The sequence below is a fragment of the Rhopalosiphum padi genome, chromosome 3 (genome assembly GCF_020882245.1).
Source record: "Rhopalosiphum padi isolate XX-2018 chromosome 3, ASM2088224v1, whole genome shotgun sequence".
NCBI classification, from domain to species: Eukaryota; Metazoa; Arthropoda; class Insecta; order Hemiptera; family Aphididae; genus Rhopalosiphum; species Rhopalosiphum padi.
In genome coordinates, this window is record NC_083599.1 from 32505343 (window position 1) to 32577431 (window position 72089).

The 72089-nt window shown below is 27.8% G+C and overlaps 5 protein-coding genes and 1 pseudogene across 7 annotated transcripts in view; 2 read left to right on the top strand and 4 right to left on the bottom strand.

Annotated features, from left to right (window-relative positions):
* Window positions 1–9429: 9429 nt before the first annotated feature.
* On the bottom strand, window positions 9430–9960 carry LOC132924989 (uncharacterized). The gene is made up of 2 exons (XM_060989426.1): window positions 9615–9960; window positions 9430–9557 (listed from the first exon to the last, which is right to left on the bottom strand). Exons 1-2 carry the CDS (start codon window positions 9958–9960, stop codon window positions 9430–9432), a joined length of 474 nt encoding a protein of 157 aa, XP_060845409.1.
* Window positions 9961–11770: 1810 nt separating this feature from the next.
* LOC132927770 (uncharacterized) lies at window positions 11771–15768 on the bottom strand. 2 transcript variants are annotated; one of them, XM_060992364.1, is made up of 5 exons: window positions 15411–15768; window positions 14998–15164; window positions 14717–14931; window positions 14450–14620; window positions 11771–13690 (listed from the first exon to the last, which is right to left on the bottom strand). In XM_060992364.1, the coding sequence occupies exons 1-5, from the start codon at window positions 15578–15580 to the stop codon at window positions 11876–11878; spliced, it is 2538 nt and encodes an 845-aa protein (XP_060848347.1). In that variant the 5' UTR covers window positions 15581–15768; the 3' UTR covers window positions 11771–11875. The 2 variants fall into 2 exon arrangements, with proteins under 2 accessions (XP_060848347.1, XP_060848346.1); XM_060992363.1 differs by having other exon boundaries at window positions 14717–15164.
* Window positions 15769–24520: 8752 nt separating this feature from the next.
* Window positions 24521–25899, top strand: LOC132924991 (uncharacterized; annotated as a pseudogene).
* Window positions 25900–28531: 2632 nt separating this feature from the next.
* LOC132926674 (uncharacterized) lies at window positions 28532–45890 on the top strand. Of its 2 annotated transcripts, none has more exons than XM_060991067.1 (5): window positions 28532–28592; window positions 30949–31114; window positions 43517–43794; window positions 43888–44053; window positions 44873–45890. In XM_060991067.1, exons 2-5 carry the CDS (start codon window positions 31003–31005, stop codon window positions 45235–45237), a joined length of 921 nt encoding a protein of 306 aa, XP_060847050.1. In that variant the 5' UTR covers window positions 28532–28592; window positions 30949–31002; the 3' UTR covers window positions 45238–45890. The 2 variants fall into 2 exon arrangements, with proteins under 2 accessions (XP_060847050.1, XP_060847051.1); XM_060991068.1 differs by having other exon boundaries at window positions 28556–28696.
* Window positions 45891–49934: 4044 nt separating this feature from the next.
* Window positions 49935–60701, bottom strand: LOC132924405 (trifunctional enzyme subunit alpha, mitochondrial). The gene is made up of 12 exons (XM_060988698.1): window positions 60428–60701; window positions 57026–57117; window positions 56691–56963; window positions 56253–56503; window positions 55957–56167; window positions 55694–55869; window positions 55350–55520; window positions 54679–54901; window positions 53608–53817; window positions 53336–53531; window positions 51345–51547; window positions 49935–50391 (listed from the first exon to the last, which is right to left on the bottom strand). The coding sequence occupies exons 1-12, from the start codon at window positions 60498–60500 to the stop codon at window positions 50188–50190; spliced, it is 2283 nt and encodes a 760-aa protein (XP_060844681.1). The 5' UTR covers window positions 60501–60701; the 3' UTR covers window positions 49935–50187.
* Window positions 60702–70301: 9600 nt separating this feature from the next.
* LOC132927849 (homeobox protein GBX-2) overlaps window positions 70302–72089 on the bottom strand; it is a 17874-nt gene continuing 16086 nt past the window's right edge. The window contains exon 4 of the mRNA XM_060992436.1: window positions 70302–72089. This exon is cut by the window's right edge and continues 677 nt beyond it. The gene's annotated coding sequence lies outside the window, so the exon portion shown is untranslated.

Below are 72089 nucleotides of genomic sequence, written 5' to 3' on the forward strand. Positions count from 1 at the left end.
TTGCAATCACTAATACATTTACGTATTTCAGCTGTCAAACCGTCATCATACTCGGATAATCTATCTAAATCGGTTAAGCCGTCTAACACCGCATCATCTTCAAGCCTAAACTGCGTCCACAAGGAATCTAAATCGGCGGTTAAATGTGTAAAGGTCGGACCTAGGTCGGGTTCGTCTACAACTGTAAATGTGGTACTGGTTGTTTCGCCAACGCCGGACTTACCTTTGTTTTGGCTTGTGGACGGCGATGACTAGGGTTCTGACTATGACGAGGAGAGGGTAGGGTTAATAAATAAAATAAAACAACGATATATATAAGTCTTACAAATAATATTTCATATAAAAAACATATTACTAACGGGCAAAGACAATCCGTCTTGATTATACTAACACATAATAATAATATAATAAAAAGAAACGGTCCGTAGGGAACGAGGAGAAAGCTGGACCACTTCTTATGTTGGTCTGGAACTGAACCGGAACTGGTGAATATTGAAAAAAATGTACAGCTGCAAGTGACCGGAGCCGGAACTGGTCACGGGATCACTCTCCGTTCCGAAACTGGCCACGGAAGATAACAGACAAAACCGGAGTAATAGAAGGAAAAAAAACGTGCTTCTCTTCAGCTTTACAACAACATAACGTCAAAACTTCTTAATAATAATAACAACATATAACAGACGCGAGCGAGCGCATGACATCGACAATAAACGGCGGCCATATTATTGTTTTTCTCTAACGTCGCGCAGTATTGCCGGACGCCACACGTTCCAGCTGAACGGGCGGCGCTGCTTTCTCGACCAAGGGGAATGACTGTGGCATGTATGCCAACTTGCATAAACACTGGTAAAAATCTATGTGATCTATTATGTAAAGTATTGGAAGATATGAACTTGGATGTTAAAAAATGTGTTGGAAGTTCGACTGATGGTTCGAGTAACATGCGTGTACAGTATAATGGATTTTCAGCATGGCTAAATAAAGTAAGTCCAGACCAAATTGTTTCGTCGTACATAACACTTTATGTAGTGATACTATTTTCCTGTTTTACCAGAGAATATACAGAAATTGTATGACCACAGTTGGCGTTTATAATTCACATCGCCACTCGGGATATGTGGGAGTGGAAAATTTTGCTGAAAATCAAAAGTTAATGTTTCTACAAATTCATCTGCTTTAGCATTTTCACAATATAACTTTAAATTAGTGTAAAAAACTTCTGCTTTACGTAAGTGAACCTCTTTTTCAACTTCCAACTGTTGTTTTATTTCTGGGTCGATTTCATGCTCAACTAGGACTTTCAACCTATCATATGTTTGGCAAGTATCTGTCCTAGGATAGCCGAAGGATAAATTAAAGTTTTCTTTCATATATTTTTCTACAATTTATATTTCACGATAGGTTTGCATGTTAAATCGCCATTTTCTAATTTTTCATATGTATCTTTATCATGCAATTGCAAAAACAATTTGTACATTTTAGAAATATTAAGATCAGATAACAAGTATTGTGTAATAATAAAAACAATAGTAAAAACAACTAAAAAAAGATCGTTTTATCTTTAATTCTTTTAATTATCTAGTTTTTGTATTATAACATGAAAACAACCAGTGATTGAGTGTTAACCTATATTTTATTAAATATATATATATATATACATGAACGGGCTATGAGCCCAATAGTACAACACAATTAGTAATGAATAAGAATATTATAACAATAAATAGGTAAACGCTATTATATACAAATAAAAATAAAACAAAAATTAAACAAAGGTAAAAACAGTAATAAGTAATAACAGATTAAGTACTAAAAAATAAAAATAAAACTTTCTAAGAGAAGCATAGGTGCTCGTTACAAATGCGCATCATACGATGGATTGGATTATTTCTACCATAGTTGGTGCTGTGGAAGGGAACAACAAAGGGAGAATTCGACCTTATTAAGCGTAAATTAATTAGAGAAAGCAGAGAGGGAGCATCCACACGTCCATCAATCAGCTTATGCAAAAATACCAAGTTAGCAACAACTCTTCTATCTGCTAGGGACAAGAGTCCAAGTTTATTCATCACTGGCCAATAATCATGTGGTGGATGTGGAATTTGCAAAATAAATGACGCCGAAGAACAAAAACGCCTCTGGACCCTCTCAATGCAAGAAGAGTCTGCTGCCGTAAAAGGGTCCCACAGAATGGAAGAATATTCTAAAAGAGGCCGTACAAGGGAGCAATATAAAGCTTTGAGAAAACTAGAGAGCCTAAATTATTTTGAAGTGCGTATAACAAAGCCGAGCATCTTTAATGTACGACAGCAAACACCCTCAATATGGTAATGAAAATCGAGATTAGGACATAAAAAAATAGCCAAGTCTTTCTTCATAGTAACAATATTAATGCTTGACCCGTTTATCAAGTACGTGTAGTGAATAATATTTCTACTACGGGCAAAAGACATAGATTGGCATTTACCTGCATTGAAGCTTAGTCCCATAGAATTGAACCACAAAAAAAGAGCATCAGCTCTTTCTGGAGGGTTACACAATCAGTTACTGACTCAATTATCCAGAAGATTTTCAAATCGTCAGCAAACATAAGGAACATAGAATCAGGGATAACCTGTTTTAGACCAATAGAGAAAACAATAAGAGGGATAAGTGCCCTCCTTGAGGGACACCTGAAGGTACACAGACTGCTTGAGATTTACAACCTAAGACTTTTACACATTGGACCCTATCAGATAAATAAGATTTGAACCAAGAAAGAATGGGCTCCCCAAATCCAGCTTTATATAGAACTTTAATTAGTATTTTATGATCTACACGATCAAACGCTTTGGAGAAATCCGTAAAAATAACGTCCACCTGAGTTCGGTTTTCAATGGCCTCCAATATGAAATTATGAAAAACTATCAGATTCGTAGTAGCAGAACGGCTAGGTCTAAAACCGTATTGTTCATCAACTAAGATAGAATTCACTGATGGCTGAATACTCTTCAGGACAAGCAGCTCAAAGATTTTGGCAATATGATTTTGGATAGTGATAGGCCGATAATTGTTTACATCAGTTTTATCACCAGTCTTATAAACAGGCGTGACTGAGCTAATCTTGAACATAGATGGGAAGGTTCCCGTGTCGAGGGAGCGACGAAATATCAATCACAAAGAAAAGCAGAAAGCGGACCTTATGTTATATAGAAACTCCCAGGCAGACCATCAGGACCAGCCGACTTAGAAGTTTTTAACATAGACAAACCCAGTTCGACATCATAAGTGGTAAAGGAACAGTTACTTGGTAGGTTAAAATGAGAAAAGGAAATATCAGGAGTTTGGCTGGAAGAGGAAGTGGCATAAACAGTGCTAAAATAAGAAGAGAAGAGGCTAGAAACTGATTCAGGGCCAGAACCAATCTTTTTATCAAAATGAACTGTATATGGAATCCCATCACTGGATTTATTTTTCCGGACAAAGTCCCAAAAAGACCGAGGATTGGATTTTTGGCTTACACTCAGTTTGAGCTATGATCGATTTATAGCAACTTTTGTATTCATATTTATAGCGTGCCCGGAGATTAGAAAACTCGTTATAATCTCTGGGATAACGGGAAACTTTATATTTGGCATGCGCCCGTTTTTTAGAAATGGCAATAGATTTGAGATCTTTAGAAAACCACAGAGGAAATTTAGAAGGACTATAACTGACCTCGGGAACAAAATTCAAAACGCAGAAATGCAGAGCATCATACAATGCATTGGTTACTTGATCCACATCGAGAGATACAATAGTTTCAAACCAGTTAAAGGACAAAAGAAAAGTACATATGTCCGGATAGCATGCAAGACGGAAATTAAAGTATTTATGGGAGTTGTCAAGAAGTGGAAGGTCCCGGCCAAAGGAAAATTTGATTACAAGCGCAGGGTGATAAGGATCACGAGGAACAGAGACAACTTCAGAATTTTCTACCAAAACATTGCAGTTGTTGGAAAAAACTAGATCAAGGATTCCCTCAAAATGATTTGAAACCCTATTGAGCTGGAAAAAATTATTGAAAGCAAATATTTCGGGAACACATTGCTCTCTAGGGCCTGAAGATGAACAATAGATTAGACCATAATCGTCGTTTGACCATGAGGTATCTGGAAGGTTGAAGTCACCACAGATTATGAATACACAATCAAGATTGAGAGAGATAGTAACTTGGACAGCTGACATAAATGACTCATAGACGAGAACTGGGCTATTAGGAGGGATATAAACGGAACAGACAACAAAGGTAACATTTTGTACATGGAATCTTACAAATAAATGCTCAACAGTATTGGCTGTGGTAGGTAATAATTCACAAACAACATCGTTACGAATGGCAATGAGAACACCACCACCTCTATAACAATTGCTAGTATCACTATTACGATCACATCTGAATACAGCGTAATTAAATAAACCTAATTCTTTATCGAAAAAACTGTCACTTAACCAAGTTTCAGATAAACAAATAAAACTATAATTAAACAAAGACACATTACATTTAAAACACGGTAATTTGGTTCTAAGACCATGGCATTTGACCATGGTGACTTAGTTTTTTGAGTTTTTAGAATTTAAGATCATACCTGGTTGAAGACGACCCCAGAATCTCTTGACAATAACTCCATCGGGCCAAAATGAAAGTTCAAGAACATCCTGGAGTTTATCAAGCGGCAGGTGAATATGGAACGATGCATTTGTTGGATGCTTAGTAAACATCTGAGTCACTGTGATGTCTTCAAATTCGGAGAACAATTTAGATTTAAGCAGATCGGCAGTGGCAGTAGGGTTTAACCGAGAGACGAACAGGTCGGAGAATTTCTGAGTCGGAGCAGCAGATAAGGCAGAGGAGGTAATTATACCAGAACCAACAATAAACTTGGGACGATCAGACGCATGTACACGAGTTGAAGCTGGAACTGGCGAAATTGTAGGTACGTGTTTCACTGCTTGACAAAATGTATCACGGGGAGACATTCCATTAGAATTAGAGTCCGTAATACTATTCAATTTAACGTTAATCAACCGATTACTCTCGGATATATTTTTTAGCTCAATTACGACTGACTGTAATATATTGGCAACATTGGCAGTATTATCCGATGATTCAGGCTCTAAATTGTTGGTATTGAGGTGCGACAAAAGACTACCGCTAACCTTAACACCCAAAACGTGTAAAGAATGTGGAGTGCTGCAAAATGGGGCAACAAACGACGTCGTGGAACAGCTCAAAATTTCCTTGACTCATACATGGCAGAGTATATTATGTGGCGATCAAAACTTACCAATCAGAATGATCCATTTGAACAGATTTTATTGGATATCTCAGCATTTTGGCCTCCATCATGATACAGTTATTATTGTAATTTTATTTTATTTTATCTATATATTTTTAAATTTTATAACATTTTAAATTTATTTTATATACTTATACATATTTTTTTTAATGATATAATTTTGGAAATAATTAATGAATTAACGAATTAAATCGATGATTTTTTTGAAATAAACAATTTTTTCTGATATTTCTATACACTAATTATATATATATATATATTTAAATTTCTATATGCGTTTTAAATATTATATCAGGGTTCGTAATTGGCGAGGCGATACAATTTTTCGTTCCCGTGACGGGGCGATAACAGACCAGTATAAGAATATTTTTTATACAGCAAATTACGAGGAAGTACATTCAGTTCTTTATATAATTATAATTAAAATCAGAAACAAGAAATTAAATTTAAGTGTTAACAAACGGATTCTTCCGAACTTTTTTTCGCTGAAAAATCTTTTTTGGCCACTTTCGACAGGACGGCTGGGTGACAGTGCATTTGTAATTTGAAAGATTTTTTTCCGAAGTCACTATTGTGGAGGCCCTGGAACTGTCGCCCCGATTGCCCTCCCCTAAATCCGGCACTGAGGGGCTGCTACACCAGCATTTGTTTTCTCTGTCTATCTCCCACATAATATTGAAACAAAGATACTCCGTATTTCCACGATTACGACTCTTTGGTTCAGTTTAGGGCAAACGCACCTATTATATATTTTATAAAGAAAAGTATTTCCTGTGCATTGACCGGATAGATTTTTAATATTTACAATTTTGAATAAATTTTTAATGGGTAAAAATAAACGAAATTATTTTAAATTAAAACATGCTTAATGCTTATATTTATAAAAAATGTAAACATTAAATATCTATCCGGTCGATCCATAGGAAATACTCTTCTTTATAAAATATATAACAGGTGCTTTTGCCCTAAACTGAACCAAAGAGTCGTAATCGTGGAAATCCGGAGTATCTTTGTTCCTATATTATGTGGGAGATAGATAGAGAAAATAAATGCTGGTGTAGCGGCCCCTTAAGCAAAATGTTTTCAAAGTTTTCATCAAAATATCTATCATTAGATCTAGTATTAGCTTAAACAGACTGACAAAAAAAAACAAAAGCTAGTTTACTACAAAACATCTATAACTAATTAATTTTGGTTATTTTTGGTTTTAAGGCTAATTATCTGTAAAATTATGAACCCCTGGGAAGACCACGCCAGAAATGGTTTGATTCGGTGAAAAGAGATCTGTCAAAAATAAACAACACCTTCAGCATCGACATGGCAACGGATAGGGATCAGTGGAGAAGGATTGTGGAAGCGGCAAAGGACCTCAATGGTCCGTATTAACAGGCCAGAAGAAGAAGAAGTACGAAATAAGAATAGAAAGTCTGTAATAGTGTTCAGCTGAATCGGTTTCGTAATTTGATCTATTTTTTTGTTTGGATGTAATACGTGGAAATTTAATTTCTACGCCAATTTGTTTCTGCCATAAATACGGAGTTATTAAAAATATCATTAAAAACGATATCTGATTATTCTCTAATATTATTAAATATAGTTAATAAATCTTGAATATGATTTTGAACCGAGTATAAATCAATAGATTTTGCTTGCAGTTTATTTGTAACTGGTTCTAATTGAGCTGAGTATTTAGATATAATATTTTAAGAGGTGTATTACCCTGGCACCCCAAGGTTAAAATTTCAACTTGAAAACTGTTTGGTATTATATTATTTATTATGTAACATTTTGTAACCACAAAATAAATTTGTAACATCACTGGTACCCCGGAAAATTGTGATTTAATTAATTAAGATATTTAAGTATACAAATCTATCATGGCTTTATCGTTTATCGTTTATATTATTAAGATTATTATTTTTTAATACGTCTCGCATTAAACGTCAAATAAACATAAAAATGTAATGTATGTCTTATAAACAAATATTAACTGGCTTACTTATGAATCAAAAATAAATTTTAGCGAAGCATTGTGAAAGCTCCATGTGCTGTATCGATGCACGTTTGTGAAGATAATAAAAAAATGTATTGTTTAAAAATGATAGGTATACAGTATATTACACTACAAACCTTATAAATTACAATATGCATATATTTATGCCCTAAAGGATTACTAAATATGATATTAAAATATGCATTTAAAAAAAGCATATTTGTAATAAATAATAATATTTGTAGATATGTTACAGAAATAGATAAATTTGATTATATAGATTAATTTTATTAATTATCTGAGATAATTATTTTCTTTTTTTTAGATTTGTATTCATCATACATAGAGTTTTAGTCTAAAACAAAAATGCTTAAATTTTTTTAAAAAAACAACTTAAATTGAATATGTTTGTATATTTTTAATATAGTACTAATTACCTTGAGCATTACATTGAACAATTACATATTTTCTTAAGTTGGGAATTAAAAACTTACTACTCGTTCATATAAATAATAAAATTGTCAAATAGGTATGCACTTATAAATGAAAAATGGTCAAATATGCAAAATATGCAACTATAAATTTTAAATATAAACTCGTATTATAAGTAAAGAAATTTCTATATTACTTTGCTATGTTTTTAATGATTATTTAAAAACATTCAAACTCCTAGAATTCCCGAGACATATTTATCAGCATGGTTGCATAGTATAAGATCAAGCTATCTTATATTATAGAATGTTAATGGACATCCATAAATAATTAATTACTCATATTTCAATTTATTTTATTTAAAATCATTGTCGTACAAATAGTATACCATTAATACCATTTATTTAGTATTTAGTATTAAAAATTAAGAAGTTTGTAAGAGATTGAATTCAAAGTCACCGCAATTACCAAAATATCTATTTTTATACTTAAATGAAATTATTACTGTTGTGTTGTTTATTTTTATAATTTTATTATAATCCCTACTTATTTAGCAATTTATAAATATTTTAAAATATAGAAAATGAGAACGTCGTATTCATTTAATTTCTATTTCCATAAACAATTCCACCATTACTGAACACCCGTTAAAACCCAAGCCAACAAATTTATTTATATCCAAACCGTATTTTTCAACAGCAGTCAAAATAGAAATAGGTATACCAACTGCATCTAATGTTTGTAGTGCACTTAATCCTATGAATTCTTCTCTTATAGTTTTTGAACTATCAATATAACGAACACCAATCGAAAGTTGTTCAATGCCAGCAATATCGGAAGTTTCGTCGGCTAACAGTGAAAAACTTAGCAACTATTTACTTCTCGAACAAATTGATCACATAATAAAATTAACTCATTTTGAATGCGATGTGAGGTATATTTAGCTTTATTATGACATGTTGATAAATGCTCAGACAGAACACTATCTCCAGATTCAACGCGAAATTTTAAAAGATCATGAAAATTTCCACTACAGCTCAATTTGCCTCTAATTGCTAGATCATGTGTCTCACAAAATATTATTGATGACAAAATCGAGACTAGCTTTCTTTTATTTTGTTCAATTTGTGAGTGTTGTGCAGTATTTAATTGATCTATAACACTTTCTTCTTTGTTGGACATAATTTTTAAAAAATCTGTTGATTGAGAAACCGAATCTCTATGCCATTCAGATTGCATATGTTTTTTTGCGTGAAAATGAAAATCTTCATACTTGGTAAATTCACTAACAATAAACATTCCTATTAATCGGTATCCGGCCAAAATAGCGAAACAATTACCGCGAATGTAAAAATCGCGAATTGATAATAGTGAAAATAAAAATAGCGAATTATAAAAAAAAGCGAAAATACATAATAGCGAAAATCAAACATATTTATAACAATAAAAAATGGATAAAAATAGTTTATAAATGAGATTAAATTACATTCATTATAATTATAATATCGTTAAGTTCTAATAATAAGAACTTATAGTAGTAATAATAATAATTTTAAATAAAATAATTATATTCAATTTAATTATAATTATATCTAGGCATTCAGTGACAAATTATATGCTATACCTTTTATGAAGTTCTTATTCTCATTAGTATTATAATTTGTAACTAATGCATGAATTCTTTTATTACAGTCCTTGTACTTTTTTTTTCTGTGGTTGTTCTCCAGCATTATACTGCTCTCGTTTTAATTCTTCTATATTTTGAACTTTCTTAATTCCATCCATGAATTTCCATATATTAGAGTGGCTTGCTCCTAAAGAATATGTATTCTATTACTAAAGATACTAATTATTAATAAAATAATACGAACCAATAACAGATGTAAATCCTCTGTGCCACCCTTCAACAGCGTTGTTTGTTGTTGGAAGACCATTTTTGGCTGAATAGTGACAATTCCAAATATCAATAGGATGTCGTCGAGTTTTTCGTCTTCCTGTTATTTTTCCTACCCAGTTATCCTCGAAATAATCCAAGAATGGCATTACCAGGTCTTCATTTTCAACATAAAATTGTGTTTCTAAAATTTCTTCGTGTGCATTAATAACGTTATCTGGTGGAACATAGTCCAAAGCAGCTAGCATACGAATATGAAGAGCAAAGTTAGCATTATTAATATAATTTTCGACTAGACCAACATTTTGAATTTGTCGCCACATACATTTAGAAAAATGAAAAAAAAACAACCTTGTTGTTCAGCGTGTGGAAAAACAATTTTGAATGCATTGATTGAGGCATGTTCAAAGTCCATTATTATCGATGTAGGATTTAAAGATGGTTTTATTTCTAATAAATATTTAAGAAAACGTGTATATGTTAATTGAGATTTATCGGTTAATAATGCATAAATGGTAGGACTAACTGTTTGGTCACCTTGTTGAAAAAGTACATGAATAGTGAATAACTGATAAAAAAGTGAAGGTACCGTTTTAAAAGTTCCATCGACTAACCAATTAGTTGATTGATCCATTCATTTTAAATTATTTTCGGTCGAAAATATTAAAATTCGATCTTGTGATGCTCCACTGTCAAATATTAAAAATTGTTCTCCTTTTATTGTTTTAGTATACTCATCAGCAATTTTAAGGTCACTCACTGTTTTCGGAATAGGTGGTGCGCATTGGTTACGTGTCCGAACTCTTCGTATAGTGTGTTTTAAATGATGAACTGAAGGAATTGCACCGGCTACTCCAGGTACTATTTGAACAGTACTGATTATATCATGTGGAGTATTTTGTGTATGAACAGCCGCTTCTTTTATCTTATTCACAGCCATTTTGCATTGGATTTTACATGGATCGGGAACATGATTATGTGAGTTTTCCTTAGGTTGATTTTTAATTTCTCCGTTTATCGTAATTATTCTACCTTTACATGAACTTTCTACGCAACGCCAATATATTGTGTTATTTTGTTTTCTATCTTCACGATGCAAAAAGCCACTATACAATAATAAATTCTTATTTTTATTACTTTTCACAAATTCCATTGAAAATAATATTAATATATTTTTTCACTGCACACTTTTTTTTTAACGAACAAAAATATTAAGTTAAATAATACAAACTACACTACATTTACGCACTGTCGAACTACAACTGTATTAAGGGGCAATATCCGATCTTTTTTTTTTTATTAAATCATTGAAATGCGTATACCTAAAGTTAAAACATGACTTAAGATGAAACTAAAAAATATTAAAAAAAATATTTGTTCATTTTTTTGGCTATAAATACAGTTCAAAAATTGAAATTTCGCATTTTGAGTTCCTTCCTACTAGTCTGAGTTTTGTAGTTAGGAGTCTGTAACTTTGAATATATCATATTGACATATTGCCTAGAATACTGTCGTTGGCTGTTTCTTTGTTGATGATTATTTTTAAAGGTTATTTGGGTTCAAACTTACCTCTTAGTGGTAAAATGGTTTTTCTTAAATATTTTTTTTAATAATCAAAATACGAAAAAAAAATCAACGTTGGTATATAGGTATTACTATTATGAATCAGTTTATTTTTTCAGATCAAAAATATTTTAACTATTGAGTAATTTGGAAAGGAACTAAGATTTGGTTTATTCAATTTTGTTGGCTCCTCCCCTAATACCCAACGCATGCACGCAATTTATCGTATTCCACTGTTAGCGCTGCTTAGCGGCGGCGGCAAAGCGCAACGGCGCGCTGGCTGCTAGTCGGTTGTTGGTTGTCGACGCAGATGCGACGTAATATATAGCCTATAGGCCTACGGCGACAGAAAAACACTCTTTATTCTGCGCTATGAGTGCCTGCAATCGACAATTGGTCTCATCTCCCGTGTTAAAAAATTACGGTGTATTGTACTAACCCTTTTAGGAAAGTGATTATTAATTTTAGTTTTTTGATATGAATATAGCCATGACTAAATAAATAAATGTAATCATCGGTAGAATTAACTATATAAATAAATATAAGGTATTATTAATAAAACGCGTATAATATTATTATAACAGTATAGTTATCAATGCAATTAAAAAAAAATACAAAATATTAAAAATTATAAATAACACATTTAAAATTACATAATATGACATTTTTCAATTCTTACTTTAAATTTTTAAATTTCTTTTTTATTTGAAATTGTGCTTCCGTTATTTTCGCCGGATCTCGTATTCGTAAACCTCTTGGAACTCGAGGATCTACAATTTCAGGCAACATACAGTCCATGTAGAAATTGATTAATTTTGGAAGCATCTTATTTGTCCAAAGATATTCGTCCCTGTTGATATTCTGCACATAAAGATTATTTCCCATACTGAATAAAATAAAAATACATTCTATTTTTTTTGTAATGTTTAGTTGGCCTTGAATTTGCCAATAATATTTATGGTTTTCTTTGAGTTTAAGTTGACCTGTTTCTGTAAGCTCTAAACAAAACTGCAACTTTTTATCAAGAGCTGCATCTTCTAAGGTTTTTTGTCCTATAGACGGCGTACACTTGACCTCTATTATTTTATCGTCATCAACTAAACCATCGGGACTTGCGCCCAAAAATGGATATTGTTCATCAACAAACAACCCACACGGTCTTACAGTTTTGTTATACTGATTTTCGAATTGTCGGATAACCACTTTTTCATTTTGTCGTCCAAATTCAATATGTTTCGAAATAATATTTTTACTGTATAATAATGTTTTCACTAAATTATGACAAGATGTAGTTGATTTTCTACAAATAACTGTCCCGAAATTAGAAGCGGTGAGTCTATTTTTCTTTGCTTCGTGCCAGACTACATTATCATGTTGACCAATAGTGTTTTTTTGTAATTGTTCGATTGTTTCGGTTGAAAAAGAATCTTTTTTTAACTCTTCTAACTTTTTATTGACGTTAAATTTAAAATCCTCTTCAGTCATATCCAGCCCAGCAGCGTCTGGACCGTAATCAAAATCATGATTCACTGTACTTTTGTCACCTCCACTTACTTTAAATCTAATTTTTTTTTGTTTTTTATACTTTGAGTTTAAAGTTGTCATTGCAATACGCCTCGTTAAATTTTTTTTAAAAAACTTGCCGGGACTTTTTCCTGATAATTTTTTCCATGGACTTAAATGCCAAGACTGGCCCCTAGAGTGAACTTGGGTTGCACCTAATACTCTTCTTTGATATGAGCCTGTTTTGGTATAATTTACTCTTTTACCGCCAGTAAATTTTGCAACTAAGCTCATAAAGTTTTCAGCTATATTAGTTGTAGTGTTGAAAACTAGACGATCGGCTTTTCTCGTTACTTTATCAACAATTGCTAAAATTTCTGACATTATTTTGCCACTTTCCATTAATGGCACATTGTCCTTTTCATTCATATTTGACCGTGTACAATATGTAGGACGACAATTTTTATGAGAACCGAGAACATGATATGGTGCATTTTTTAAATCTTCTCGCAGTATGTTTACATTATGTGATTTTCCACACTCTTTAATTGCAGTCCGTACCCCTTTAACCAATCTTTCTAAGGGAGATGGAGAACCATAAGTTAAAACTTTGCGCACATGTAATGGGAAATGTTTATTTGCCACCAATTTTCGTAGGCCATCGTGGAGATTACGAGTTATATGATTAGCACATTCTAATTTGATAACATCTCGACCATACGATACTTTTTCAACTATTCTGGCATACACACTTGAATCACCATCGCCAATATAATATTTATATATTAAACCATGTTGTTCTAGGCTTTGGCGAAAGCCTTCTACAATAATATCTTGTTCCATACCTGTTGAAGAACCATCATAATTTCGGAAACACAAATGATCTATTTTTTTATTATTTTTGGATGCAGAAGAACATGTACTACAATATTTGTTTCTTACACCTACATAGACGGGCTTTTTTGTTTCTGCACCAATAATTATTCCCTATAAAATAAAAACTATTCTTAATAGTTCTTGCGTATAGTTAAATATATATCATACGTAAAGTTAAGATAAAATAAATCAGATTCGATACATATATGTATTTCGTGATATAAGGATTTTAAATTAAAAAAATTATTATTGCATATTTTAAATATTTTGTCAAAAAATCGATTTTGTCGAAAAGTGGTTTTTTCGTAAAATTGCCGTTTTTCTGTCACTTTTTTTTTGTTTTTCTCGATTTTTTTGAAAACTGTTGGAAAATGTTTACTTTTACCTCAAAGTACCAACAAGATGAATTTTCCTATTCAAAGAGGGGCTGAAGTCAAAAATCGGAGCATTATTACTACTCCAAAACGTGATGACAGACACAAAAATTAATAAAAAAAAAAAACACATCTTTGTAAAATCAATACATTCATCACTCCGTTCAGAATCTAAAAATGATTACCTATCTAAAACTAGTAGAAAGCTGGTTTTTGGCAAAAACTACCGTTTTTTTCTATAATATTATTAAAAACAAATATATTATATATTATATTATTATATACATTTTATATCTATAGGGCTTATTTATATGCATATGCGAATACATATTTCCCCTTTGACATAAAATATCCGACTAATTATCTAGATACCTATATTTACATTTAAAAAAAAAATAATAATTAAGTATTAGTAAAATACATATTTTGGTTTCATAAATATTAAATACATATAAATCCGATCCCTAGTTATAACTTATAAGATTTCTAAAATTACCACGCCTGATTGAGAATTGAAACCATGTCCGTAACTTCTTTTAGCCCAACCACCATCACCTATCACTGTGATGTAAGGAGTTCCTTTATATAAATTTCCTTTTTGTATGGCAATTTTTTTTTCCTGCTCTCCATTTTTTTTCAACATTTCTGAAATTTGTTGTTCCCACACCTATAATTGAATAATGGTAAATTAAATTACCATAAATCACTATTACCTTTAGCTTTGGAATAACAAGGTTTAATTATCTTTTATATGTTTATCTACCTTTCCTATAATAACTTCATGTCGTTTAAATTTTTTAAACGATGGTGATGGACAGTCCATAACTGCGAGTAAATCTTCAATCTGACGATGTCCAATACCGATTGATAATGCTCCCCAAACTAACGCATTATTGACATTATCTACAGATGATTCTCTGTCTGATGTGACAATTTGATGACGGTCACAAACATGGCATTTGAAATAAAGTTTAAATCCTACACCATTTTGTACTTCTTTGATTAGTACAAATCGTCCCATAGTACATTTACTACCATGTTTACCCAGTTCCATCATTTGTTTCATAAAATGTTCTATGTCTACTACTCGGCGCCCTGATAATGTAGGTTCATTAGATTTTACGTACTCAACATTCAAATTTGGTAATGTAGATTCATCTAATCCCGAATGGTCTGATAGTTGTAAGTAGTCATTATCATCGTTATTGACACTATCATAAAAACATTGAATATTTCTGTATAAATATATTGTATTATATTATATACATAAATAAATATATTATATAATATTCAATTATTCAATTTTGTCGAAAATTCGAAATCTGGTGTTGCGTCATAATTCTTATTTACAAAACTGAATTACTATTTACTTTTAATAATTTTACTTGAAATTAGTATATACCTATATATTATATATAATATGAGTGGTATCCATTTGCCCATATTTTTATGCTTACGTTTCATTTGATTTTTGGATATCCATATCCTCTTCAAGATTATTGGTATTATCTTCATTATTTATTTTTTCAGTTTTTTTATACCTACTCAAAAGTAAATTTTGTATGCATTTCGACTTTGCACTTCTCTTTTTGCATTTACTTTGTTTCCCATGTTTTTTGTTTGCCATAATTTATCCAATAAAAGTAGATAGGTAATCAAATAAAACGTGTGCAGACATTGAAAGTAGAATAACAAATGACAAAATATGTACAATAGTATTACAAGCAATAAGCTAATATAATATTATGAATTGTACATTATCGATAAGATATTATTATACCTATACGATCATTCTATGTTTTGAATTTTTATTTATACATGTCGTGCGCCAGTATCAAAGTCAGATAATAATAACACGGTAATAAAATAGTATTTTTGTCGCGGAGATATATATTAATTATTAGAAATCCAGCGTGGTGGGAGTGGGGATTGTTCTGCCGACTGTCGCCGAGTCTCGCCGCCAGGTCCGTAGTAGTCAGAGTAGGGGTTACTACGCGATTCTAATTACTAGTAACGCGCTCCTACGGAATTATTTAATAACATAATCGAATTTATCCCCTTAAATTGTGTCAGCTCAAATATAATACGATTGACAATCTTATCTCGGTATATTTCCAATATTAAAATAGTCATAATAGTAACTAAGATAGCACATTGACGATAACCCGATACGTCCGTGGTTACTGGGTAGTGGGTATATATTAATTGCGCCAGAAATTACAGGTAAAAATAAGTTTTATCAAGTATTTAAGTTTTGGTTTTATATGTTTTATAGTATTTGAAAAAGAAATTATAAAAATCTGCAGTTTTGCTATCATGCATAATCGCTTTTAATTAAATTTGCTATTATCAATTCACGATTTTTACATTAGCGGTTAATTGTTTCGCTATTTTGGCCTAGACCCCTATTAATCCTCTTTTAACGACAGGACGAAAAACAACACAATGTTTGCATAAGCCGCTTTTTAAATGTCTAGAATAAACTAACCATAGATATTGTTTAAGCCATTCTATTTTAAAATTCCTTTTTTGTGCAATACTGTCATTCTTAAAATCATAATTATCAGAAGGAACATATGGTTTTGTTAGTAATTTATATTTAAGTTCATCTGATAAATTTGATTTATTAATATAAAATCCTAAATCTGGATATGACTCACAATCATTTGGCGTATAATTAATACCTAGTTAATGTTGGTACCGTATTTATTGATAAAGAACATTCCGGGTTTGAATTTACTTGAGCAGAAACACTTGTATTTTTCGATGTGTGTAGTTCAAGCATAGCAGATGCATTATCTTCATAAAATTTCTTTTTAATTAAAAACGATCGAATATACATAGTAAAAATTGAAAATTTTAAAAATAATATTGAATAATCACTAATGACACTCAGCAGTCAGCACTAAATTTAATGTCACACAGAAAGTGGACGAATAAAATGCAGTCAAAGTTGTCTGATAAAAATATATTTGTAGTACCTATATTGTGATCTTTATGGATTTACCATAAATTATCTGCGATAAATAATTTTACGTATAGGTACCTATACGGACTACAGACTACGTCCTATCTATGATGTATATATACGATAACAATGAGTATATTTTTATACTTATTTCATATCTTAAAAGTGATTTCAACGGGACCGGTCCAATGTGTGATCTACCGATAAACGGCTATCTACGATAAAGTGTTGTAGGTAGAACGTGTGGTCTACCGATAAGGGCGTCAGTCGTTTCCGCCAAAAAACTCGATTTTCGTTTCCGCCAAAACGAAAAAGGTTTGATTTTCATTTCTGCCAAATCTATTTCTACCTATATAATTGAGCTGGAGTTTGAGAACCCCTAGTCTGTCTGTAGTGCTATCGACCATCGATGTACATGTACCATGTCGATAAACCATGGTATGTTGAAGATATCATAAAGAGATAATTTATTTTAAACGTAAAAATACCTACATATAATATTACAAATAAATATAAATCGATTTAATCTATATCACGTGTAGATATTTCAGCAGTGTCTGTGTTATCGGGATCGGAGTTCTGTGATCGGATCTGTGGTAACAACGACGAAATTAGGAGTCCACATGAATCGTGAATAATATACGTCTATTAATTATTGAATAATACATATATTGGATTATAGAACTCATAACGAGTAAACGTGGTAAAAAAATGATTGTGATTGATGGGTTCAAATTTAATTATTCGTACAAATCTGTCCAAACAAATATTTCACGGTATCGCTGTTTCATCAAAACTTGTACCGCAACTGTTTATGTTGATGATGACAATGTTTTAATAAGTATAACAGGTATATTAAAAAATGTATTTATTTTAATTTTACTTTTTATTCAATATTTTAAAACTAATTAGGTACGTATTAATTACTTGTACTATAGATCACATATGCAATGGGCCATGTTCTAATATCGATAGGCAAAAAGTGACGAATGCTTGTAAGCGAAAAGCAATAAATGATATTAGTGAAAAACCTCAAAAATAATTTTGAATGAAATTCAATCAAATAACAGTATTTCAACCTTTACGGTCAATGATGTTTCAGCTATTCGTCAATCTATATATAGAACACGAAAAAATTGATTTCCAATTAATCCTTCGTCATTAAATGAGTTACATTCTGCAATAGATAATACGTATGTGTCAGTAAGTAAATTTTTTTTTATATTTTAACTGTATAGCTTTATGTGTTCTGCCATCAAATATTTATAAATAATATATAATGTATATAATATGTAATATGTACATAAAATAATATAGCTACTAGGTAGCTGGTATTAATATTTATATTAAAATTCTTTATAGCTTATGTTACATTAGACACATTAGTTACAAATAAGTATTCTTTATTTATAATATATTAAATATGATAATTATGCATTTAGGTACATTAATTAGTATAGTTAGTTGGTTTAGTTTGATTTTGTTTAATAGATTTGTGCCTTTGTACCTTGATAAAATAGAAATGATACATATTTATATTATTAACAAATAAATAAATTTTATTGGTATAATTTAAATTTATAACTATTTACCAAATCATTTTTATTCATTGAACATTCCTACATACCTACATTCCTAAAATAATTTTAATAACTGTAGATGCAGAAAACAGGGATCCAGTGAAAGGATATAAGAATGCAATAAAAATTTTAGCTCTGAAGGAAGGCCCATTTCAACCAAAAAATATATTATATCCAGTTATTAATGGACGGAAATTTCGTGAAGCATGGTTTAATCAATACCAATGGCTTGAATATAGTGCAGCTCTGAATGCTGCTTTTTGCTTTTTTTGTAGAGTATTCTATAAACCGAATAAAATGGATGATGCATTTACTTGTAAAGGTTATAATAATTGGAAAAAAGCAATCGAAAAATTTAACAGTCACCAAAAAAGTAATATTCATTTAGAATCTTCAATCAAAGTTGAAGAATTTAAAAAAACTTTAGGTGTAACCTGTGGATCAATTGCTCACAAATTAGATTCCCAACGTGGTAAAATTGTAACAGAAAATCGGCAGTACTTATCGGCAATTCTAGAAACTATTCTTTATTGTGCCAAACAATGTATTGCACTTCGAGGACATAATGAGAGTAATGAAAGTGAGAATCAAGGTAACTTTATTGAACTTTTGAAAATTCGATCTGGTGATAATAATATTATAGCTAGGTATTTTTTACAAAAAGAAAAGACATTTAACTATGTTAGTCCTAATTATCAAAATATTTTTATAAATTTGTTAAGTCAGAATGTTTTGAATCAGATTATTGAAAATGTTAAAAATGCAGGTGTGTATAGTGTAATAATGGATGAAACCCAAGACTTGAAAAAACATGAGCAAGTTTCTATTGTTTTAAGATACTGTGATAAACAATTAAACGTATTTGAAAGTTTTATTGGTTTTTATAGAATAGATTAAATGGATGGAGAATCTCTTTCAAATTTACTTAAACATACTCTACTAACATTAGGTCTAAAAATTGAAAATATCAGAGGTCAATGATACGACGGTGCCGCTTCAATGCGTGGTTCATACTCAGGAGTTTCTAAAAGAATTAAAGATGAAAATAAACTAGCCCTGTATGTACATTGCTATGCTAATGTACTAAACTTGTGTGTAGTTGATGTAAGTGGGAAAGTATTACCAATTCGAAATATGTTTAGTGCTTTAAATAAAATATATACTTTCATAGGAGCTTCTTCAAAAAGATATTCAATATTTGAAAGAATACAAAAGGAATCAAATTTATCCAACAATACTTTAAAATCACTTAGTGACACTAGATGGAGTTGCCGAATAGAAGCTATTCGTTCTGTTATAAATAATTTTAATTCTATTGTTTTAACCTTAGAAAAAATTAATGAAACAAACTCTACTCATGGCCCTGATGCCAATTCAATATCAAATAATATTCAAAACTTTGAGTTTTTATTTTGTTTAAAATTAATGAAGATAGTTTTTGAATTAATCAACACGTTATCACTAGTTTCAAAAAAAAAAATGCTAATTTCTCTACTATTTCAATATTAACAGCAGCTACTCTTGAGGAGCTACAATCTCTTCGAACTGATGATAGTTTTGATCAAATTTGGACGGAAACAGAACAGCTAGCTTCTGAAGAATCTATTTCACCACCCATAATTCCAAGAATAAGAACAATACCTTCAAGATTAGGTGGTGGTGAAACTTTAATTTCGAGAAACGTTGCATCATATTTCAAAATTAATATCTATTTTCCTGTATTAGATATAATTATAAATGATATTAAAACAAAATTTGCAGAAAACAATTTAAAAATACTTAACGCTCTTCAAAATTGTTTAAGTACTAGAAATAACAGAGATGAAGATATTTTAGAAGTTTGTAACACCTACAATATTAACGATGACGACTTAAAAGCAGAATTAAAACTATTTGGGAAAATGTGTTCATCAACTAATATTGCTGATAATTTTGAAGCCCGTTTAGTTTTGTATTTGGAAAAGGACTTGATTGGCTCGTTTGACAATATTTATAAAATTTATAAAATTTTTCTTTCTATTCCGATGAGTTCTGCTTCAAGTGAACGTTCGTTTTCATCTCTTCGTCGCCTCAAAATATTTACAAGAAACACCATTGGCCAAGAAAGACTTAGTAACATGGCTATTTTACATATCGAAAAAACTTTTAAAATTAATTTCGGTACAATTATTGATAAGTTCGATGCAGATTCAACCGAAAGAGGTAGAAGACTTCAATTGACATAGGCATATTACAAAGTCATAATATTAGGTTTAACTTTTAGTAATGTTATTAATTGTTTTGTATTACATTTATTATGATAAATATAATAACTATAAATTATAACATTGTATTATATATATTTATAATGTTATGTGAACTTCGGAAATAAATTCCATTCTATGTAAATATAAATTAATAGATAGAATAAAGAAATGCAGAAAGTTTGTATTAAATATACCATAACCTTATCAAGCTTTTTCCATCATGCCATTTAATTTTACATGCTACAATAAAGATTTAGCTTAAGCAATATTATTATGTTATACTTTCCAGTTTCCACTAAGTAAGCTTATTTAGTCTCTATAAGTACCTTTACGGTGCCATGGTGTGGCGTAGGGGTTGGCCGCAGACAGAAAAAATGCTGCAGTGTTAAACTAAGCCCGGCGTCGCTAGCTTCCGGGTGACCATCTGGGATTTTTAGTGAAAAAGCTATAGCACACATACACATACATGTTAACCCCCCCCCGCGCCGTTTACACCCTTACCACCAATGGCCAGTTGCCGCGGATTAATCTAATAAAATAATTTAAAAAAGTGCCTAGGTATACCTATGTAAAATACAGCTTGCCCCCCTATAAAAATTGCCCAAGTTACGCCCATGCTGACACATCTACCTCAAATGGCGAAGAATTTCTGTTAATTAACGACCAAGAAACAAATATCATTATATTTTCTTGTGAAACAAATTTAATTTTTCTATGCGAATCACATACAATTTTTGTCGACGGAACGTTTGAATATTGTCCAAAATATTTTACTCAGTTATTTACCACTCACGGCTTAAAGAACAATTTTTACGTACCTCTTGTTATTTGTTTATTGAAGAATAAAAACTCTGAAACTTATACACAAGCTTTTAAATATATTCAAACTAAATGTTATGAAAAAAATTTGACTTTTGACCCAAAAAATATAACTGTCGATTTCGAGATTAGTATTTATAATGCTGTATTATCTATTTGGCCTTCAACTAATCTTATTGGGTGCCGTTTTCATTTAACACAAGCGTGGTATCGTAAAATTCAAGAGTTAGGACTTAGTACAGAATATAAAGAAAACTGGTGGTTAAGGACTACATTCAGATTAACATTTGAAGATCCTCAAGAAGTTTCAGATTCATTTGTCAACGATTTTATGTCTATAATACCAGAAGAGTCAGCATACTATAATTATGCTGATTATTTAACTGACAATTATATCTCTGAAAATAGTGTGTTTCCGCCAACAATATGGTCCAATTTTAGTGCAAGTAAATCCAGAACAACAAATAATTGTGAATCTTTCCACGCACATTTTAATGAACAATTTTATAAATCACATCCACATATTAATACATTTTTAAAAATTTTAATCTCGAATGTTCAAAACAACGTATACATTCAAATTAACAGTTGCAACTTAGGTATGCAAAAACCTGTAAGATGTAATATAAAAAAACTAGTGTTAAAAACAACAAACGCAATAGACGAATACAAAAGTAAAACAATTTCAAGAATGATATTTTTAAAAAAGGTATGCAATAATTATGCAAAATAATAATTAATAATTAATTATAGAAGTATAGAACTACTACTAGATATATTAATAAATTTACTTAATTTAAGTCAAAGGTAACTCAAAAAAAAATAATCACTTCTCAGACCACAATCCGCCTCCCGAAACGTCCATCTCCAAACATTTATCATCATTTATCAATAAGCTCCAGTCACTCATAACCCCTCTTTTAACTCTCCTTACCTCGCTCATTAATAAACTTATCACTAATAATGATACCCAATACTAGCCTTTGTCCCGCCCTGTCAATACTATCTTGGAATGCAAACGGACTGCATAATCATAAAAACGAATTTCAATTAACACTCGAAGAAAAAAACATAGACGTCGCGTTAATCTCCGAGACCCACTTCACTCCAAAATCTTTTGTAATAATACCTGGATACCAAGTTTACCACGCTTGCCACCCTGACGGTACAGCTCATGCTGGATCTGCCATTTATATAAAAAACAACTTATCCCATCACCCACTAACCCCCTACTCTGAAAACTATCTTCAAGCCACTAATATATCAATCAACCTTGAAAACCATAATTCAATTACTATATCTTCCATATACTGTCCCCTAGGTGCAAAAATAACTACTGAAAATTTTAAAAACTACTTTTCCAGCCTAGGGCAACAATTTATAGCAGGAGGTGATCTCAACTCTAAACACCCCACCTGGGGAAATAGATCAGCTTGTACAAGAGGTCGAACACTCAATTATGTCCTAACTTCAAAAAATTACTCAGTACTATCCCCCCCTGGTCCTACTTACTGGCCTTCTCATAGCAATAGACTACCCGATATCCTCGACATATTCATAGCAAAAATCCCAAACCATCTAAATACAAATGTAACAAACCTTGACGATCTCTCATCTGATCACACCCCGATTCTTATGGAGTTCGGCGCCATGCCTATTAAATTAACTAGACCATCTCTCACCCCTGGCAGATCCAATTGGACTAAATTTAGAAACGTAGTCTTCGACAAAATAAGCCTTAAACTCTCATTAAAAACTACTCTTGAAATAGACCAAGCCGTTCAATTTTTAACCACCACAATCCAAGATGCTGCCTTGGCCTCCTCAGAATACAACCTCCATCCCATAAAAAACTCGAAAATTCCTGCTCACATCCAAAGTTTAATAGCCGAAAAGCGTAGAGCTAGAGCTCAATGGCAAAGATTCAAATACCCCACAGACAAAGCCAGACTTAATTACTTAAAAAACAAGCTAACCAGAGCTTTCCAAAATCACAAAAATGAAAGTTATCACTCCTACATTCAAAACCTCTCAACCAAAGATTCGTCATTGTGGAAGGCTACAAAAAAATTATTAAATCACAAGCAGCCACCTCCCCCAATTCGCAATTCCGACAATACATGGGCCACCTCAGACACCGAAAAAGCAAACAAAAGGAAATCTGTAAACTCTAGACTTCACTTGCTCCGTCCACTTCTCCGCTCCAAACTAAACATCAATAATAAATTGTTAATCTACAAAGCTATTTTAAGACCCGCATGGGCATACGGCATCCAGATATGGGGCTCCGCGAAACCCTCAAACCTGCGAACTATACAAGCCTTCCAATCAATATGTCTCCGTCAAATCGTTTCTGCCCCTTGGTATATAAAAAACGCCAATCTTCACAAAGACTTAAAAGTACCTACTCTTTCACATCTGATCAAATCACGCTTCCTCTCATTTCACTCAAAACTAACCCATCACACTAATCCATTCATAAAAAGACTTTCTTCCCGTGCAATCCCTGACAATCCTCAAAGAAGATTGAAACGCTCTTGGCCTAGAGACTTGCTGGCTTGACCTGTCGGGTGGTACTACTGAGTACCTTCCCACTCTGTTGTTTTCACCGCTATTTCACTCAACAAAATTATTTATTGTACAAAATTATGTATAGCTTGTAATTATTTTTAATAAAATAAAAAAAATAAAAAAAAAAATAAAACTATAGTTTTGTAACGATTTTAATTTTAAAATGAATTCTACTACAACAATGGGGTATTTATATAGAAATATAATTATTGATGAATTGAAATGAGTTGAAAATATTTAAAAAGTAAAAACCTTTTAAGTAACAATCGTTTAGTTTGTTCAAAAAAGAATAATGATGGCATCGTTCTGGTGGACAATTACGTGAAACAACAAGGACTAGTAAAAAAAGACATTCGGACGGTACTTTTAAAAAAATTGTGACCATGAGATGTACTAAAAAAGGATGCCAAGCATATCAGTCAATTTGCGCAGGAAATCCATTTTTTACTTACACAGATCTCAATGGTAAATGTCATAGTAATTTAGCTTTAACAGAAATAATAGAACTTGTCTGCCACTGTAATTGACTGGTACAATCTGTGTCGTGACGTGGTTGTTGATCCATTTTTAAAAAGACCAAAAATGGGAGGTCCTGGCCTGGTTACATCGTACAAATAGATGAATCCCTCTTTCAAGGGAAACGAAAATATAATCGCGGTCGCTTACAACGTGGTGATTACGACCCACAACCACATGAAGATAGTGACAAAACTTCAAATGATGAAAATGAAGCTCCGGTAAAAAATAGTCAACGAAATTATGGAAATACAGGGACCGTGGGTATTTGGTTTGTGTTCTAATAAGGACAACAAAACTGAACGTCGATTTTTCATTGTAGAAAAGAGGGATCGTTAAACATTTTTACCAATATTAGAAAGAGAGGTAGAAATTGGTACTACGATTCACAGCGATCAGTGGTGAGCATACAGTTTTCTGAAGGATCATGGATTTATTCATCAAACTGTAAATCATTCCGAAAATTTTGTGGATCCAAATACTGGAGCTCATACTCAAACAATAGAGTCATTGTGGAAGTTAGTCAAGTCCAAGTATAATATATAAGTTAATGGTGCATCTCCACTATTAGACCCCCAACTTAAAGAAGAATGGTGACGGTCATGCCACCCGGTACAAACTCAAATATTTGACGATTTTTTATCAGATTTAAAAAATACTTTTGCAGTATGAATATATCAAGCAACATTATAGCAAGTTAATCACAAATTTGACCAGCCATTTATTGGTAGATCACACATTGGACCGGTTCCATTTCAACAAATAATTTGCCCAGGTAATAAGGTAATATTTATTGTGCTACAAGTTCATAATATTTTTTTCCAGAGGGGGCAAGTTCCCTGTCTGGCCCCCTCACCACCACCAATGGGCGCCAATGGATATGGTACCAATATTAAAATCTTTTGACAAATTGACTGTTGAGCTCTCCGCAGAACACTACCAAAGTACCAAATCATTTCAACTGTGATTCCATTGATAGGTACAAGTTAATTAATTTAATGATTCTATGTAGTATTTAATTTTTGTCTTTTCTATGTTATTAATTTTTTATAGGTTTACAAAGTTCATTAGGTTCAAAATATCCAAAAATTTATTTAGAACATTTTATAAAAATCACTTAGAAAATACTGCTAAATGTTTTGATGGTATTGAAAAGAAGACATTAACTGCCCATTTTTCTAGAGCCACATTGTTAGACCCAAGGTTCAAAAAAGCTGCATTTGGAGTAGACCAAAATACCAATTAAGTAGAGAAGTGCTTAGTTACAGAAATAATTGTTTTAATAAGAAATGACTCAAACTAGTAAATAATAAATATTGAATGAAAAATTTAAAACATTTCTTAATAAATTTATATTATCTTACATTATACTTAATTTCAGAACAACCTACATATAAAGTAAATTTAAATAATAACAGAGACATGTGGAATTTTCCCCAATCAAGAGTAAAAAATGTATAGTTACAAACAACAAAGACAAGTAGTGCTACATCCTTAATGAGATAATACTCAAGTAAACCTCATCAACAACAACAACCTCGGTGCCAGCAGAGAGAAAATTCTCTAAAGCAGGGCAGATATTAAGCACTGGGAGCAATAGGATATTGTCACAAAATGTTGATTTATTAAATTTTTTTAAATAAAAATATGTAAGTCTGATTTTAAATTTTATGTACATAAAAAGAAGTGTTAAGGTATTTTCAAAAAAATTGAATTTATAATTTGCTATTAAAAACTAAAGATTTAAATTAAATTTTATTTTTTTTAAATACATTTATTTTTCATATTGTAGATTAAAATTCAACTAGTTTATATAAACAATAAGATTAAGTCCTTGGTTTTAATTTGTATTTAAAAAAATTTCTGAAACTATGTTGAAATATTTTTCTTGATACATAAAATGTGTAGTTGACAGTTGATATAAATATATTAATATATATTTATAAACTGAAGTAAGAAATATGGGGTGAATAATGATAGCGACTTGCTACCCACAAAGCATACAAGTTGAAAACTTGTATCAATGTAATTTAACCTTATGACTGCTCCTTTAACTATTTTTAATTAAAACAAATTTATTAAAGTATTTAAAAAATAAAAATATATTTATCATCTTGTTTCTTTTCTTAAATCTCTAAATATACAAATGGATTGGATAAAATACATGTAGATACTTTAAAAATATTTTAGTTGTAAAATGTAATATTTTATGGTACCAATATTTAAATAGAGAAGTCACGTCTCACTTATTCGCCATAAAGACGTCAGGGATCCGATAAAAAGTATAATGAAACATGACAAAATTAATTTTTTTTCTTGTCTATGGTAATAAGTTATGATTTATTCGTTTATTTAGGTCTCTAAATAAAAAGTATCAAATTATTAATTTGATAGTATTCAAAAAATTCAATGTATACAGTATTTTAATTGAAAAAATTCACCGTTGTTAATCAAACTATCAACTGAAATATTATTGATAGTCAAAACTAATAGATTCCAACCATCACTATTAAATGGATCTATGCGCTAAACATGATAAATTATGCCATTTTTTTTATTATTTAAATTCATAGCTGACATGATGTTAGCGGCATTGTCACTTATGCTCACAGTTATTTTATCTTCCATTTTCCAATCTTGGAAGCAATTTATTCATACAATTTGATAAATTTTCAGGTGTATGGGATTTTTTGAAATTAAAGAACCCTAACAAACACGATTTCAATACACAATCTACCACTCGTATGAAATGTAGCTATCGTAATTCCCAATTGCTCATCGACTTTTTGGGATTTAGAAATACTAGAAATAGGCAGATGCTTTTTGTTGTACACGTTTCCATACGTCCCTTCACCAGAAACTTCATCGGGAACTTCGGCAGTTAAATTGTGCGTATACTATGTTTTTGTAATTTGTTATTGCAATTGCATAAATGTGCTTTCTTATTAAAATGTGTACTCAGATTAAAAGTGCAACTTCCTTTGTAAGAATACTCATTAGAACATGAATACATTTAGCATTTTTACCATTAACTAAACGAATATTATGATTCCAAACACCGCATTTTTACTAGTACATTTTCACCAACGATGTAGATAGAAACACCGTACACTATTATACACTATTATACCGACGTAGTGACATCTGACGCTACGACTGTAACGACTGTTGATGATTGTAGATAAGAAATAATCATAGTTTGATAACTACACAACTAAAATAAAAAACGATATTTCAGAAAAAATATCTCTTTATTATTGAATATTGATCACGGCAGATAGTATGGTTGCCCGACGAATCATTATAAAGTGTCTACCGAAATCACTAATAAAAACAGCTGGAAAATTCACTACTAGCACTTGAATGTAATAGTGGCTATTTGGCTATAGCTTATAAGCTCAAATACCGTGCTGGTGAGTGGTGGGTGGGCTACTATTCTATCATGATCGGTATTCGGTACACATCATTTCGCAAGTGCTAGAGTAAAATATTCCAGCTGTTCTATAGTTATTGAATTTGGTTGACGTTTAAAACGTTCTTATCATAGCCTATGATTCATAGGTCGTCGGGCAATCATACTATCATAAATCGTGCTATTGATTAAGAATACTATTAATTTAACTAAGGATTTTGGTTGGTACAAACCACATTTTAAATAATTTCATATGATATTGTTTCTTAAAAATGCGAAATATCGAAATATTATTGTATGAACTTTGGTTTTTTTTTTTTAATGTTCGTTCACTTTTCACGAGTTCCGTACAAATATATGAACATGTTCGTATGCCTGGCAACACTGGCGGACTGTTGCGCAGCCTTGCAGCCGTTACAAAGAACTAAAAAGAAAGAGTAAACAATATATAGTTGCGTCGTTGCTAGCAAGCTACATGTTTACATGTTTACTTTGTTTACAGTCGTCGAACATACTAAACGTCATAGGTAATCATATTTTTTTTATCCTTTCAATCCAATTATTATTAATAATATCGCTCAAATACTAATCGGTACAATACTACAATTGTGTTATATCATTTTTAAAAAAGGTAAGTACAATTGATTTGTAATTACGAACACGTCAAATGATTTCGGTTTTGATGTGTTTGTTAACCAATTCTAACCATTTTAGGACTTCTTAATTACTATTACTATACCGGTAGGTACGCCAGTCAGAAAATTAGACTTTGTGTTCCGTACATGGAGTAATATTGTTCTATGGTACCGTACCACCGTTATTTTCTGTTTTTCACCATATTTCAAGTTTTCCTGATTATTCGTGTATTGCCCGTCTTTTTCAAGCCGTACGTAAACAGTTATGTATTCGTTTTCGTTCTTTTTATTTTCACACATAGGTTTGCGAGCTCCTATCAACATACGAGATATTTATTTTATTGTTTTTGATTAAATTTACACTTTATTATATTATGTAGAGCACTGATATTTGATTCTAAGCCCATTTAACGATAATCTGTTTTTTTGATTCAATAAGTTGCATTTTATCATATTTATATTGTTATGTTGTTCTCGGTAGCTTAACCTTTACATATATCTTCAACCGCGGGTTGTGCTTTATATCATAAAAGTGTTTCTCGACGATGTTTGTGTCGCACAGTACTGTATTCATGTACTCTGGTATATTAGGTATTATCTGGTCAATATTTAAACGATTTTCAACATATAACATTTTTTTCATTATCATTACTGATTTTTTTTTATCATCTTTAATTAATTTGAATATACATATACTCGTAGGTTAATTTTTCATCCATTGAACGAAAAGAAAAAAAGTATGTTCGTATTTCATATTTAATTGTTAGTAGTTGATTAAGGACAGATTTATTGAAAACATTTTCATCTATTAACAAAATAGATAATCTATATATTATAGTTGGAGATGTACTTTTTATAAAATAACAAATAGTTTTGATTAATTAAATTAGCTTCATATAAAAATAGAAAAGAAAAGTATGATGATAAAAAGGAAAATAATTGTGGTTCTCCAATTACAATATAAATTTTTTTTTTCGAACTAGTTGAATCATCAGGCATCTTGATAAAAACTATTTTCTATAAAAAAAATACACAAAAATTAAATTGTCTTAGATAACAACTAACCAGGTATCATTGTAGGGTTTTTAGATGATGGTGTCTATTAAAATTGTAGTAACTTTATTTTTATGAGAATTAACTAGAAATAACTTTCTTTTTACTCCTTGAATAACAAACATTAAATATTGTTTAAATAAATATACCAATTAAAAAAGAATAGGTACATAGCTATATTATATATTTAAATATATATATAGTAAGAAACCCATACTATAAAGATTTGTAATTTGTGATATAGCTTCACGTTTCTTTTCTAATAAAATTTATAAAAGTACATAAATAGAAGAACAATATTATATACAATAAATAACAGAACTAAAATTGTTAATGATACCTGAAAAACCTAATAACTGTGGAGGCTTGCTATCTATAATTGCATGATCATAAACATTTAGAATTTAGAACTATGAATGATCTCCCCTCAAGCCCCACAGTTTCCACCTAAATTGCTAGCAGCAATAAGTAATAACCAAAATACAAAATGCTATAAATTTATAATTAAGGCTAGGGATTTCAAGCCCTAAAAAACCTTAAAATATGCATGTATTTATGCCTTAAAAAATTACTAAATATGCATTTAAAAAAGGATATTTGTAATAAATAATAATAATAATATGTAGATATGATACAGAAATAGATAAATTTGATTAATTATCAGAGATAATTATTTTCTTTTTTTCAGATTTGTTTTCATCTTGTATTGAGTTTTAATTGAATACATTTTTATATTTTTAATATAGTACTAATTACCTTGAGCATTACATTGAATTATTAGATATTTTCTTAAGTTAGGTTAATTATCTAGTAACTTTCCCATCCATATTGTAATTGTCAAATATGCAAAATATGCAACTATAAATTTTAAATATAAAGTCGTATACCTAAGAATCCCATTGATAAATTTAAAATTAGATCAATTTTATATTAATATATGCTTAACAATGGCAGAATAAATACAAGATGTAACACACCATAATTGAAAATTATAGATTTATTTAGTATTAATTTTCATTTTTATAGTAAATATAAAAACTTAAGACAATGTTTTGTATTTTAGTTTTTAACTAAAAATATCTGATCATAAATGTTAAATTAATAAAACAACTAGATCACTATTGAATTATAATTTTCCATGACAAATGTCAAGTAAAAACTAATTTTAATTTATTATTATGAAACTTTTTTTCAGGCTCAATTGTTAACTTGTCCTTTGATAACTCAGTACTTTAACAATATTATAGCAATGAAGAGTTTGAACCTGTCGTCATCTAATTCCCAGCAAAACCAACCGATAAGTGACCGTCAAAGTCCACATAATCAGAAAAATAATATTAAGGAACGAAAAGACATATCTGGTACAAACAATTACTAAAATAGCATACCTTTAACCGCTTCATTTGCTTACAATAATGCTAATGTTCCTTTCAATATGAGATACAATATAATGCCTCAAAATATGCCATATGTTAATGAACCTTTGGTCTCATCAACAAGCTCTTCAAATATAAATTAGCGCATTGGTAGTTATATACCTTCAACATTGTATCCATATAATAATATACAACCACAGATAACTGGATATTTCAGTAACCAATCATTAACGGGTGTAACAAAAAAAAAAACATTTACCAATGAATACATACAATCTTCATCAAATAGTATAATCTATAATGATGAACATACAACTAATATTCCCGTACATATCAACTAACCTGACACTTATAAATCATCAGTAAATAAGAAACAATTTTCGTCTAATCAGGCTTGTTAATGATGTAAAAGAATAAAAAAAAAAAAGATGAATGGTTTGATTTAACATCTAAATTTTTGAATAATAGTGTAAAAAGTATTAATAGAAAACCCTCATCAACATCAAACCATACTCTTAGTGTTTCAAAACGTTCTCACTGTTCTATATCTCCGAAATCTCGTAATATTAGTAGGGAAAAAAGTGTTAAAAGTACAAAAGCAAGTGAAGAAGTGTCTGAAATGAAAAAATTATCTTATTATATAATATAATTAATTATGAAAAAAAAGTGGAGCAAATCAGCACCCACAGATGTATATCATAAACAACTTGATGACAATTCAAAAGTTATTTTTGGAAACAAGATCGCACTAATTATATGTGATGAATTTGCAAAAACTAGGAAAACGTGTTTGTAATATTAATGAAAAAAACCAGCTATTTGTAAACCTCGTAAAGTCAATGGTAATGTTCATAAACATAAATATTCAGGTAATAATGGTTCTAGTACATGATGATGATGATTACTATGAAAAAGAAAATTTTACACTTAAAGAACTGAGTAGAAAATGTTTTACATTCAGATAGATTTCACTCAGAATTATAGTATAATGAGGTTGGAGAAATGAATGATGGTCCAATGTGTAAATGTAGTGTTTAATGGCAAAGATCATTACTGCATAATATTTAAGTTGGAGAAAGTCCCTTTGAACCTTGTTTACCAAATTCAAATAATAGTAACAAATTATTTGATTATAGAATTTCCATTATTCCAACAACAAGTTTTTTACTAAAGAACCTTACACTTATTAAATATAAAGGAAATAAATATATTTTTGAAGGATTTTCATTACTCTCTCGCTACCTTTTTCCAATCTTACTCACTTGTATAAAGTTTCAACATTAATTATGCAATATTATACATTGAAGAAATGATTTCAAATAACTTTATAGTGAAAGAGTTGCAATTATTTTATGATTATTTATTGAAAGACATTTTGGAAATAGTTGATTTAGATTTGCATGGTCTAGGCAATAAAGATGGATGTCCTTAATTTCATTTCATGCCTTACTTTGTAAGAGATTTTCCTGGTAATAATGGCAAAGAAATACTTTCTATGAATCTTTTCTTAAATATCTTTTAAAGAGCAACAAATTACTTTTGAAGAAAACTCTTTATCTGCTTTAAAAATATGTCTATGAATGAAGGAACTCTGAAGTCAGATGATTATATGCTCATGATTCTGAGCTAAGGCATGCAATGGTTAATTGTTTTAAAGGTTTGATGGGCTCTCTGTTTTTAGACGGTGGTATTTATGTAGCTGATAGTGTATGAAAAAACATTTTATAGGGATTTACCAGAATATCTCGATATTTGAGTAAACTACCCCAAACATCCCTTGCAACAACAAGAACCTGAAGGTGATCATAAATGGATTAGAAAACTAACAAACTTTGAAAATTGTAGGCATAAAATTTACCCATTTAAGATTATTAGCTAGAGCATTTACTGATAGAAGAGTTTCATGAATTTAACACTTGATTAGAATCAGCGACTTGAGGTATTGGAGGATACTGTTTTGCAATTAATAGCTTCAGATTATTTGTACAAATATTTTCCAGAACATCACAAAGGTCACTTATTTTTCTTTCGGAATATTGTATTAAACCAGTGTTTCCCAACCTTTTTTTACTCAACGTCTCTTTTAGATTTTAAAAATCTCATACCGCAAAAAAAAATTTTTTAAAAAATTTATGTTTTATTTTTTAATCAGCTATTTAATCAAAGAAAAAGTATAATTTAACATTTTAATGCTACAATTTAGTTAATTTTAAATTTAAATACCTACTTAGTAGTTAGTACGAGTACTAGGAATAAAATAATAATATATTATTAATATGAATTATATAATTTGATTTCAAATTTACTAATATAAAATAATAACACAAAAAATACTTGTGACTAATGACTGCCCTGAGGTTGATGGTTTCCTGCTAACGAAATGATATCTGGCTCACTAGATGTCAGCGTTAGTACGATAAGTCCGATAAGACGACAATAATGTCAAGTACCTACCTAGTACATAGATTCTATAGTCTGATAAGATAATTATTTTTATATTATATCTACATAATTCTGCAAATTATATTTGGTATTTTAAATTATCTTTTATTCTACTACGCAATATACATTTCAGTGCAATTAGTTATAAACAATTAAAATTAAAATTAAAGATGAACCCCCTCTCAGAAAATACCCCCTTCAAATTAAAAAATGCCCATATGGGGGCAGCAGCGCCCACATTGGGAATCGCTGTATTACAATCGAACTTAATCTGTAGTATGTGATGATTTAGGTATGGTCAGTTATTTAATTAAAAACAAAATATAGAGCTGATTTGTTAGAAGTATTTTTTGGAACTTTATATAATCACAAAGAACAAGTATTCTGTAATGTATTTTTCTTCCCTCGTTTACATGATTTTATTCTAAAACAAGGCTGGAATTATCTAAAATCTAACCTATAGCAATGTTGTCTAACATTACATTCATTTGATGGTGGTGAACCAGATATACCAGTATATAAAGTGATAGAATTTATGGGACCAACTAATGGTACCTATTGGTTTTTTTCGGTTTTTGTTGCGATTCTCAATTTCGAATATAAGTGTTATGGTTCCAGTTTGGGTTCTCAATTAATTAAATTGTATAAGTTAGGGTTCCGGTTAGGGTTTTTACTGGTTTTAATAGGTTTCATAAATAATAAATAAATTATTATTGATATAAAAGACAAATTATATTATTTATTATTATTTTTTTCTTTAAAATATTCTATTTGTACGTATGAACAATATTGCTTTTCCAAATTTTTTATGAGATATTATTTCTATATGGGGAAAGGACAAATTTAAACTCAAAAAAAAGCCTCTCAACACTTACTTGTGTCGTTGGAACACTAAAAACTATTTTTGCAAGTTCTGATAGTTCTGGGGAAGTTGATTTCATTGTTTACCAATACTAAATAATATTTACCTTATAGTTTATTTATTTTGATTAATGTCATAACTCATAAGTATTGTTTCAATTTTTGTTGCTATTGTAGATGTTTGTGAATTTGAAATGTTCAAGTCATTTGATCCAGAATAAGTTGTATTATCCTTATTTTTAAGGAAATAATCAAGTATATCAATAGAATCTTCTTTTATACTAAAACATTCTTCACTATCTTCAACAGCTGGCGTTATCTTTTAGTTCAATTGTTTTTAAATGAACCCACACACTGATTAAAATATAAAATGATCTATAGCAATATTTAATGTTATTTTAAAACATGGATCTAAAAAAATAGCTCCAATTAAAAATGTATTATTCATGATATAATTTTCTCTATGGATTATACAGTAAAGTACTCTTTTAGAAATTGATGAATTTAATGCTTCTGTTTGAAGTTTACATGACAACCAAAAAACATAAAAGTCTGATAATGTAAATTGTTCACTTTGTAATTTTTTGGTACATATTATTGCAGGTAATAATGCTTTTTAAGTGTATTTTCAATTTGATCCCAATCAAAATTACTTAGATTAATTTTTTTTATCTTTAAATCATTTGCTGACACTTTTTTAATAAATTCTCTTAAATACAGTATTCTTTTCAATATATTTAATGTAGAATGCCAATGCATTAAATAGTCAAGGTTTAAACTAATTTAAAGTTTAAGCTTTAAATTTTCTTTTTTAATTAATTATAAATAATTTTGTAATAACTTCATCTTTTAAGAGCCAATCATAGTTAACTGCAATGTGTGGGCTACACAACGGATAACTTTAAAATATAGTTAAATGACAATTAATTTAGTATAAATAATTAATTAATAATACAAAACAGAGTAATATATTATAAATTATTTTTATTACAGTTCTTATTATAGATTCTTTTCTATTGTAAAATAATTTACCAGAAAATATTGGGTAATTGCTAATATTTTATAATTCATCATCATTATTTATAATATTTTCGGATCATTCATATTTATATTCTTTATCAGTATTTTAAATATTTTTATTTAGTTTTTCACTTATTTGATTTTGATCAAAAACAGTTTGGTCCTATTAAAACTCATTATTATTAATTTATAAAACAATTTAATAAATAATAGTAGTTATGTTTTCATTAGGTAACTATTTTAACTGCTATATATCTATATACTAATAAAAATAAATCAATTATTTATAACAAAATGTGAGTTATAAATGTAATTAACTTGGGTAAATTAAAATTTTAACCTAATCAGTATTTTTAAAAAATAATTCGGGGTTTTTATGTATGTTTTGGGGATTGTGCACAATGCCCAATTTTTAAGGGCAAAGTTGGAACAAGTTAACGTTGCCCAGGCATTGTATACAGTGTCCAATTAGATTTGAGCACTGTATATTAAATATATAAAACATTACAGAAAATATCATTAACTTACACAGCTGTGTTAATATTATTACCTAAAAGTGGTTTGACATAAATAAAATGAAATTATTATTAAATTACAATTATTTTGATAATTTTATTCTAATTATTAATTACTACTATGAAAAAATGTTAGGCTAGCATTATTTTACATTATTTATTATCACATACACCACTATTATGGCACTTTGAATTGCAAAGTCGACCAGATCTTTTACATTTACACCGGTTGGTCTTACACAATGTATTGAAAGTACACCTATTGTACTCTTGGCCACCCAAATTAGACGATTTTTTTATCACTTCTCTCTTATTGAAATTTGTACTTTGTGGTACCTTGTTAGCCTGGATAAACACCTCTTTACATATTGTGAACTGCTTCCAACTAGAGTTGATGTAGTCTGTCCTCTTTTGTTCCAATTTCATATAAATTATCGATTATTATAGAAAAAAGTTATTTAATAATTTTAAGATTAATTACCAGAATACACCGAAGATCACATCTTTCTCAATCCACATCAGGAATTTTTATTTTTACATTTTATCCTTCTTTTCCTAGAAAAAAACGTTCTTCAGACAAATTATTTATTTTGTTAGATTATACTTTAAGATTTTCGGCAGCATTTGATCAATTTGAAGAAATTGATTCTATTCTCAATTTTATTTTATTGTTTTCATCTTTGTTAGAAAAATTGTTTTTCACTGTCTTTATCACTTCCATCACTTTTTTCGTGTTTCTCGTTTATGTCTTCGATTGAACTCCACAGCCTAGAGCTTTTTCTTAAAGTCTTCCTCTGATTTTAAAGTAGAAATTAAATCAGTTGTAATTTGGGATGATTTTAAGCCAACTTTAGCATGTGTTCTGAACATAGCTTCATATGACGAACGTTTTGTACCATGGTGAAACCTTGACTTGACTTTGTGAATGTCTAGACTTTCCGTGGACAATCTTAAGTTCTTCCCACATACTACACAACTCAATTACTTTATTAGCGAATTCCCTTCCATTATCGCTTTGCAAAATTGCTGGGGCTCCAAATGTTGTGAAAATATCAATTAACACGTATGCTACTTCTTCATTCCGTTTATGAGTAAACAGTCTGAAAATTACAAACTGTGGAAGGTGATCTTGATAGACCATTATGAACTTGTAATCGCCATCAGGCTGAGCTTGCATGTCTATTAAATCAACTTGACAGCGAGAGTTCAATTCTGATGAAAGTGAAAGTATAGGTTTTACAACTAAACCTTTTTTTTATTGTATTGCCTTTTTTTTGACAATGGTCACAAATTTAAAAATATAATTATACTCTCCCTTGTTATATTTTTATATTTAAGTTCAATTCATACTCCACACAGTTTCTACCTCCATGTCCCACAGATATATGTGTTTCATTAAGAAGTTGAAATAATTGTTTGTTGTTAACATAATACTTAATTAAATTACCTTTGGATACTGGAACTATTAACTTTTCAATCCCTGATATATTTACAACATCGTATTTTTTAATTATTTTGTAATCATCTGCAGTCTTTTTTGTGGTTTTAGTTTTCACTTTATTCACTTTTAAAATTCATTCATCATATTTTACTTTATTTAAAAATACAGCATTTGTATTTTTGTTTAATAGTAAATTGTTAAACTTTCATTAAACTTATTTCCATTTTATGTTAGAAAATAGTACAAAAATACTTAGAAACTAGTTAGAAATATTGACCAAAAGAAAAAACAACACTACATGCTGCTACTAATGACAGACTATGCAACGCAACTGACATGACAATAATCATTAAAAAATATCAAATAGGAATTTAACGATTCAAATATGAAATATTATCTGAATAGCCATAATGTTCGTGCAATATACTGTGTGATCACTTTATCATTAAAATTACGGTTTGGTTCGTATTATCGCAGTCGTCGTGTTGTCACGTACGAATAAAATATCTAAGTATAGGTTTTTAGTGATATTGTTACATATAAATGCAATTGGATATAAAAGTGTGCAGCGCACTGTATTTAATTCACTTTGCTTGGGCAATCTAGTATAATGCCCAATCAATGTATGACAAATTTGAGTATAAAAATGATGATTCTTATATTGGCCAAAATGTTCGGCCATTGTACACAGGCCCCCCTCCCCCCGGGTATTGTTATACAATGCCCGTAGCATATACATAAAACCAAAAATCCAAAATAATTAATTTATACCTATTATCACTGTCTTTGATTCTATAATAGAATCAATTTCTGGATGTGATATTCCATTTCTTCGGGTTCACATTCATTATCCGATCCGGATGTAAATAATTTAGGTAAAGTATTTTTTTTTATTTAATTTATTGTACCATATTAGCTCCATTATCTGATGTAATTGTATAAAATTGACATGGATCAATATTAAATTTGTTTAATACATTAAGAATAGCATCTTTTAAATATAAAAATAAAACATACATTTTTATGTTATCCATAGTACTATGTAAGTATTATATTATAATGACATTATTTACCTGTACTCGTATGTGATTCTGTGAGTTCTACAAGTCCTAAAGTTCTTAATATTATAGTGACATCAATAATTTATTGTACATTTATTCCTAAAAATGCTCTATTACATCTTGTACCTGCATCTATTTTTAGTGAAATAATTTTGTTATGTATTTCTTTAATTATATCATTTTTTAATTTAGCTGATTCTTCATTTACATATTTTCTAAAAAACCAATATACACAATTTAAATATCTTAGCACATATTTTTAATACAATACTAGGGGAAGGTACCATACCAGATTCTTTTAAAAGGCTATAGTAACTCCCATTTGCAAAAGTTGTAATAAAAAAATAATCACTAATTATAGACCAATTAGCTTACTAAACGTTTTTTTTCAAAAATGAGTGGTCTATAAAAACAAGATTATTACATTACTTAGATATCCTACCCAAAGTTCAATATGGATTAGGGAAAACCTAAGAACAGAAGATGCCTTAGCACGGCTTTCCGTGGACATTTAATAACTTGAACAATAATAAAAAAATATTAGGAATTTTCTTAGACCTTAGTAAAGCTTTCGACAGCATTTTACATAAATCGTTATTTCATATAAGTACATTAATCTATAGGTATAATTATTAAGCTACTAAAATTATTAGAATCTTATCTGCATAATAGAAAACAACAAGTTAAAATTAACAACATACTTAGTGATGAAGTATCAATTACAACAAGGGTTCCTCAAGAACCTATGTCCTATTCTATATATTATATATGTCTCTTCATTAGGTCATTTAAATATTCACTGTAAATTATTTTCTTATGCAGTCGAAACCACCATTCTTATATCAGGGGACAATTGAGTTGAAGTACATCTAAAAGCAGAAATGGGTCTGCACTTAATAAATGCATGGTTTCTCAAACATAATTTAAGAATAAACTACACTAAATCAAATTACATCACTTTTACCATCGACAAAAGAACGCAACTCAATTCAAATCTAATTAAAATTCATGATATACGAGTGTAAATCTAATAATTGTTCATGTAATACTTTAAATAAAACGGAAAGTATAAAATATTTAGGTATTACATTCGATCAACACCTCAAATAGGATATACACATAAATAACACTAATGAAACTACGAAAACTGCACTATCTGTTCATTAACGCAAGAAAATTCCTAAATAATCATGTTTTACGTTTGTAACCATGACACTATCTATTCTACAATATGGAGTAACTGTTTAGGTATAAAAGGAAGCAATAAAATATTCAGACTTCAAAAAAGTATAATTAAAATATTTTTAAATAAACAAAAAACTAATTACTAAGAATATGTTTAATAAATTCAAAGTTTTCACAACACAACAATAATATTACAGAAATGCACTATATTATACCTACAAATTTAATTTAATATTGAATTTAAACATAAATACTATAACACATGTTTAAAAAACAATTTAGAAATTCCTACTGGTCGTTTATTGAAATCTAGTCGTTGTTTTTCGCAAATGGGTTTGAGATTAATGAATGATATTCCGATTCAAACTATACGTCTTATAAAATATACAAACACTCCATTAACTTATGGTCGATAAATAATACTAGTGACTTTCAGTTTACGTAATGTACCAGTATATAATATTATAATGTAGACCAACGGTTCCCAAACTTTTTTTTCGCTATTTTTTCTCATTTATTTTTATATTTATATTTTTTTTTTTCTTAGTCCATTTTTGTTGTTTTTACATAGCTATTTGTTTATTGCTATTCATGTTTTTATCATTATTTCACTAATTAATAATTATTACTAGGTATGTCTATTTTGTTTTTGAATTATAGTCAAATGTGGCAATTTTTACGGAAACATCAAAAATATTATAAAATTTATAAATGCATACTTTTTTAATAGTACTCCATCATCACTAAGTGGTTATCCTTAGTGGTGAGATAGACCATTTAACTATGTTGTATATATATATATATGTATAATATGTATATATACACTGAAAATTGTAATTTCTGGGCCAATAAGTTATTATTATTATTAATTTACTTTATTTATATATTATAAGTATATTATATAAATATTTCTGAAATCAGAGTAGTTAAAATGTCAATAGAAAATATTTTAGTATAGGTAGTAGGTACATACTTTATAGTAAGAACTGATTTTTTCTTCTATAAAAAAATGTAATATGGGTTCTGGTTGGAGGAGTTAGAGTTCTTAATATTTATAGTGATTTTAGGTTTCGGAACCGGTTGTCATAGACTACTGGCCATAGTATACAACGAGCTAAAATGAATGCTGCCAATAGCGCATTAGAAATATCTAAAGATCTATTCCCACAGTCGCATTATCAAAGGCATGCTATATCAAGAAGCTTACGTCATCAGTTTTTAGATGATCAAACAAATATTGATGACATGATTAAGTCATTAAAATCCAATTCATTTTTAGTTGAATTGGACCAAAAACCAAAAATGAATTGGACTTAAGTGATTTGGATTTGGCTAAAAAAAACTCCATGAAAACTATTAGCGGTGTTATGTGCTAATAAAAATATTGAAATAGAGAATTATTTTGAACAAGAAAAAACAATGAAAACAATTTTTATGCTTTCACATTTATGTGTAATCTATTATTATTATCTAATATATATTAAGAAAAAATGTGATGGAATGATTATATATTAAATTCATTTTAATAACAATTGTGTTAGCAAGTGAATTATTAAAAGCTGTACATGTATTTTACATTTTTACATTAATATGATTAAATTTATTTCAGTACTATTAGGTATAACAAAATTATCTTTTTTAAATTTTATTTGATTGTTGCATAAGTTAAGCTTAACTATAGTCTAACCAAATTATATTTATACCAATAAACTTCATCAATTTTACAATTACATTTTGAATAATTAATCAATAAATTGATGAACTAGATATTAGCATAATGGATAACAGTTTAAAAATGTGCATTCTAATATATTTTATATACCATATTGACTATAAACAGTAAAACATTTTTTATACGTATAAATTGTGTAGTTTGATACCGTGTTGATTAAAAAAAAAAAAATTATATTAATTTATTGGTTACACTGCAATGTTGTTATATTTTATTTGTTTAAACTTTTTTAAAAACATATAATGATGTTTTTTATATGTACATTTAAATATTTTGTTGATTAACTTAGGTGTTGAAAGGTCCGATACTCCTAATTTTGTTATATTGTGTTTGTTCTAATTTTTGTTGTTGTTTAAAGTAATATAAATTTATGATGCATATTATGTGAGCATATTTTTCTAATATTTGTGCATATTTTGACCTTTTTGCTTTGCATGTTTGCCACATTTTTAGTGCATATAATTCCGGTCTCTAATTATAAGCATTGACCATAGTTATAAAGATAAATTACTTTACCTAAATAGCATACCCAACCTTCATCTTTGAAAAATTATTAAGTTCAAAATGATGTTTTATCAACTTAGGACAAACCTTTAAAAGTTAATCAGCTTCATTTAAAAATAAATTATGAAAACCATTTTATGTGTGCTTGACGAATGACTGTTAAAAATAAATTTATTCATCAATGTATTATTGTTATTATAAATATTTATTAGTAATTACTTACTTTTAACTGTTTAATAGTGTAAAAACGGTTACATATAGTTTTCTTTAAATGTAGTACATTAGCAAATACTAAAACTTTACGTGTGATATTAAAAGGATTTTCAAAATGATTTTTAAATCCTTCAATACTTGAACATATTCCTAGTTCTTTTCACATTGATTTATTGGTACTTGTTCCATCACTTGTAAGCCCGAAAACTTGACCACCGACATCATCAAGTAACAATATTGCTTTGATAACTAGCTTTACCAAATTAATGCCTATTGGAAAAAAAATATTAAATTTAAACAAATATAATTCAAATAGATATGTATCAACTTTAACTGGTTTAAAAGCAAAAACTGCCATTTGTTATGTAAAATGTTCAACTAAACGTTCGGTTAACTCGTGTAGAAGTTGATGTACTTGTTCGGAATGAGGGGGAGACGGAGTTCCATTATGACTTCTCTCAAGAGAAAGAACTCGATCTTAAAGACCAGCGATTTCCTGACGTAAGGATGCGTATTCCAATTTTAACCCATTTACTTGAGACGATAATGTATCCAACCTAGATATCAGATCGCTAAATTTTAAATCTACATTGTTGCAATGTTTCATTTTGCGTCTTTTCTAGGTTCAATATTGTGTTGCGAAATTCCACAGCCGAGTGAGGGGAAACTACATGAGATAACATTACAGCTTTGGCTAACGTGGAAAATCCAGATCGGGTTATAAAACTAGAGGTCGGAGCTGTAGGTGATGACTTATTAGATATGCCTGGAATTAGATTCTTAGAGTGGAGAAAACTATTGTTATGTATAGCTCCTTGTAGTATAGAGAATGCAACCCAATATGCTAACAACGTTATCGTACCTGTTAGGTGAAATAGGAGTTGTGTATACCAGCCGCTGGGTCACGGTGTATAATGAATATGGTTGGTTTCTGCGACCACTGTATATAATATGCGTGTGATGCAGCCTTATCGTTGAAGTTCGATTAGATTATCGGATCGGCCGGAGGTAATTCGTCCGATTACGGTTGATGTTAAGATAAGATTATTAATTATTAATTAACTCGCTAACTCTTTATCCGGCGGCCATATATTAACCTTGAATACTTAAAGCTGTCGTTATGCAAAAACTATTGGACAGATCGACTTAAAACCGACACCGAAGTGCATGTGAACTTTTTATGAATTAGTTACAATATAGAACACAAAAAACTTATAAATAGGTATTACAGAAGTAAAATGAGAAAAGTACAGGACCCATTTAATAGATGTTATCTACTGCGCTCAAAATATATATAATATTGCATGTATATAATACACTTGCTTCTTTGTAACCGGGTATTTCTCGTTATATTTGTTATTTATTATGTTTTAGTTTTTTTTTAAATTTTTTTTCGTTTTTGTTTTTCCACAGAAATTGGACTAATTCAACCCAACGAAATTGATCCGAAATATACCCCTACGCCCCCAATTAAACCCATCCTCGAATTCGATTCGTTGGAACCGGAAGAGCTGCCTAGAACGTCTGATGGACTCTTCTTTCGAAAAGCAAAAGTAATTTGGCCTGGATTTCGTAAAAAGTCGACTGAAGAATTAGCAGCTTCTTCTGACATCAAGGAAACCGTGAATTGTGGTCAGGAGTTAGAAGTCATATTAAATGGGGCAGCTGAATTAATATATTTCTCAGAATATGTATGTCCTAACGACCCGAAAAACCTATCGTTGATTGAATAAAATTAAGAAATTCAAGTAATTTTAATTTATTATTATGAAACTTTTTTTCAGGCTCAATTGTTAACTAATACTATGATAACAAAGGACTTCAACAATATTATAGCAATGAAGAGTTTGAACCTGTCGTCATCTAATTCCCAGCAAAACCAACCGATAAGTGACCGTCAAAGTCCACATAATCAGAAAAATAATATTAAGGAACGAAAAGACATATCTGGTACAAACAATTACTAAAATAGCATACCTTTAACCGCTTCATTTGCTTACAATAATGCTAATGTTCCTTTCAATATGAGATACAATATAATGCCTCAAAATATGCCATATGTTAATGAACCTTTGGTCTCATCAACAAGCTCTTCAAATATAAATTAGCGCATTGGTAGTTATATACCTTCAACATTGTATCCATATAATAATATACAACCACAGATAACTGGATATTTCAGTAACCAATCATTAACGGGTGTAACAAAAAAAAAAACATTTACCAATGAATACATACAATCTTCATCAAATAGTATAATCTATAATGATGAACATACAACTAATATTCCCGTACATATCAACTAACCTGACACTTATAAATCATCAGTAAATAAGAAACAATTTTCGTCTAATCAGGCTTGTTAATGATGTAAAAGAATAAAAAAAAAAAGATGAATAGTTTGATTTAACATCTAAATTTTTGAATAATAGTGTAAAAAGTATTAATAGAAAACCCTCATCAACATCAAACCATACTCTTAGTGTTTCAAAACGTTCTCACTGTTCTATATCTCCGAAATCTCGTAATATTAGTAGGGAAAAAAGTGTTAAAAGTACGAAAGCGAGTGAAGAAGTGTCTGAAATGAAAAAATTATCTTATTATATAATATAATTAATTATGAAAAAAAAAGTGGAGCAAATCAGCACCCACAGATGTATATCATAAACAACTTCAAAAGTTATTTTAACCTAACCTAACCGGGTATTTCTCGTTATATTTGTTATTTATTATGTTTTAATTTTTTTTTTCGTTTTTGTTTTTCCACAGAAGTCGGACTAATTGAACCCAACGAAATTGATCCGAATAATAGACCCCCTACGCTTCCAATTAAACCCATCGTCGAAGTCAATTCATTCGGACCGGAAGGTCTGATGCCACCAGAAGAACCCGATGATGATAAAAAGAATGATGGACTCGTATATCGAGTACAACATTTTGAGGGGCCTATATGGCCTACGAATTCAACTGCAGAATTATTAGCTTCTCCTGAAGTAAAAAATTTGCAAGAAGCCATGAAGAATGGTAAGGAGTTAGTGCACACAGTAAATTTGCCAGAACATATGTCACTATGTCAATCCGAAAAATTTTATACTAATGACCCTAAAATCCTATCGTTGTTTGGAAATAAATAAGACTGTTACAACACCAGCTCTCCCCAGAAAAGTACACGCGTTATAAAAATAGTATTAATGTATAGGTATTGTATGTATATTACGACGAATGTTGTTCACCTTACACGGAATAGCGATTTATGTACGTAACTGATTCATACTTCCATGTTCCTGTAACGTCACTGGGAAATTGTACATAAATTGTGCACTTCGGTGATTCGCGCGTTCAAAACATGCAAGTATTTCTTTAAATACTCGTAATAGTCTAATTTTACGATACGTCATCAATTTACTTTACGCACTACGCTGAGTATATAATATTAATACACAATACATTTATTTATATATATATATGTCCCATCCACTTAGTGTAATCGTATTTTTCATGAAATGGATATCCATTTCATGAAAAATACGATTACATTAAGTGGATGCGACATATATATATAAGTAAAAGACTTAAATCTTAAATAAATTTAGTTAGAACCATTTTTAATTTTTTTAGTATTAACTATAACTATTTTAATTGAATAATGTATTTTATAGATTTGTAAGCGATTTATAAAAATTTAGTTATTCCATATGAACAATACTCGTCAGTGTTCCCTATTTATCATAATATTAATATATAATCACGCGTGTATTTGTAACTTTATACCACCGGTTAAGTTAAATCAAACATTTTTTTCTCGTTACTGAATACATTTGCTATTTTTTTTTTTTTATGTATGTATACAATATATAATTTGAAAAATGAAAATATTTTTGTTATTTGAACTGTAGACTAAAACTAGACTGTAAAATCCTATTAAATTAATATATGATACGTTTGCTAGATGTACTATATTATAAGTTTACCGTTTAAAAATTTCAAAATGCCGCTGCTTAATGTTAAAATGTATACTATACAATATACAAATATTTATATTTACAAAATAATTATAATATACTTAATATTATATTAAAATACTGTTTGTACATTTTTAGTGATTGCAGTTTCCTATATTTAAAACATAAGCATAGGCGAAACTACGGGTCAAGCCATGGCCTGATACTGACTAAAAATTTGTATATATTATATATTTTAATAATTATTTAGGCATTATAATAAATAATATATATGTATACATGTAAACGTATACATTAGTACGTTTTGTATAATACTATAATATCATATAGTATATACTATATTAATATAGGTACAAATGAGGATTATAACATATCATAGTAAAGTGATATTTTTTTAAATGACTAATAGTATATTTATTTAAAATTGAAAACTTTATTTTTCGCATATAAAATTTGTGAAATTTTTCGTTTAAATGTTTCGTAGGTACCTATACTACACGATTATTATACCGCTCGTACCTATTAGAAGTATACGAATATGTGGACTTGATATAATTTCTTAAATTAAAAAATTGTACAATATACTACACAATATGAACATAATAATAACATTTATTTTTAACATTGATTATGGAAATATGGAGTCGTATAGTCTATTCTATGTACTCGAATAATCGATTTTATTAGTTATTGTTTAATTTAGACACGTTGCGTGAATGGTGATATACCCGTAGAAAATAATTGTCAATTATACGTACTTTAATATTTTCATATTATTTCTTTTACTATAAATTCATATTTTTATCATTGACCGGCAACAGCGGTTGTTCACAAGATTCTTGCGTTTAACATTACAAAATTATGGAGAGGTAATTATTAATTAGAATATTTTTTTTATAGATAGAGAATAGCCAAATATTTTAATTATTATTTAAAATATAATACCATATTATTATAATAAACATTAAATATCAATACATCACCAAATAATTTATTTATTATTAAGGAATATTAACCCCCGTTAGTCGCATCGCTGTTTAAAATATCGGGCATTTATAATTTTTCAAATTACTCATTGTAAGTAATTTACATTATTTCGTGTACTTTAATACTTTCATTGTCCAAGAAGTCAAGCTATCATTTAATGCTATTTAAAACAATTATCTATTGTTTGTTGAATTTACATGTATTTTTAAAGTCGCAAACCTGTCAAAAAGACCGCGTGTGACAACTCGGATAATAGTTAATATTGTTCAATATTATTTTCGTCAGTGATTTGTTTTTAGATATAAAAAAACGATCATAATCGTTTCTTGAGTTTCTTATTTCCTATCGATAGTTATAGTTTATCAATTTTATCGCTTTTCTGTTCATATAATTTCATTGAAAAATTCAATATTTTCGTCATTTTTAATTTATAATCGACACATGATAAAGGACAAGTGTGTAAATTACCAAATTTAAATGAAAACAATTCGGAATAATTTTAAAACTACCTATACAGAAATATAATCTTTCATTAAAAAACATTCATATATAATATGTATTTTTTTAACATTATATAACCATAGACATTTTAATAATAATAATTTAAATAGTAAAAAATAAAAAATAAATAAATTATAATTTGTGTATATCTTTAATAAATGTATTAATTATTAAAATTTTTATTTATTATTAAATATTTAAATTGTAAAGAAATATTCATTATATATAATATATAATATATATACATTAAACAAAATTGCTATAAAAAATTGTCAATAGAATTTTTTTTTATATTTTTCATTTGGCCTGCCCTAATAAAAGTGTCTAGTTTCGCCTATGAACATAAGTATATCAACATATTAGAAATATTAATATTAATCCAGTATTGTACGTCATCGACGTGTCTATAGTATTGGCGTATTTAGGAATTTTTTATAGGGGTCCGGAAAATTTTCCTAACATTGCCAGTTAAGGCCTGAGCCTTTGCTCCTCACCCTCTCACGCACGCATGCACACCACAACAAATTCCTTTTAATGGGAATTAAATTTATTACAATAATACAATACATTAAAAACCAGAATTTTTCAGAACTCCAAAAAAATAAAGAAAAATTAGATAATTTTAAAACCAGACGTTTTTTAAATAACCTAAAGTTTACGTGGAAAAAATATTATTTTTGAAATAATTTGAATGTATACTTAATTCAAATCTCAGTTAAAAAAACAAAGCGTTATTTAAAAATTTGAAATCAAGATAATTTTTAGTAATACAATAAACTATAATAGTATAATACAGTGTAGTCAGTGTACTCTCGATTATCCGCGGAATAGGATGGATAATCCGTAAAATTAAAATTACGATAATATTTGAAATTGAAATTTTTTTTTTATTTCCGTGAATAAAAATTATTATTATTAAAAAAGGTACACATGTATAAGGAAATTTATAAATTATTTACAAATAGATATGCAAAAAAATCAGTTACAAGTCGTTATTTTTTTGTTTGAAAACACTTCTTTTTAACTTGTAATTGAAGTTTTTTTTAAAAACATTTTGTCACACAGGGTTGTACATAACAATCAAAATTGCGATATTTTGATTATTAGGTTATAACATAGAACAACGTATCTCCAATGATACTGGATGGAATTTTTATTTTCATTAAACGTATCAACAATTACCAAAAAGTATTAATATGTATTAAACAAGCGTATTGTATTTTACGTCGTAAAATCATAAGTCGGCTATCATAACCCAATTAAACCGATAATGATATATAATGTAAAGATACATATTTTTTTTTTTGTATGTAGATAATTCAGCTGAATTTAGGGTAGCATATTTTATAAAAAAAACATATAATTATTGTATATTAATAATTAATAATTATTACTATTTAATATTAATCGATTTAAAATAAACTAACAGTTTGGAATACTCTAATTCTGAATTATCTTTATTATATTATTTATTGTTACATTATTGTATTCAATCCGTTTGATAGATCTTTTGCATTAAAACTTTCTAAATTCATGTTTGTATTACAACCGGCATATTGGCTATAACAATAATCCCATTATTAAGGATTTTGACCATAATATTGAAAAAATAGTCTAAGAACTTTTGTAGGTCTTCATCAATGTTCAAAAGGAATGTAAATAGTTTGTTTTAAAATTCCTCTTCATCCAACTCTGTTGATAAATCATAAAGTGTTTTACGAACAATTATTTGTTTTTCTTTATTATTAATTTTTGATAAATTATTCCGCCATACTACATCTGCATATCCAACATTATGGTTTTGGGCGACTAATTTGATCAAAAATGTTTGACTTTAACTTTTATGTTTTTTTATTTTAATTAATAGTGAATATGACAGTACAGTGTTTATTTATCTACCATGTTTTTAATTTCAGATATTTAATAAGGATAATTTTTGATTAATTTTTACATTTTTTATATTCATTTTACAATTTTAAATATGGGTTGTAATGATAGATCTAACTATGGATTAAATAAAATTATGCTACCCTAAATATCCTATTGATCTAAGTCCTAATATACTGATTATTAAAATGAAATACTGATAATATATAATTGATAACAAGGCTCCACAAACGATTATAATCGTGGCTCTATACATGTATCTCCACCACCGGAATTGAGGCTAAAAGTAAAAATAATAATAAAAGTATCAACTTAATAAGTTATTAAAAAAAATTGTTTGAAAATAAAATTATAATTAAAATTATTAGAACTATTTAATTTAACTTGAACCATAAATTCTTGATATATACATTTATATAAAATAAAGATAGAACATACTTACAATATATATACTGTCTTTATAATGAGTGTAACAAAATAAAAATATAAGGATGTATTTTTGAAAAAATATATTATTTTTTTTATAGGTATTCAAACAAAATTTTTAATGATATAATAATAAATATATAATAATCACTGAGATATATTAACACTTGAAATAACCAACAATTTAAAAAAATAACGAGCATATGATATATATGCAATCCCTAATCTCTTAGTATATTTATTATTAAGCTTTTAAGTATAAATTTAGAAAATCAAATTCACTTTTGAATTTTTAAGAAGTAATATACAATTGTTCTTCACTTATGATGGATAAAACTTTTTTGATTTATCCTTAGCATGATCTAACAATAATTGACAAGGTTTAAATGGTAGACCGTAATCGTTTTGGAATGTTTGCATTTTTGACACGAGTTTATCAGCACCATACCAATCAACCCATCTAAATGGACCACCTGAAAACGGAGGGAATCCAAGACCAAACACAGCACCAATATCACCTTCAGTCTGAAAAATTTGATCGTAAAATAAAATAATTACAAAATATATTATTATAACATGCTTATTTTAATATTTTATTATAGTTTCATACTTCTAAAATAATAAATTAGTTGAAAACAAAAAAAAGTGTATTCATTAAGTAAAAAAAAAAAACAAAAATTTAAGTTAAAAACAGTAGAGCTTTTAAAATTACGGCATATGCCATATGGGCTCACAATTTTTTATTATTTTTTATGAGAGAAAATATTAAAAATAAATGTTAATAATTATTATCCCTTTAAATGCAACTCAATTAATTTTATTAGCAGCCATAGGAAAACATAAAATATGAATGTAAGGAAGTTATATTGCTGGTTTAAAAAATGAAAACCGTAAACTAGATCCTGATAAATGTATTGATAATTGAGTGTTATTATAATTATATTTATAATTGGTAATAAAAACCATTTCAATACACTGTATTTTTTATCAAGAAACAAGAAAAATATTTATTTAGAAGTTCATTAGAACTTTGATTAAAGATATACATATACTTTTTTTAATTACTGATCCATATATGGGTTTTGAACGTGGGTTCAAAATGTGTATGGTAAGGTATTAATTAATAATAATATAATTTATACTTAAAAATATATTCTGAAATAAAAAGTCAACAATGGTTTATACCAGGGATGGGAAATTGAAAGTTATTAAAGGGCCAATTTTTAGAAAATTAAAATTTAGCGGGCCAGAGTATAGAGGAAAAAAAAGGTCATTCAAAATATGCATTTTAAATTAGCATAGAGTATAGACGATTGACTTTGAAATTGTGTGATGTAATTTGAAAATGTAGCGCGGGTCAGATAAAAAAGGATTGCGGGTCGCCAGTTGCCCACCCTTGGTTTATGCCAAACAAATTAATAAGTTCAAAACAATAAAATGTAATGATATAAATATAACTAAGTTTAAGGCATACATACCGGACTATTCAGAATTGATTCTTCCAAACATAAAACTGCCTCATTTACAAATCTGGATACCATACGAAGTTGTTGGTTTTCAACAGATTGTTCTCCTTTAGGTTGAAGCTTGAATTTTTCCAATAAACTAATAGCTTCAGTATTTTCTGGTCTACTTTTGGTACCAGCTTTGTACTCGAAGTAACCTTTACCAGATTTTCTTCCTAAAATTATGTAATAAAATAAAAAATAAATACAATTTATTTTGACAAATATCTTTTATTTTCTTATAATAAACAGGTTAGTGGTTAAATCCAATGATTCTTAACCATGATGCTGTGGACTATGATTAGGGATACTTCAAAAATATTAACATATTTCTACATATTTTTTAGTTTTTAAAATAAAAACAAAACTACAAAAATTGAAAAATAAGCCTAAATATTGCATTATTATACTACTTAATTTATATTTTGTTCTTATTAAAATATTATGTTATACTATCAAATTCTGAGTAGAATGATTAATGTATTATTTTAAGAATAATGTATTTTTATTTAATTTTTATTATGAACGCTAAGTTCAAAATATTACAGTTATTATCAAAATTATGAATACATGTAAATTTCTTTTTATAGTTGAAATTTCATAAAAATGTTTATTTTAATACCCAAAGCTTAGTAATTAGGTAAAATATCCCCAAATTGTCTTACTCGGATTTATAAAAATTGTTCGTTGTTTAGTGATGTATGTGTCTTATGAACATAACAAATTTTGATGATATTCAACTGTAATATAACCTTAAACAACTGATTTTGTTGTTATTTGTAAAATATTAATCAAAGAAAAATCATTCTATCTTGATTAATTTTTCTATTCATGATAATTAAAGTGTTAATGCATGATCAAAAAAAAAAACTGGCTATCAAATTTAATAAAATAAGGTTCAATTTAAAAATAACTTAAATACAAATGCACAATTTTACGTTGGAATTTAAATTTTGATTAAATTAGTCAAAATCATGAACATTTGAACATTTAGTTGTAGTTAAAGTTCATAATATTTTTTTATTTTATTAATTTAAGCTGATTAACAGATGTATAAGATGTTACCTATAAAATGTTCCTTAAAACTCAGTAGTATGGACTATGGAGTCCCCTTAATAATTTTATTTAATTAGAAATAATTCATTAGTTAGTCTTGAAAATTTTGAAAATTACATACAAGATAATTTTCTGTTATAGACATTTTGTGTTTACTTTTTAATAAAATAAAAAATTTAAACAAAATATAAAGACTTTAGTTATTTATATTGTAATTAAAAAAAAATTTAATCTGAAATAATGAAACTTTTTGCCAATATGTATATAATTATTTTCTATACAGAATACACATTGTTCTGTAAGTTGACACTTAACTTATAAGTTAAAAAAAAAACAGCTAATAATATTTTATAAAATAATTATTATGTAAAATGTAATATATACAAGGCTTTTGTTAAAAATAGATCAACGCATAGTATTACATATTCATAGAAAACTTAATTACAAATATTAACATAAATAAACTATAAAATATCCTTCAACATAAAAGACTAACACTGATTAGAATCTTTGTTTATATGGCATAATTTATCATAGAATTCAAATTTAGCATATCTTTGTACAAGTAGCTGACTCAGTGGGATTGATAAACAGGTATTGCCTGACCGCCACCCGAATAAAACAGGTTGGTCACTGTCGAGGTCTAATTTCATTTCGAATAGAACATAGTATATACAGAAAAACTACTTTGCTGGTTTGTAATTTAAAGTGTATTTATGAGTTTACAATATTGGTGTAATTGTAATTTTAATATACTTTCTAAAATTATTAGTCAATTTTATAAAATTTGGTTCTTAGCCATAATATGCCACGACTCGATTTTACTTCAATTTATATTATATTATATTATATTATAAATTATAGAAGATCACAAGATAAATTTTTAGAACTTCATCAAAATATCTTACCTAAGAAGCCACTATCTACCATGCTTTTTAAGACATTAAGATCACCACCACTGAATCGTTCACCAAACACCTTTGCTAAATCAGTTGCAATATGATAACCAACATCAATACCAACTTCATCTGACAATGTTGCAGCACCAACTGGGAATCCAAAACTTTTAGTGATTTTGTCTAATTGTTTTGGATTTACACCTTCCTAAAATTGAAATTGCTCTTAATTGTATGAAATAAAAACTATTATTATTTATATTTATTTATTTAAAGGATTATACCTGCAATAATCGCATTGCTTCAGATAACATTGTACTCAAAATACGTGTAGTATAGAATCCTGGGCCGTCTTTTACAACGATTACAATTTTTCCTTGTTTTAAACCTAAGGATACAGCAGCAGCAGCAGTTTCTTTTGAAGTCTTATCAGTCGTTATAATTTCTAAAAGTTGCATTTTGTCAACGGGAGAAAAGTAATGCATACCAACAACCTGAAAAACAATACTATTCACTTAAGAGGATTTTAACATGGTGTTTGTTATTTCTCTCTAACCCACGCGCAACATAGCAAATTTTATATTCACAATAATTGCTATAACCATATTAATTTCTCAAATGAATGAAATAACCTCTCACAAAATTTTAAGTTAAGAACATTCTTAGGACATCTCATAAGCGTATTATAATATTTTTATTTTAAAATGAGTTATGAGTATTTTAAAATTTTAAATTGTTTATACATCTTAAAATACTCATAACTCGCTTTAAAATAAAATACAATAAAACGCTTATGAGATGCCCTAGATAATGTTCTTAACTTTATCCACTTTAATTTTATAAATTAATATGGTTATAGTCATTATTGTAATTGTAAAATTTGCTTGAGCGTGGGTCAGAGAGAAAACAAATTTGATAAAAAATAATTTTGCATAGTACACATACAAAAGGAAATACATTATTTTTGTTTTGAACATGTTTTTTTAAGCATTGGGACTATTGAGTCATAACGAATAATAGACATGTATAGAACTTTTATTATTACATTTTAAAATTCCAATATTATATAATCATATTTAATTATGAAATTGAATAATGATATAATTTAATATTGCACATCATTAGTTATTTTAAGATAATTTTAGTATGAATTAAAAATAATTTTTAACAAAATTATTATCTAATTCAAGTTATTTTGACATTTATATTAAAAAGATTACTAAACAATTTTCAAAATTTTATACTTAGATTCTATTTCAAATAAAAACTAAAAACTTGTATTTAGTTTAATACTTGTTAAAAAATAATAAATGGATATAGTTAATAACAATTGATAATTAAATAGTAAATCTTACATTTTCCGGACGACTACTACCCTCTGATATTTTTCCAATTGGTATAGCACTTGTATTAGTTGCAATAATACAGTGTTTTGGTACAACTTGTTCAAGTTCTTTAATAACTTGATGTTTTATCTTAATATTTTCAAATACTGCTTCAATGACAATATCTGCTTTTGAAAAAGATTCATACGATAATGTACTGGTTAAATCAGATACATATCTGTCTTTTTCTATCCTGTAGTAAATATAATAAAATATGTATAATAGAAAATAATACATTTATTTAAAAAATATAAAAATGAAGTAAAATATTGTAATTACACTATATATACTTATTTTTATTTTTAATTGGTCTAAAAATGTAATTACAATTCAGGCATTTCATATTTATTTAAAATATTTTAATATTTTAAGCTTTGATTCAATATATATAAAACATAGGCTTTTAGTTTAATAATTTAATAATATTAATAATAATAATTATGAAGATAGTCAATGATGCGAGTTCAATGATATTTTTTTGTATTGAACGTAAAAAAAACAATCTAATAGGACATCATATCTGTATGTGTTGTAACAATTAAGATAACATCACTTTAATGCTAGTTTTAAAGATGATATTAAAAATATCGTCCTCTTAGTATTATAGCTTACTAACAATAAAAAATTATAAAAGTACTTACGCAGTTAATTTCTTGCGTTTAACAGCACCAGTAAGACCTTTTTCAATTTGTGCAATACCTTTAGCAAGACCTTCTTTATTTGTGTCTTTAAGTATTACTTGTAAACCTTTATCAACAGTCACATGAGCTATTCCAGCACCCATTAAACCAGCACCAAGAACACCAACAGTTCTATAAGATAAATTAATTTTGATTAAATAATTTTACAAATGAAAATCAATTGATAAATGCTAAATAAAGTAATAAATACATTTATATATGTATATTTTAAAGTATATTAATTAATAATTGATAATAAGGCTTTTTCTTATTTTTACTCATAATTTAGAAACAAATTCACTAACTTCAAAGCAACTTTAGGCTCTCCAAATTTATTTTTCTTGCATTCAGTTTGTCCTTGAAATAATCCAATTAAACCTTTGCTTTGTGGTGTCATAGCTAATTCAGCAAAACCATTACTTTCTGCAGCATACCCTTTTGTACTACCTTGAGCAATTCCAGTTTTGATGACTTCAATTATCTAAAATTATCATATTTATTTTAACACTGACTTTTTCACATAATAAAAAAAAATATATCTGGTTTTTAAAAAAATACATAAAATTACTTTCAAAGGGGCAGGATATAAACCACCAGTCATTTTTAAAACTTTGCCCTTAGCACTATCAAAAAATTTTTCTCGTAACCATTCTTGTTGTAATGCTAAATCAATTGCTTTATCAATTATGGTCTTGTTCTTATTCCTTTTTGTTAATTTTTGCCCAGACGCTAATTTTTTGGCTGCATCAACAGCAATTTCTTCCAAATACTCTAATGTTCTGAAATAAATGTATAATGTTATTACTTATTACTAACTAACAATTAAAAATATAAATTATTTTAAATTGTAACTAAGAATCAAACCTTTCTGTAGGTGAGCTTAAACCAGGCCCAAGAGGAGTTACAAGTTGATCTATCAAACCAACTTTTAAAGCTTTATCAGCTCTATATGATTTACCAGTTAGAGCCATATCTAATACAGTGGGCATAGCTACTAATTTCGGTAAACGTTGAGTACCACCACCACCTGGTAATAATCCTAACATAACTTCAGGCAGACCAAGAGCAGTATTTTTACTTTTTACAGCAATTCGGTAATGACAAGCCATTGCAACCTAAAAAAAAAAATTATATTAAATGAACATTCCTATTATACATTAAAATAAATAAACATAAGTACAATTTAAGACAAAAATTATTTATTTATATTTATGAATTAATTTTTATGGTTAAATATTTTATCTTAGAAATTTATTAATATAGAAACTTTTATTAATTAAAAATTAGAAATATAACTCTTACTTCAAGTCCTCCTCCTAAACATGATCCCATAATTGCTGCTACAACTGGTTTTGTTGATCTTTCAACTTGATTGAGCATATTTTGACCATCGCGGGATATTTTATGTACTTCTTCAGCAGTCCGACATGCTTTTAGCATAGATATATCAGCACCAGCAATGAAACAGTTAGGTTTACCAGATATGATAACACTACCTTTGATTTTTGGATCTTGAGATGCTTTATTTAAATTAGTTTGTAATTCATCCATTACATCATGAGACAAAGAGTTTACCTACAATTATTTGTAAATAATTAGTTTTTTAACAAACAATTTTTATATATTTATAAACTCACTTTTGAGTTTGGGGTGTTTAAAGTTATAACTAAAATATCATCAATAACTTTTGATGAAGTATGTTTAACATCTTGACTCAATAATCTTCGACCTATAAAAATAAAAAATAATTATTCCCAATAAAAATTATCAATAAATTATAATACAATGTAATATTTGATGATAACAATATAACTTTTATTGTATTTTTTAATTATAATATTGTGTAATCGTTAGTCAATTTCTATGTTTAAAGAAAAACAATACATGTTCTATGCTTTGATATTGGGGAATATAATTAATTCATTAAGAAATGAAAGACTTAATTAATAACTAAAGAAATTTGGTAAGATTATAAAATAGTTACCTATTATATAGGTATAAGTAAAAATATGTATTGTAGTATTCTAATTATTGTCAATAAACCATAAATAAAAAATAAAGTAGAATGTTTTTATCAAGAGGGTTTTTACTAGAATTTTAATACATTATTATATTTAATCAATTATAAAAAAAATATGTCATTATATGGAAATTACTCTTGTTTGTTACAACAATAATACACTTTCTTATTTAATTATCTATAATCAAATAGATTCATTTTCAGATTAATCAAAAACATTGATAACTCATGTCTCATACTAGTTTTAACTAACGGTGAGGAATTTATAAATTTAAATATTATAATTTAATTGCCTAAACAATACATTTTTACCTTATCAAACAGGACTGTTAAATTTAATTAAAATAATCAAATATTTTCCTCACTTTTGGAAATATAATGTATACTTAAACGATATAATTAATACATGGTTTTTGAATACCTAATAATAGTACTCAAATAGTCGAATATCTTGAACAATTTATTAAGATTGATAGAATAAAGAATTTAATTTTTGGTTCAACCTCAATTAATTAAGTTTTTCAATTTTAATTTCAGAATAAAAAAAGTTTCCGCTATACATACATAACTAATATAATAAATTTTATGTATATTTCATAAATTATTAATACCTATTATATATTTTAAATTCAGAGCGGAGGATTAAAATTATTGATTTTTCTTTCATCTGTTTATGTAATTATGTATACATGAATTAGTAGTTGAAAACTACTTCATCTTCAAAATCTTTGATTCTTTTTGAGTTATCTATAGATAATTGATTTTTAATTTTATTTTTGTAAATATCGGTATTTTTTTTTTTGTTCATTCAAAAACTTTGAAATTCTAATTCAAGATCCCACATAGGTTGTTCTTATAAATATATAAAAATATTTAAAATACAAAAAGTTCATCAAAATCACAGTCAATCAAAAAATCCAAATTATTTTACAGCAGAAAATTTATAAATTGTACACTTTATTTGTTACAAACTAAGATTTAAAAGTTTAATAAAAAGTGCTTTATAAATAATTTATACTAAAATCAAAAAATTATTAAAATTTTTTTTAGATATTTTAAGTTGAAATTTGAAAAAAATTAAATATTTAAACCACAAATGAGACAATATTTGTTATTTTGTTATAGTTCAAAAATATTATTCATATATACACACATATAACATTTAGGTATATTATCATAATTTATGTACCCAAATACCCAATAATATTTTCAGCAAAAATTAATTCAGCAGTAAATACTATTACTAATAGTAAAATATATTACTTTACCAAATAAAAATATCAAAAACATAACAAACAATATGAAATATAGGTTGATAGGCCATTTCTACTTAGAATTTTTTTTTTGCATACAACGATTATGTATCATTAAATTCTAATTTAACATATCCATCACACTGACCTACTCAATATCTACAATACAGCTGAGTAGTACACGCTTGCCCAGTTTTCTTATTTTGAAGGGCATATATTTTAATAGACTAATTCTGGATTGTACAAACAATCACTTAACATTTTAGGAATCAATAGTGATATAATAGTCTCTTAAACATCATGGTTTAACGGATCATGACTAATGAACCATTAAATTAATAAATTTCTTATGTAATCCAGCATAAGCTGAATAAATTTATATTAAATAATATTATATTGATAAAAATTAAGAATAATAAATTTAATTGAAAATTAATCAAAATCAATAATAATTATTTAAACAGAATATAATAATATACATATTTTATTTGTTTAAAAATTATTTTTTACAAAATTGTATTTACCTATAGTCTTATTATTTAGGTATTTATAAAAAATACTATAGATACCTTAATATCTAACTAAAGAAATAATATTATTACATCCTTTGATGCTACATAGTAATTTATTTATGACAATTTTAAACCTAAATTGGTAAAATACTTTAAAAACTTATATTAGGTTTATTATGTTACTTATTTACCAATTATAATTACATACAGGAAAGACAGAATTAACAAATTTTAAACTTCTTAAGGGCTCTATATACATTAATATACTAATAATGTACTGTAAATAAAATGCCTAAGTTGATTTTACTATAATAAAATGATACTTATTAATGAGAAATAAATAAATACATTTTTATTTATAATCATAATTGAAAATTGAATTATTATTAAAATAGTTTCAAGGACTTTTTAAAATACAACCAGGAAGTTAATACAATGATTGGATGATCATTTTTAGATGACCCATAAAAACTATTTTAACTCATTAAAATTACCCTATTAATTTCCTAGAAAATTATTGAAACAAAAAAGTTTTTTTATTTATTTTTTAAATACATTAATAATTTTAACATAGATAATGATAATATACCTATTTACAAAAAACTGAAGGAGACCTAAAACTATGAAAATATATAAAGATATATTGAGCAAACAAATGGCTTACAATACGCATAAATATTAAGGTAATTAAATTTCAAACATTATATTATATATTAAATATTTTGTATTAGCATATCTCAATAACTTCATCTTCGTGTTTTTATAATTGTTTTGAAGCCTAACAATAAAGTAAAATATTTAAAAAATAAAATGTACAAACATAACATAATATAGATGGGTATGAAAAACATTTTTATGATTTCTAGTTCCTCGGACTATTTTCATGAACTTTATCCTTCTAAACACCTACAAATCAAACTTGATATTGTTGTGTTGCTTAAATAAGATAATTGTGTATGCTTAGGAAAAAAAAAGCCATGTTAAGAATACCATCAATTACTAGAGGAATGCGAAACATTTGTTAATGAGTCTCTGAATACATTTATTATAATACTTTGATGGTAGGTACGTGTATGATTTACTTTTGTACAAAGCTCTGTTAATTTTGTTAGGTTTAGCAATCGATTCAACACTACTATGGACATTAGATGTAGAGCAACAACAATAACAACTACATATTATCGATATTTATTAATCATACAGTATTATATAATATAGATGATTATTGTTATATGATATTCAGTTCATAGATACCTGTTGTCAGGGCTCGCTTGACGTTGATCAGCGACATTTCGTTCGAAATACCCACAAGTCTGCACAACGCCATCGTGTGTGAGTGTGAGTGTGTGTGTGTGTGTGTTGTGTGCGGGCACGCTTAAGGATGAAATGGATCGCCAGACGAAAAGAAAAGAAGCTGTCCCAAAACGATTCACAGCAATGTCATACGTGACGAATGAAACTGAAGAAAATCACGCACGCACGCACATACGTCTTGTAACTTTGTAAGGCCAACGGCGTTATCAGTCATCACACTACAGTCCACATATGCGTGCCGTAGTTGATAATGATAACCAAACGAAATTTTTTTCGTCGTGATAACACACGAACGCGAATGCCACAAAAGTCGCGGTGGGGCGAATGCGTACGGTACTGCCACTCGGACGTCGGACTTTACTCGGCGGCGGCTGTCGAAACCAGGAAATGATATTCTAAATTTCTAACCAACGAAACAGTCAATAATAATACGATCGAATCGATCGATGATTGTCATTGTCTTGACGTTACAAAGTCCGCCGTCAGCGTAATTTTAATTTTGCCACGGCTAATAAATAGTAAATATTTACCCAACTAATATCTAACGACTAATAGTCATAAATAAAACACAATAATATACCAATAATGTGAATAATGACATTAAATTATGATGATAACGTTTTTGAAGAATATTCTCAAAAACAGAAATACAGAATATTTAGTAAATTTCGTTCATTAGTTGTTATACTCAATAGTCAATTGCATGGAATTAATCAATCATAAAATGTTTTTCAAAACTTTACCATACTTATCTACAGTTAACACTATTATTTTTTTCCGGTAATAATTCTCATGGTAACCTATCTCATTGCTTACAACACCACTCATTGGCCTACCGCAATAATTAATTATTTATATTATATAATATGCGCTAATACCTATATGGACATAATAATATCCACTCGCTGTAAAAGTGATAAACGTTTATGGAATGTCATTAAAAAAATATAACGGTAATCACTTATCACACGGCTAATAAATCGTTATGCGTTGATTATTTGATTCGTTCTCTCTGTAGCTATGCCTACACATATTACACAATTTAATTCTCACTATAGTCATTGTTTTTGTACACACTTTTAATCAAATAATTCAAATACCTATATAATAACGATAATAATATAGTTGAAAAATGATTAACTAGACAGTCAAGATGAAATTAATTAATTTGTTGGGAAACAATTTAAATCATTTTTAGAACATGTTTATTTTGTACTAAAAATGTAGAAAAATAATATCTATAATTCTACATACACGTCATTTTTAAACTATTTGGACAAATCCATCTTTGAAAACGTAGTAGGTATTGTAGCCTCGATAATCAATTGTGAAGTTTTAGCCACTTGCCAGTTGCACTACTATATGTCTATATGAGAGCAATGTTGTTAGTATTTTTTAACAGTCCATTTTGCATTTCACTTCTTATTATGGGGTAATTATTTTTATTTTTTAGATTGTATTGATTTTACGATTATAATGATGTACCTATGTTTTTTGTATAATATGTATTATTACCTACGACCTACCTAAAAAGTAGTCGAACAAATAACTTTCAACTTTAGTTTCGAATAGAAATTGGATCTAGATTGTACTTTAAAAATGGTCAACATTACAAAAAAAAAGGTAGGCAGGTGAATACCGCTCTGTTGGGCATTAGGTGTCGAGTGGATCACTGATATGGATGTGTTAAATTTGTATGCAATAATATGTATCATTGTATACGAAAAATGATTCTGAACAGAAATGATTCGTCAGTCTAAAATATATAAGATATATTGTATTATACCTATATTATTTAAATTGTAATGTATATTTTTTTTTTATACAAGTAATATATTTTTCAAGTAGAATTTAGAACATAAATTATTACAAACCCATAATTAGGTTACATTATACTTCCAAAGGTTAAAAAAATCGAATATTTCAAACGCCCATAACTATAGCATAAAAATATTATTTATTATTATTATTATTAATTATTATATTATAATAAAGTGAAATATTTTGAAAAAAAAATGGCAATATCAACTACTGGTGAAAGTTTCAAGTTTCTATGACTTATACTTTTTGATTAACAACAAATATACTTAAATTTACTTATTATCATCATAATATACAATATATGTAAGATACTAAGATAGCTTGCATATTTAATAGTATTATTTGTTTTATAATTTAATACATAAACTATAGTTTATTATATACAATCATTATCTGATCTTTGAACTTTGAACACTTTGATTAGTACATGATTTATTTGCATTTAGCATGATATCTTTAATTCCTGCTTTTATTTTACTTGCTTGCTTTAGTTCATAATATTTTTTTCATCAAGAAAACGATTAAAAAAAGCATTTTTACATCCATTTATTGAGCCATAATCGATGAACATAATATGTTAGTGACGATCTGAGAGCTACTGTTTGTTTAAGTGATAACCATTTTTATTTTTCTCATAAACACGAGTCACAAATTTCATCTAGGTTTTTCATCTCTTCGCAATTAATATTTATGCTATCGTCTAGATTTTCTTTTATTAGTTTAGTCATATTAGACTTGCATAGTTGCATAAATACCCTAATCGTTTGTTTTATGTTAAAAGTTTGGATTTATTTATTATTACAAAATTTGCACGAGATGGTATCAATATTATAGCTATACACATTGTTTCTAATTTGTTAAGTATAAATTTATGTATAATTTTTAAATATAATTATTATTATATCTATCTAGGTGTAAAACTATTACTCCGACTTTGCGACTTAGTCGTCGGACGAATTTTGTGAAATTGTTCGAGCAACACGTGTCACATATATTCGAGGTACACATCGTGTAAAAGCCACGCATAACCGATTTTGTTAAACGCCGATTTGAGATTAATAATAAAGTATATATTGTTTTCCGTCTTCAGTCTTCGCATAACATTGAATGTGTCTTACTTCTCACTGAAAAATATTTTCATCAAATAACGTCAATAACGGTATTTGCGAATAAGAAGTTTAGATACTAGGGGTAATTAATTAAAACGTAAGTATATGTTTTTTTTATTTGTGTACAAATATAATTTTGTCTCAATGAAATAAAAATTATTATTTGCATTTAATAATTATAATAATTTATATGGTCGCATATACCATACGTTTTTGCTGTCGACATTGTATTCTTCTTACTGCACTATAAAAATAATATAAATATATATAATGTATTTAACTTTTAACATAAATAAAATATTTAATTAAATTTGCTAGTTTTTTAGTAAAAACAATTTTTCCTTATTAGTGCACCTATAACATTTTTTAAGCATTTATATACTTTACAAAGTTTTAAAGTAGCAAATATATTTGCTTTAGGTCTTATAAAACCTATTTTTTACTATTTTTTTATATTATTATATGTATAAAATACCACATTGATTTCTGTGTAAGCCAAATTATCGTATAAAATACATCTATTGCGCTTAAAAGATTAAAAAAAAAAGAAAGCTTGATGGAGATGGAGAGTTGGTCACTGATCACTATATTGGTTGTGTTAAATTTGAATGCAATGACAGGTACCATTGTATACGAAAAATGATTCTGAACGGAGATGATTATTGTCAGTCAATGATAATTTGTAGGATCTATTAAATTATTACCTATATTGGCTATATTTAAATTGTAATATATCGTTATTTTACATGGTTTGCGTAAAAAATTAAATTTCATACGCTCATACATTTTTTTCTATATTGATACTGGAATTTTTTTTTACAGTACTTGAAGGAAAACTTATGGATAACCTTGTTTTGGGTTTTTTAACTTTAGGTATAAATCACTAAAATTTCGTAAACATTTGAACTTTAAATGCTTATAAACAAAAATTGTAACAAACGATTTTTGACTTTTTTTTACAACGATAAGTACAACTTATAATAAACCTTGAATTCAATTTTAAAGATATTTTGGAAAGCCAAATTTTTTTTATCGGCATTTCAAGAAAAAAAAATTTAGAAAAATCAAAAATTTCAACTGCTTATAAATAGTTTAAAAAAAATTCTAAATATTTTGAAAATTTAATCGTAAATAGATAACGCTAATATAAACATTTGGTGAAAATTCAAGTATTTACAATGATTCGTTTTTGAGTTCATCAAAAAATCGATTTTGTCGAAAAGTGGTTATGCGTAATAATTCCCGTTTTTCCGTTATTTTTTCAGGGTTTTTCCTGACCAACTAGATAAATTTTCCTTTTTAAAGATGATCTGAAGTCAAAAATCAAATATATCGGACGCTATATAGTTACCACCGGTTTCTAATCCGAGCTTTTATCACCATTTAAGTATTTATATATGGTAGAGCGTATAGTAGGTACTTATACATAATAATATATTACACCTATACCTATTCACTGCAGATGGTTGTTATAGTAGTTACGTTTACGTGGTGTATAGGTACACCGTTTACGCGCCGTGTGCAGATGATGATGAGTGATGTATTATACTCGTATTATCGTCGCAGACCGAACCAAAACGATTTGGGAACAGAGATACGCCGTATATATTTTATACTTACATATATATATATAATATCGTATTGCCAAGAATATTGAAAATGGGAGTGTCTGCGACATATAAATACGTGTGTGCGCACTCCCCGCGGACTCCCCGACGGCGGATCGCGGAGATTTCAGAAGTGTGTATCATATATTATAATATATATATATATTTCGGAGGCCCACGAGTCACGACATACTCTCTCTGAGTTTGCCTTGGCGGTAAGAAAATGATTACCCAGAGGGACAATTTCCGTTTACTGGACGCCAGGGGACATTGATGGGGCGTTTTCTAAAGTTTTTTTCGGTTTATAAACGTTCTCTCTAGCATCCTGACAAATGTCCGAACGCATTATATATATCTGTGTATGCGTTAAAGAGTCACTCTTGTCTGCAAACACGCGCTGTACAATGTACATGTATATAATAATCGACAAGTATAATAATATTGATTTTTTAAGTGTGGAATACTTAATGTACGTATACCCTATGTCTATATGTTGGTACTCATTTAATCTATGTTACAGCAAAAGCTTGAATACTACAATTTCACTGAGTAAAAGTTGAAGTTAACAATTTTTGGTCTTATAAGCGTTTTTTTTAGTTAATTCTATAGGTAGCATATGTAAAAATCTTTTAATTCGAGTAGGTACCTAAACCTAGGTATTATTTTATTGTTATAATCCCGATTTTTCGAATCCTGCAGATCATAGGAAACTTAAAGACAATGTAAATGCATCATACTACATATATCTCTCTTAAATATAAAAAAGATCAATTAAACAAATTTTTATGAAAAACAATGTTAGTTATAAAATGTTATAAAAATGTAATCAGTATTACACAAAAATTGACTTAAGCTTGACGCCCATTTGTTAGAGTATCCGGAATACACGATTTAAATATAACAATTATATTCCCATAAAATACCTATAGGTTTAACTAATTTTTGACAACAATAAATTGAAAATATATTATATTTATATAATATTATTGCATAATATAATATATTGTACTAGTTATACCCACATATTTTTACTGTATTTCTCTACTGAATGATTTTTCTTACCCGTTTATTATTTATAAATAAATAGAATACTGCTATTATAGCTGTTATTGAGTTTTGAGTAAATATCATAGAATGATAAGTATAGGTTCGAGGTATAATAGGTATATACAACTTAATAATTTAAAATTAGTCTAAATGTTTTGAAAATTTGTTTGTATATTACTATATTGTAAATAACTATTTGAATACTGAAAAGATTCTAATCCATAGTCCATACGAAGTAAGAATAATATATTTCTTTGAATATTACAATATAATAAAAAAATTAATTTTTTTTTAACAATCAATTTAATCCAAATTAGAACTTTAAATTATTGAAAAAAAAAAATTGAGCGTAATAAACCTACTATAAAGTGTATAGGTTAAATTATATAGTCTAAATTATTAATCTCTCAATCTCTTTAAGTCACTGTAAGAAAAATTTATGAAGAATCTTGTGTTACATTTTTGAACTTTAGATATTAACATTGAACCTCTTAAATGACAATGTTTCTTGTATTGAATAATATATATATTATAAAACATTTTTATTATTATACACCTATATATTGTTTATACTTTCACGTAATAAATCAGTAAATCGGTATACATATATATACACACCTTAATACATCTATCGGGCTCTATATAATAAATATATATAACAGTTGTAGGTATTTTAATTTTTGAGTACTACCTAATATAGTATTTAATATTTCGTTTGATCTGAATTTAATATAATAGCTGTAGATAGTGTCACGAAAATGTAAAGTGCAGTAATGTAGTGTGTGTGTATACTACTAATATAATATAATGTAGAACTGTATAGTGTGTGCCCTATAACCTGGGGTGGCCAACAGGTAGATCGCGACTCCCTTTCGAATTTAATTGAAGTTTTGGATTTTTTTCAGAAAACAAATAAAATATTATTTATTTTTTTTGTAAATTTGTGTATCCTTGTTTAACCCAGGAATATATAAAATTATATTTAGAAAAAGGCAATAAGTAACTATTAAAAACTAGATTATACACAATATACACTGATATCGAGTAGCTACTTACGTTACCTACTACATATAAAGGTACTTACATTAGTTAAACATATAGCCATATAGGTTAATAAAAAAACATATAATATTAATAAGTTTAAGTAATAATTTGTAATCAAATATATTAAAATACGTGTTGTGTAAAACTGTGAAACTAAACAATACTTATGAGTGTAACACGCGTGTATATAAAATATATTTTTGTTTATTGACAAACTTTTTTTTTATTTTGTCGATCGTAACGACCAGGGAAAACTCAAGAGGTCGATCACAAGTCTATTAAAGTTGGCCACCCCTGCCCTATACGTGTCAATTGTCAATATTATATATATACATGCTATATATGTACTATGTAGGTGTATGTGTGTATGAGTATATATATATATGGTTTGATTTTATACTAAATCGAGACTAATAACCAAACCTAAGTGCATTTGAAAATGACACAACGGGGAATTCGAAGAAAAGTAATTTTGGATAACTAATGGGTCCAAATAATGTCGTTAATTCATTGTATGTTATATATCGTTTGGCTGCAGCGAGAGGCGTGGCCGGTACATCCTCTCCCGAATGGCCAAAAGCCATTAAACTTTAACGCTTCAAAACCAACAATGAAATCCCATTGCCTGCAGTTTTGAAAGAACGTACACGCGCACATGTATAAATATGCGTTTCGAACATTTCAAAAAATATACAACTACATAATAGTATTATTATACACAAAATAATATACATTATTTTATTACATACAAATTATTGTAATAAAAATAAGTACATGTATATTTCCCAAATTCCCGTATTACATAATATTATTATTATTAGGGTTAGGTTAGGATGTTTATGCACTTGTAAATGCTTGAATATGCATGCACTTTTGTGTTAAAAATATCGAAATTTGCACTAAGAGAATAAAATCTATTTCAAAATAGTAACGTTTAATTTAATAGTAAGTAATATTACCAATCACTATAGTGATATTATAATATAGAAAAATATTCAGATTTGTGAAGTTGCATTATATTGCATTATAGCTTATACTCGTACTTGAAATGTTGAGCATTATATTTATTTTGGAGAAAGTAAGCTTTTATACCTAATCCTAATGGAAACCTAATGTGGATAATATTTACAACAATATCTATATGTTAACAATAATAAAAAATTATTTTACGAGTAAAAAATTTAGAAATTAAATCCTCATTATATCTGTATATGTATTATAGACTATGACTATATATAGGTTTAATATTATCTACAACATTTGTGAAAGTGTTTAAAAATAGAAACATATTTTAATTAAATTCAATCAATACTATTAAACTCAATCAAACTTTAACTAAAAACTATTTATTATGCATTCTAATAAATTATTAAGTAAATAAATATAAATAATTAATAAAAAAAATTTAACAATTCAATACATTTTAAAGAATTTTACAGAAAAGCAAAAATAAACATAATAATATTGCAATTTGCAAAACCATAAAACGCAATTTATTAAAGTTAAAATATTTCAATTAGTAAAAATTAAAATTACAAATAGAAAACTTTATTATCTGTTTGAAAATGTAATAGTATTATGCAACAATAATGTTTTTATTCAAAAATTATTGTAGAAGTTTCTCGACGCAAACAGGCTATATAATTTTATTAAGCAAAAAAAAAAAAGCAATAAACAACAAGTGTTTAATTAATTTCTTGATATTTTTTACTGTTTTGTATATTAAATATTGCTTTTTAAAGAACACATACCAAACTTTAGTTTGATAAATAAAATAATTTAGCCTGCTGACTTAAAAGACAGTCTACTAATTTTGTATACTAGTTCTGTATACTACTATACGTTCAAATAAATAATACAATTTTCTACTTTAAATTTTTCAGAAAAATCGAAATTTTTTATTTGTATTTATAAATAAATCATGTTTTATAGTTTAACAGTATGATTATGTTTATTTTTGCTTTTCTATAATTTCTTTATTGTCTTAAGGAATTGTATTTATTAAGAATTTATTAGAATGTATAATTAGCTCTAACAGTCTAACAAATATAGTTTTTAGAAAGTTTAATTATGAGCTTAATAGATGAATAGTATTAATAGTGTTTAATTAAAAAGTTAAATGGGTATCTATTTAAAAAAAAATGTATCATGTACATATTATCATTGTTTTATTATGTGGTTGTACAGATTATAGAATAAGTTCCGTAATATTGTGTCCATGTCCATTATGTTTAGAGTTATCCACAATCCATATTGGGGTGTAATTATGCGTCTATGCGATGTATATAAATGTATAAAGATATATTTCGTGAAATGGATGAAATATCTATCCATTTTACGTAACGCCGTAACGGATATAACGTTATAAGAACGTCAAATGGATGCGACATATATATATAAACATTATAAACTAATATATACTTATCTTAAACTTAATACTTTATTAAAATAAGTCATAACTCATAATAGCCTAACTTTAAAATGATGTTTTCATTAACGATTTATATATTATACTGTGAAACATACACTCCCTAAATTTAAGTTCCTCGTACCTATATCAGGTACTTCATCTATAATATGCATTGAAACACGTTTGGAGTAGATAGCATTGCAGATTATGGAATAAAAATGTTATTCTTTACCATCTCCTGCAAGTCCACTAACCATACTTATAATGTTTATAATTATTCTACGTTATACTGTCATATCGTAGGAATACACTTACCTGTATCCATTATACGACTATAAATAGACCACCAGTGGCGTTACAATATTTTGATATCCCTCTTATATCAAACCAAATTTGAAAATAATGTACACCATCGACGTATAAACCAATTTGTTCAATGCTCATGGTTAATTTCATCATCGTTTAGTTTACATTTTTTTTTAAAGTTTTCATCTATTTATTTTATAAGTACAGTATTTTCATATAATATATTACAAATTTAAACATTACACGAGTATACCGTATTATTTGCTACAATATGCATGTAACATGTGACGATTATAGTTTATAATTTATATTATATTTACAATATCTATACACAAAGTAATAATAATTAATATTTCATAGTTAATTAAAATCTATTTTATTTATTTATATTTTATAGAAGATAAACTTAAGAATAAAAATAATATAATAAATTACTTAAATGAATAATGATAAATATTTACAATGCATATTCAAAATTCAAACATATATATATGTATTATGCGTATACCGCATGATATTATTTTATTAAAAAAAAGAGAGAATAGAATTATAAAAATATTTATGTACTTTAAACATAATACGCATTTTGTATAATATATAGATAGGTATAAGGTAGGTACTAGGTACGCCTTCTGGTAGAGCATATTGAATATAATCGTTAAATATAATTTTCGTGTTTACATTCGTCTACAATGTTCTACACTAATCACCAAAATACTATTTGTATGTTTTTGACGATTAATTAAATAAATAATTTGTTCTATTTGTAAAAATTAACTGCCTAGTACCTACCTAAATTAAAAATATAAGATCTTATATTTGCTATATTTTTTACAGATACAAATCACAATAATAATAACTAATAAGTTATTAAATAAACATATTTATACAAATAACTAAATTTAATAGTTCATTATACAGTGTGAATTCCTATATTTTGTAATATTTTAACTTCATATCTGGTCCACCTCGGGATTCAAACTTTCGAAGTGATGACAATATTATGATATAAATTAAATTCGTTAAGCTCAAACTCTTTAATATTTTAAATGGTGTAGAAATTCTTTATACAAAAAGTTTAAGAGTGTTTACTTAATAATATTTAAAAAAAAACTATGCTCTAGTCATTTTGTACATAGTATCTATAGGACCTTACATGTTGAGATGAAGCAAAAACTTATTTCAAAATTTATTCTTATCGGAGTATATATGGCATATTGCCATAACATTTAACTGTCGACATTAAGTAAAATGTTAATATAATCACAAAATGAGTAATGAAATGACCTTTATGAGTCAATAATTGCTATATGAGTGTTTGTCTGTTACTGTTAAAATCTCTAATAAATCTAATTCCTTGAAAAAATTCTAGTTCGTTCTCTACACTTCATATACATTATTTACATTATTGTATTTAAAATCAATTTATCGTAGTTTTGCTATTGTTTTATCAATAGAAAATCAAAGAATATCTGCTATTTGTATAAAAAAACAATTACATTAGTTAATATAAAAAGAAAGAAATAGTTAATTATTATTGGACGCCAAATCACTCATGTATGTTTTTTCGACTTCCAAATGTAGGTCCGACAAAAAGTAAATTTACTACCAATAAAAAAAATTGTGTGTTATATTTTTAATACTAGAGCGAATTGATTTATTTAGTCTATAGGTAAAAACATTCTATACGTTGGTTATTTTTTATAATACTTTAATTTTGAGTTATGAGTAATATACTTATGTGAAATATTTAAAAAAAAAGTACTCATAAGTCATAATAAACCAACGTGAACGTATAAACATAAATAACGTTCTTAAATTTAAGTTCGATAAAAGTTAAATTAACTTTAATATTAATTACATAAAATCGATTCTCCTGAATGTAAAAGCAAATAATGCAAATTTGCTATACTTTATGTTTGTACAAAACCGAGACAACACTGCAGTTGTAAAAAAGAGTGTTTTAAATCTAATCGCCTGAAAAAACCGGAGGACTTGGATTAAGGAGGATTTAAACTTTTTAAGCGGATTTAATTCATAAATAAGATTACCATAATTTTTAAGATTTATTTTTAACGAATTATTTCACCATAAGAAGGTGTTTTTTATATTTTAATTGTTGTATTATAATATATAACATATTATATCATTTATACCTAAAAACTGTTATTGGAATATTTAAAATAACCTAAAACAACGTATTATTAAAATATAGTTAATATAGTATATAGTTTTGATTGTATTTGTAAATTTCCTAT

Bases quoted from the DNA above. Each gene is read 5' to 3' on its own strand.
- LOC132924405 (XM_060988698.1), bottom strand. From the start codon at position 60,500: ATGGCGTTGTGCAGACTTGTGGGTATTTCGAACGAAATGTCGCTGATC. The intron at 56,504-56,690 runs GTAAGAGTTATA...TTTTTTTTTTAG, and splicing joins GTTTAGGAGGAGGACTTGAA to GTTGCAATGGCTTGTCATTA. The intron at 56,168-56,252 runs GTTTGATTCTTA...CATTTATTTCAG, and splicing joins TTAAGCTCACCTACAGAAAG to AACATTAGAGTATTTGGAAG.
- LOC132924989 (XM_060989426.1), bottom strand. From the start codon at position 9,960: ATGTGGCGACAAATTCAAAATGTTGGTCTAGTCGAAAATTATATTAAT. The intron at 9,558-9,614 runs GTTCGTATTATT...CATATTCTTTAG, and splicing joins AGGATTTACATCTGTTATTG to GAGCAAGCCACTCTAATATA.
- LOC132926674 (XM_060991067.1), top strand. From the start codon at position 31,003: ATGAAGAGTTTGAACCTGTCGTCATCTAATTCCCAGCAAAACCAACCG. The intron at 31,115-43,516 runs GTACAAACAATT...GTTTTTCCACAG, and splicing joins GGAACGAAAAGACATATCTG to AAATTGGACTAATTCAACCC. The intron at 44,054-44,872 runs GTACAAACAATT...GTTTTTCCACAG, and splicing joins GGAACGAAAAGACATATCTG to AAGTCGGACTAATTGAACCC.
- LOC132927770 (XM_060992363.1), bottom strand. From the start codon at position 15,580: ATGGCAAACAAAAAACATGGGAAACAAAGTAAATGCAAAAAGAGAAGT. The intron at 14,621-14,716 runs GTAGATAAACAT...ATTCAATTATAG, and splicing joins ATGAAGTTATTATAGGAAAG to GTGTGGGAACAACAAATTTC. The intron at 13,691-14,449 runs GTAATTTTAGAA...TTTATTTTATAG, and splicing joins TCAATTCTCAATCAGGCGTG to GGAATAATTATTGGTGCAGA.